Source organism: Plectropomus leopardus, chromosome 4 (genome assembly GCF_026936395.1).
Source record: "Plectropomus leopardus strain MGB_pleo_1.0 chromosome 4, ASM2693639v1, whole genome shotgun sequence".
NCBI lineage: Eukaryota > Metazoa > Chordata > Actinopteri > Perciformes > Serranidae > Plectropomus > Plectropomus leopardus.
Window position 1 is genome coordinate 17,382,213 of NC_142179.1, and position 72,089 is coordinate 17,454,301.

General features: G+C 39.8%; 4 protein-coding genes across 4 annotated transcripts; 1 reads left to right on the forward strand and 3 right to left on the reverse strand.

The window, feature by feature from the left end:
• Positions 1-532: 532 nt before the first annotated feature.
• Positions 533-13,404, reverse strand: fem1c (fem-1 homolog c). Its single transcript, XM_042487681.2, has 6 exons — positions 12,050-13,404; positions 5,840-6,009; positions 5,528-5,716; positions 4,562-5,073; positions 3,677-3,853; positions 533-2,527 (listed from the first exon to the last, which is right to left on the reverse strand). Exons 1-6 carry the CDS (start codon positions 12,591-12,593, stop codon positions 2,263-2,265), a joined length of 1,857 nt encoding a protein of 618 aa, XP_042343615.1. The 5' UTR covers positions 12,594-13,404; the 3' UTR covers positions 533-2,262.
• Positions 13,405-15,039: 1,635 nt separating this feature from the next.
• tmed7 (transmembrane p24 trafficking protein 7) lies at positions 15,040-19,681 on the reverse strand. Its single transcript, XM_042488574.2, has 4 exons — positions 19,587-19,681; positions 19,073-19,276; positions 17,878-18,123; positions 15,040-17,141 (listed from the first exon to the last, which is right to left on the reverse strand). The coding sequence occupies exons 2-4, from the start codon at positions 19,229-19,231 to the stop codon at positions 16,905-16,907; spliced, it is 642 nt and encodes a 213-aa protein (XP_042344508.1). The 5' UTR covers positions 19,232-19,276; positions 19,587-19,681; the 3' UTR covers positions 15,040-16,904.
• A 2,197-nt stretch (positions 19,682-21,878) lies between these two features.
• On the forward strand, positions 21,879-33,068 carry LOC121944188 (RNA-binding protein MEX3B-like). The gene is made up of 5 exons (XM_042487898.2): positions 21,879-22,648; positions 23,843-24,081; positions 25,053-25,098; positions 27,007-27,734; positions 28,343-33,068. Exons 1-5 carry the CDS (start codon positions 22,030-22,032, stop codon positions 28,751-28,753), a joined length of 2,043 nt encoding a protein of 680 aa, XP_042343832.2. The 5' UTR covers positions 21,879-22,029; the 3' UTR covers positions 28,754-33,068.
• Positions 33,069-35,516: 2,448 nt separating this feature from the next.
• Positions 35,517-53,936, reverse strand: LOC121944631 (SMAD family member 4). The gene is made up of 10 exons (XM_042488487.2): positions 53,664-53,936; positions 49,284-49,671; positions 47,370-47,544; positions 45,883-46,137; positions 45,525-45,632; positions 45,044-45,094; positions 44,280-44,463; positions 43,500-43,668; positions 42,362-42,500; positions 35,517-41,818 (listed from the first exon to the last, which is right to left on the reverse strand). The coding sequence occupies exons 2-10, from the start codon at positions 49,521-49,523 to the stop codon at positions 41,607-41,609; spliced, it is 1,533 nt and encodes a 510-aa protein (XP_042344421.2). The 5' UTR covers positions 49,524-49,671; positions 53,664-53,936; the 3' UTR covers positions 35,517-41,606.
• Positions 53,937-72,089: the final 18,153 nt, after the last annotated feature.

A 72,089-nucleotide genomic window follows, 5' to 3' on the forward strand; every position in this document is an offset into this window, starting at 1 on the left:
CAATCAGACCCTGTGAAAATCATGAGCAAGTGGGAAGTCATGTATGACTGTTGAGAGCGGCAGTCACTTGACAAAGTTTCAGTGAAACCTCGACTGAGCTGCAGGCTGTTTACACAAAGCAGAGAAGAGAGCGGGAGAGGTTGTAAAGATGTAAATACTGAAAAAATATGTGTAGCATGTGGAGCCCCAACATTTATGGGCAAAGTTGCACATATGGATTCCATTTTTCTCCATTATCTGAAAAATAAATAAAAGAAATGCAACTTGACTTTCTTTTTCAATGATTTATGGCATTTTAACAGTGATACTCGGAACACAAAAGACATTTGAGTTCCCCCTTTTACCCTTTATTGTGCCATTTCCACAGAGGTGCAGGACTGATATATTGCAGTGAAAATGAGGCACAGTGAGTATAATATGACAGGAGCAAAAAAAAAAAAAAAAACACCCTTTGGGGTTCAGAGGATTTGATGCAACTCCTATCTGCACACAAACACACAGAATAAGGAAATAAAGACATTTAGACATGAAGACAAGTGCAACATGGGTTTATTGTCAAACTGGTTATTAAGACATGAACTTGATTAATGCCATATCAAATCTTAAACTCCGCTGTAGTAAAGTGCAGATTCAAATCAAGTTGCCCTGGGAGTCATCATACATTTTCTATGTCTGGTTTTGAACTGTCAGGTTAAATAGACTGCAATATGAAATCCTATGAATTATGAAAAGCCCTTTTTTCAACCCACACATCTAAAAGCTAATGTGCAAACAAGATAATTCACAAAGCTTTACTATTCTGTAAGTCAAGGCGCCCTCCCGCTGTCTTCAGTTCTCATACAATTGGATGACGGTTGTAAAAAACCAGCAGAACTATCCTAGCTGTCGTCTAGTTTGGAGTCTAGGAGTTCTCATGAAAGGTTCTCTGCAGTGACCGGTTGGCTGATATGCTGCTGCTGCTGCACATGCACAGTGGGCCAATGTTGGTAGCCAACCCTAGATTTTTTTTTTTCCTTTTTGATCATGATTATTAAAAGAACGATGGCATTTCAAAGGTCAGCCATGTAACACATTAAGAGGTCACTTCTGTGCACAAGCCTGCACACTCCAGCTGTTGTAGACACCGAGTTTGGCCGTTGTGGGTCGTAGTGGCAGTCATGTGCATTATGGAATCTCCATGAGTGCCACTTCACCAGACTCTTGTCCTCAATAATTTGTGTAAGCTCAAAAAAAAACACTCGGCATACAAGAAACACACTGTGGCACTCACACACACACATACACTCCAATTCATTCGCTCTTCTTACAACAATCAGTACAATGGTTTTGTATCCCCTTCCTTCTCTGAGTGAAGGGAGGGGATACTGAAGGAAACGGCAGCAATGAGGTAAACACAAAAACTCATGAGATATTGCACAGACGAGTGCCGGCACAGAATACAACAGTCTCTCTTTCCAACAGCCTAGCCTGTGCATAGGAAGAATAAAGCACTTATGGTGTTCGCAGACATTAAACCCTTCTTGTAAAGCTTTGTTATACACTAAAGAGGGAACGACAAATGAGTCTAGAATCCACACTACTTGGCAGATATCCAGAGTTGCATGACAATAACTAAATGTTTTGTAAAAGTACAAAAAAAGAGTAACCTAAGAGTAACTGAGGAAGGGTCCATGACTGTTGGCAACAGTGATGGGACGAACAAAAAAATAACCTGAAGTCCCAGCATATGTAGAAATGCCTCAATCTTTGTTTTGAGAAGAGAGGAGCAGGCAAAGTTGAGGCTGGGTTGAAGCCAGCATGGAGAAAAATCTCTCAAGTTTCATTCAATAAATAGCATAGTGGATTATGCAAAAAAAAAAAAAAGTCAAATTTTTCTAAAGCAAAAATATGTAAACCCCGTGCTCAGTTCATCCAGAGATACAACTATGTTTGTCCATGTTGCAATCTGCTCGTAATACATCCCCACAGATCTGAGAGCTGTGGCTCCATGAGAGCAAACAGAGGAAGAAAATGGTAACTCATTCCCCCGTTTACTCATTTTTCAGTTTATTCTGGTTGAATGAAGACATTTTTGTCCACACGAATATTCAAGTTCATACTCCAAATAGTTTGCAAACCTCGCCCACAAAATTGTGTCCTTCTGCTCCTCAAACACTTTGTGGGTCAGGCTTTGAACTAAAATGCTCCTCAGACTGTTCAGTCCACTTGATGTGATCACACCCTCTCCTCTTTTCATCCATCCACTCCCCTTCTTCACGATTATTATCTGTGGAGCAAGACAAAGGCCTCTAGTTTCTCGGGGATGTTTCCCCGGTAATCGAGGCTGTGCTTGACGATGGCCCTGGCGGCCAGGCACTGCAGCGTGGTGTGGTTAATGGGCTGGATTACATTCCTGGACAGCTCCTTCTCGTCCAGGAGGTCGCAGGCCGTTTGTTGGAAGGCGTTGGTGCTGTCAAAGTGAGTCCCGCATGATATCAGCAGGTTCATGATGTCAGGGTGACCGTTGGATGCAGCTATGTGAAGGGGGCTGGTGGGTTGGGAAAGATAATAGATCCACTATGTGATTTTACTACAAAACAAGTAATCATGGACATTTCATGCTATTTGTTTAACTGGTGGCTGTCATAATGGCACAATGAAGGAGCTTTTTCTTTCTTTTTTTATTTTAGGGCTGTGCCCAACTCAGAATTATACCAGTCAAATTGGATTTGGTTGTTTAATATCAATATCCAATTCTTTGTTTTGGTTTTCGATACAAAGTTTTTCAGTTTAACGGGGCTCCGCGGGAAGTTCAGTGTGACAGCAGCATTCCCATCATATAGTAAGCAACACTTTTTCCCAACACTAGATATCAAACAAAAGCCAGAGACTGCAGCATATTAACCTGCTGTAAGCTGCAAATTCACTGTTACTGAGCAGGTCTCTCCTCCTCTGTGCCCCTGTCTATCCGCTGCCTGCATGTCTGAAGCTCCAAAGAGTAGCGAAAAAGTCAAGAGAATTCACTACACAGCAAAATCTGGGGACCAAAATGTCCCCAGAAGTACACTGCACAGCACATCGACTAGCAAAAGAACAAAAGAACGGCAGCTTGACTTTTAGCAATCTCAGTCGGCCGAGGGTCTTCAACTGATGATTTGAATCTTGATCTTTTAAAGGGCAGCCCTATTTTTTTTCATTTACCTTCTCGGTTTATGGACATACGTAGTAAACCTTAAGTAACCCTTTCTACTATGTTTTTTTATTATCAAGTATGGTATGAGGTATGAGAGCTTAAAGGTATACCTATCAGGATTGTGGTTTAATGTTTGTAAACACGCTCATCAGCGAAAGTTGAGGTAAAAATCCATCCCAAATTCACTGTTGTTTGGAGTTTACCCTCGCTTCATTTGTGTTTTTCCTTTGCATGCCTGCTGCTTACAGTCTGACAACTGGTCATCACCAGCCATGACCTTGCCTGAGCGCTGTTGGGATACACAGCCACAAACGTTCCCAACACAGAAAGTACAAAATACAGGCAGAGGGCGGTCTCTGCAGAAAAATACACCGCCACACACTACTGGTGGGTCATGAGTGATTATTGAGAGGGATTGCTTCTGCAGGAGTCTGTGCATTGTTTTTTGAGGAAATTTCTGCATAGTGTATCTTAAACGAAGAACTAAAAACAAAACAAACTGACCTGTTGTCATCTTCATCACGGCTGTTCACATCTGCCCCGCACTCAAGAAGGATGGAGGCGACTGTGAGGGAGGGGAACTTGCAGACGGGATAGCGGCCCACACAGGTGGTGTTGCGGTCGACTGCCAGGTGTAGTGGACTGTAGCCATTCTTACCACACGGCTGGAGCTTCAGGAACCTGTGGTGATGTGGACAGATGTAAATTTTTCAGTCTAAGAAGAGCAAAAGGTGACCTTGAACTATAACTTTTATGGTAACGGCAGTGAGGGACAATGTCCCAGCTGAAAGTGAAGATTTCAGTTTGGCTTGAACCATGTGGTTCATGGTGGTCCATGATCGTAAAATGCGTCTAAATGGTCATGGCCTGGGCCCCTGCAGATACCAAAACACACACCTTGCAACTTTTTTTTTTTTGTGCCTGTCAGAGGGACTGAGTCATAGAAGACAGCCAGAAAACTGTAATGTCATTGAGTCTCATGCCGGTGGCTTAAAAAAAAAAAAAGGAGAGACGTGACAATGTACACTTGATGTTTGTGATATGGTTAAGTTGTACATCTTACGTGGAAATAACTGAGTACCATCAATATATCGTCCGCCCTTTGTTCAACTGTCACTCTTATTTGCTGAAAAAGGGGGATAAGAAAGTTGCTCTGACTGGAGCAAGTTGACAGTACGGCACCAAATACAAGTCAGGACATGGAAAGACATTTTTAGAAATGAGGTTAAAGAAAATCAGAGCCACAAAAAAATACAGATTTCACTCAAAACTGCCCTATTTTGCACTGCACGAACACACGTGAAGGACCTCACTCTACCAGATTACCGAGGCAGTTTTCCTCACTGAAGAAAAATCAAGGCACCTTAAGTAATTTATACAGAAACTCACTTGTAGATGGTTTCCTTCTTAAAGTGGTCCTGTTCTGCAGTACAAGGCACCTTCTCTAAGAGACAAATAAGGTGCAGGATGATTGACAGGGCTTTGCTGAGCTGTGCAGGGTCAGGAGGCATCGGTCCATTTTGTTTAACGGCCCGCTCAATCTCCAACACGCTCTTGGAAAGGATCCCCATCAAGTCCTCAAATGACACCGATGTCCCCAGAAGCCCTTTGGCTCTGTCCTGCAGCATGAAGGAGAAGAGTTCAGCGAATGACAGCAGGCTGGAGGCTGTCATGGGGCTGAGGGGGTCCAGGTTGCTCTGCTGCATGTCCAATGCATACTTCCACAGATTGATACAGCGCTCAAAGTTCCCAGAGTCAGCGTAGACGGCGCCTCTGTAACGGATGTAATAAGACGTGTCTGGATGTTGTGGGCCGAGGATTCTTTCACGGATGAGCAGTGCCTGCATGCGCATCTCATCCGGGTCAGATATCAGCCCGTCCAGCTCTTCTCCATTTGTTACCTAGGAGGAGGATTACAAGGTCAAAACAATGGCACAGTACAGCAATTAAGGCAGTTTAAGGTTTTCCTGTACAATGAAGTCATGCTTAAGAGCTGACACTAGACTGCTGCAGTATGTTTTCTGTATATGTGGCAAAAATTATAGTAATACGTTTTATGTTTCCCTTGTGCCTGAAGTGTGTTTTTTGTGGAAACAAGCAAGGTCCTAAATATCTGTTTCTCTTGGTTTCCATTTCTTCACAGCTAATGCAAAATTTTGCAGGCTGTGTCTCAGATACAAGAGACTACTTTCAAGTTTTTTTGTGCACAGTGAATTTAAAAGCAGTCTCCCTGCTAAACTCTGTGCTGCCTTTATCAAATTATGACCACTTCTGCAATAATACAATATATTTCAAGACCATTCAATGCAATGCGACTCACTCTGGGGTGGTCCCTAGTAGAAAGAAAGTACTCACCTCCCTGGCGTAGTCATATGCCATGATTAGCTGCTTGGGTTCTGGTTTATGGACAATGTTGTTACTGTCCATGTACCTGAGGTCCATGGCTCTTTTCCAGTATTTCAAAGCTCCGAGCAGGTCTCTCTTCTTGTCAACAAATGTGGCACCCAAGAGCTCCAGGGCATCGACGCGCTCTGTGTGGCTTGTCTGCAAATGAAAGAAAATACTTTTTTCATATATTTCTCCAAGATGAATAGATTAAATGCATCAAAGCAAGAGCCTCCCACACAGGTAGACAAACTTTCCATTGTCAGTGACAAAAACCCTGACCTGCGGATGTGTCGTCAGGTCATCCACAATGTTAGTGTGTCCTGTGACGCTGGCAGAGAGCAGAGGCGTCATGCCATAGCCGTCCTGCTCCATGGATGCTCCAAACTGCAGTAACATCCGCATGATCTCCAGACTGCCCGACTCTGCACAGTCATGAAGCGCTGTGTTTCCTGTGAACAAATGACCATTTATGGTTTCTTTTCAGCAACAGAATTAGTCAGCATACACAAGTAATGCTAGATGATCTGCACATACATTTAAATGAAGATCTTACAACCATGCTGCTGGAGGAAGAGGTAATTGTGGCATGCACTTATCCTATATGACTGCTGGGAACCCCAGCATTTTTGATAGAGCAGAAATGGTTTTGGTGCCACTGTTTGGTTTGCAAACTGTAAACAAGAAAAACATTCGGCCAACCTTTCTGTTTCTATAGACAGAGCTAGAGCGTTACAGCAAAGCCAGGAGTACAGCAGTACACTGTCCATTCTCTCGGATATATTCAAAACAGCTGTCGTTGATATCAGGATTCTTATGGAAACGGCCATCAAGTCACTTGTCTGCAGCACGCTCACTTAAACCACCTGATTACCATCATCGTCCAGGTGCAACTTGCCATACTCGCAGTATATTTGATCAGCACCACCTGATTTTGCCATTTGATCACTTTTTTGAGTTTTTTTAAGAGAGAGGGAGCGGGAGAGAGGGAGAGATGGGTTTCTCTCTTTCTGCTTTTATACACTTTGTGTCCTTGGTGTCAGGCATCCCAAAATGCATAAGTACAGTTTATACAGCCCTAGAACCAACAAAAATCTAATAAGATAAAGGAAAGCAGGACCCTGAAATTAATCTCTGCCGAGCACCAAATGCAGGTAGATTTTCTGTTTGGAGTTAATCTTGGTAGGTGTTTGCACCAAAATAGTCGTGTAATTAACAATGCTGAGAGTCTCTGCAGCGTGTTGGTGTCATTTAGGGGTGCATGGCTCTGCTGCTCATTGCTCCTGTGCTGTCTCTGTGTCACACACACACACACACATACACACACACACACACACACACACACACACACACACACACACACACACACACACACACACACACACACACACACACACACACACACACACACATACACACACACACACACAAAACCTGACCATCACGAGTGCCACTTGATTTGCAGTGCTGTTTACCATACATGAGATCAGCTGATCCACTAAACTGTTACTTGATGCTGGTCTACCACTAGCTAATGTTGCACACATACTTCTGAAGGCGGGGAGATATTAAGACAGAGGCCACATAGACTGAACCAAGACAACCCTCTTTTGTTGCCTCTTACAGTGACAGCGACAGTGCATTAGCTCCACTTCCTCCATTCGTACCTTTCAAAATAAAAGCCCTAAATATAAACAGTGCTTCATTGCTCACCAGAGCAAACCTATTTACATGCTGAGGCTGTGCTGATGAGTGTTTACAATACATTTAACAATTTTTGCTCTGGCCTTTTCTTTAAGTTTGTGTTCCATATAATATAATATTATCTTAGTAAAACTCACTGAAACAAACGTATCCGTAAAACTGATACTGCAAAAAGGAAAATGTATCATTCTGGCCAATAAAAAAAATTGCCTGACCAGCCACCTTGCCCAGGGAGTCAAAACGTTAATTTCAGACACCAGAGGAAAGTTTACCAACTATCTGAAACAGGTTAGTTTTAAATACAGTAATTCTATATCCTAGATAGATTCCTGCTGTAGTGTCCCTTTGATAGTGTACATCTGCTGCCCACTGATTCATGCATTCAAACAAAACCCTATGTAAGTAACATTTACATACATGGTTTCATGACAAGTATCTGTTACGTGAAAGCAAAAGTGTGGAGGCAGAATACTACTAAGCCTCTGCATGCCTTGCCCATTCTTGTCCTATAAACTTTTCTTTCAAATAGGTCACTCAGCCCTGGAAATCTGGGTCAATCATCAACAAAAACATTGTGGAAAAAAAGGTTTCCTCAGATGGTTCTTCCTGGAGTTAAACATGAGTAGTTAGGGTTCTGGAAAACAATATCAGAAAAACAACAACCTCAACACACATAAATGTCATCAAGTAAATCAGTTCAACACACCTCATGTCCATCCCTATCAGCCTAATAATGTCAATGTAATTCTTTTGTGTAATGCTGCTTTGCTTTCGCTTGCATCTAGCTTCTCCGCTCTCAGTCCACTAAGGCTAATCCATATTCAAGCAGGCCAGACCAAACAGGGTTAGTCAGAGATTAACCATTATTTATACTCTGCAGTTTCTGCCAAAACTACACTGATCAGATTATTTTTTACTCTTGACAAAGAAAACTTGGGGGCTGCAGCGGGGATTTTCCTCTATTTTATATAGATGGATAAAACGAGTGAAGTTAACACTGTAGAAAAAATGATTAACATTACTGTTGTGGTGTTGGGGGACTGAATGCTTTTAAACAAACAAGTGATTATGTTTTAATATTTTTGGATTTTAAATGCAGTTTGCCACAAAGGAAATTTAGACTATTACATCATCATTACATCATCAATGTTTATGTTTCCATGAATTTCTCACAATGCCTCTTTTGGATGTTCCTCAAAACCAACTGCCACCAAATTTGGCACATTTTCTGGGGGAAAGTGTTTAATTGTTTTACATGGTGAAGGTAATATGTTGACCTTTGCTTATCTGGGTGATAAATTCACCTCTACAAACAAAACAAGTTAATCCAAAAACCAAGGAAATCCTTTCCAACGCCAGGTATTAGTCTGAATGCTCCTTATCCATGTCCAGACTGAATTTAGGCTACCTTAAGCTGAAGAGAGAAGGGAGCCTCACTAACAGGTTTTCTACGGAAGGAATTGAATAAACTAAGTGTTGGTTTGTCTGGGGGGGAAGGGAGTTTATCATAGCTTTTAAAACAGTTTGAATGAGATTATAGTGCCCTGACCATTTTTTTCTAACTTGCGTGCCTTCCTCCATCAACACAAGGTCCATTGTTATTTGGAAATATGCCACTTCATATCCAATATTACACATTTCCTGATGGTTCTGCTGTTGTGGGAAAGAAATCTGAATAATGAGCCTCAATTGCCATATGATACTGACTAGCTCGTTTGTAAGCACATGCATTGATTTGTGCACAACAGAGCACCTGCGTCCTGATATTCCACTGGTCAGGAGAACTAGGTCTCTACTCCGGCGTTTTGGCTAAAGTTAATGAATTCATCAGGTTCATCAGGCCAGCCATAGATAAGCTGCAACAGCACTGTTGTGACCAAAGAGTGGGAGATGAAAACCAATACACTGCTTGCAAGTTTGTCAGATTCCTGCATGAGGATAACACATACACCACATTTACAGTATATGAATGTTTTGAGAGTATGATAATTTTGGAACACACTGACTATACAGATGGTCTGCCAAATCATTCGCTGGCTCTTGGGACTCGTTTTGTTGGTGTGTCTGTGCAACGACACGGACAGGCAGAACAGTTAAACAGTTAAACAGTACACAGCAGCAGGATCAGAGGTCTTTGAAAACGTTTCAGTGTTTTCTTCTCTATATATCTCTAACTTATTCAGTCTTCCTTTCAAACTCGGGGCACATGTATTTGAATGTGTGTTTTATCGCTGCTTAGGAGGAGATAGACAGTAATTAGTAGTGTCGCATCATCACTTCTTGATGGTTAGGGGCTGACATTACCGCAGTCAACTGGTGTTAGTGGATTTTTTGCAGCGGGAATGAGGCTATAGTGACCAAACTGGAATTACACCATCTGGATCCATCATGTGATGCCATGGGGCCGAGAAAGGCTTTTTCCTATTGACTTACATTGGGAAAGAGACATCTTTAAATTAGTGAATACATTTTTGTAAGCATAAAAATCTCTGCGAAATGACTAATTTTATGATCAAGATTTAATACATTCAGTTTATTAACATTTGAAAAGTCTAGGGGAGCCACAAGATTAAATAATTTGATCGCCAAGCAAGCTAGCAGAGTGCTAAACAGGAAGTCAGCCGTTCGCCGGCTTAAGTCTCTAGTGCAATCCAAAAGATCTGGGAACCTTCAGCTGAAAACAGCAGAAAAAAAGGCTTTTTTTTTTTGCTTCATGCATCACTGAGTAGCTCTCAGAGGAATGAATTGGGCCCCACATCCATGCTGTATTCAGTTTTTCTTAATACATTCATGGCAGTTGCTCAAACTACATAACGTTACCCACCAGCGTGAGTGTTTATTGGTCCGGAGCTTTCTAAAGGTTCTAAGGTTTCTACCTTTTGAGCACAATCCAATGGCACAGTCCTTTTTCATCAATTTCAAAAATATTTACGTCTTTCTACTGCACAGACAGCCTAGTTTTATATGAGGACTCTCTCTATAAGGACAAAATACTACTTTAAGGATAAATTGATCATTTTTCCTGCCCCCAAAACTAGTCACTTTATAAATCCACTGCAACAAATATGTATTCAAACTAACCACAACAGCTGTGCCCCATGAAGGTCGAAACAACACACATTTGCCAAGCCTATTACACATCTACAGCGGCCATGTGTTTGAGCCACAAAATTATTTAATGGATAAGCAATCCTTTGGTCTGTTATCTCACAGAATACAATACCCTAAAAACCGGATGGACACTGGTTTTCATGTACTCATAAAATACCTTTCAAAGAGAGCTTATGACACACCCACAGAGTCAGCCCAAGCTGACGTAGTCATCACAGAAGTTTTCCATTGTGAAACCAGAAGTTTGTGTTATTCTGTTGAGTCATTACATGCGGAAACATGTAAATGCTTTAATTATTATCTCATATTGTTGATCCCTACTGGTTTTTACAAAGTCTTCATTAAGATATCTGTGTGTTATCACCTGTGATATATACAGGTATTTTACCTGTTTAGAATACCAGCATTTTTTATTCGATTTCCTCTGTTTACTTGCTATGAGATCATGACATACCTTTACCTGAACCAAAAGGAGAGAGCACATTAGGTCAGTTTTAGCTTCTCTGCACTAAATTCCAGTGACATTTAGAGTTGATTTTAAGACCACCCTACCTGTAAACAAAGCTCTAAATGGTTTTGGACCAAGGTACATTGCTAACTCCCTTGTGAACTATTTGCCTTAACCAACACTGGGATCATCTTCTTTATTGGAGGTTTCCAGCAACGACCAAAGGAAAATCTCTGATACGGTACTAATTTTTTTTTTTTGTTTAGGAAGCTTAAAACATATCTGTTAACTCTATCCTTTAACTAGCTCTGACTTTCTAAAACTCTTCTTTTTACTCTTCAGGCTACTGCAGTTCTTTTAAAATGTTGAATCTAAATTGATTTTATGATTTACGGTGTTATTTTATGACTTATTTTTTGTTTTACTGTGTTTTAAAATGTCCTTTTATGCTGAATTGCCTTGCTGGCCTGTTTTATGTTCATGTCATATCACTGTGCTTGTAATGCCCTTATTGTAAAGCATTTAAGGTGCTATATACTGTAAAACATTAAACAAAAATCCATTCATTTTACTAGCCTTGAGTGGCTACACATTTTAACAAATAAAGGCCTATCTCAATTAGAGGCCCGGTCTGGTAGTCATGCAGTTCATTTTTATAGAAGTTCTTTGGATGTATAAAACAGGATGTTGGCTACCCGCTGGACATAAGCTGCTTAAATCACACATATATATCAATTTTTTTTAAAATGTTGAGAGTGTGAAAATGCTACACATCTTTAGCTTGGTGATATTCTCCACCATTCATTCTACTGAAACCATGAGCACCAAAGAAGTAATACTATCATAGTAAACAAGAGGTTAACATAAACAATTTGACTGTATTTCCCATCTTTGCTAAGCAACAGTTTTGCAAGAAAGTAAATAAAAGTCTGCCCCATGTAGACACCCATCACAAATATAAGCCTGTTGGCTTCAGTGATTTAAGCAAATTTAAGCAAATAATAACCTGGGCTCTAAGGTAAATAAAGTGTATTATTATTATTATTATTATTATTATTATTATTACCTTTATTATCTATTGAGCTGACATTTGTCTTGGAACAGGGAATTTAACCCATATTGAACCCTGAAATGTACAGTTTCTTTTTTCTGGATGAGACACCTTGTCAATAAAAAAGGCTACTGTATGTCATTTGTTGCTGATAGCTGTTTGTCTGCCGCCCCCTCACCTTTTACACTTTTCCTGTTGACGTCTGCGCCTCTCTCCAAGAGATACTGTGCTATCTCCTTGTGTCCTTTGTAGCAGGAAATCATGAGACACGTGTGGCCGTGTCTGTTGGCCACCTCCAGGTCAGCTTTGTGCTCCACCAGGTATTTCACAATGTCCAGGTGGCCGTCAAAGCAAGCTGCCCTCAGTGGTGTAGAGTTGGTCAGGGTGGTGCTGTTCACAGATGCTCCGTGGCCCAGCAAGGACTGGACCACCTTCAGGTGACCCGCCGCAGAAGCTGCCCAAAGGGGAGGCGCTCCCTCGATGGTCTCCCCGTCAAAGTTCACGGACCCACCGACCTCAACGGGAGCGCTGCAGCACTCCAGCAGATACTCTACCAGGTCCAGGTGACCGTACCTGGACGCCATCAGGAGCGGGGTGGCCCCGTTTGTCTTCTCGCCCATCAACTTGGTCACCTCGTGTCCATCTTTGTTCTCTAACAGTTTCTGAAGCAGCCGGAGTTTACCGTCCCTTGCTGCGTTAAACACTGCTGTCTTTAAATCCATCTCTGAGAGTTGGTTCAATGCTAATAAAAAGGCAACGATGTACGTGAAACAGTCGGTTAAGTGTAACCCGATGTGTAACGTTGCTGAGGACAGGTGGAGCTCGGGACTCTTTGTTTACAAGCTCCGACTCACTAGCTAACGGTAAGCCAATTGACGTTAGCTAGTTTTGGTTAAAATCGCACTATTTGTCTTTGTACACGCCAGTTTTAAAAATCAGCATCACCAGCCTGTTTTGTGTCTCTTTAAATCGACTAATAACGTTTGAGGCGACCCTTGGTCCAGTAATACATTTGTCGCCGAGTTAGCAAGGTGGCTAGTCAACTTCCTCGATCAACGTAGCTAACCGACTAGCTTCGCCAAGCTGAACTACTTTTCACCTCTTTATAGATCGTTCAACCGATACTCATCCGCTGATATTTCTCCTCTTCTAGCTCGTCTCCATTAGATCTGCCTCCAGCGCTTGTCATTGTCCCACAAAACACTACCGAGACATTATTTATATTCGCTTCCCGAGGGCCGAAAGAAATGTAGAAATCCACCCCCACCCGTTACGCCGTGCTGCTGTTAGCTTAGCCTGGGAAAGCGACGCTCGGTCGGCCAAACGGTTAGGAGATATCCCCGGTGTCCGAGCCGCACACACACGTCGAGAAACAAGCCAGAGACGTTATCCCCAAAACGGCGAACAACAGTCGTCCATGTAGCCACTCAGCGAGCTGACAATAATCTCGGCGGAGGGGATGGTAAATAGGGAAGGCTATCCACCCACGGCTCGACCGGATGATCACGACTCAGTTTCTGTCAAATCGCAAATCCAACGCAGTCTTTTTTCTCGGCTCGCGCATGTGATTGACGTGTGAGCGACCAATCACAGAGCTGCTAGACTCTGACGTAATCAATGGAAAAACAACAAAAAGGGATCGCTGCTCTTCGAGTACCTGGGACTTTTACAAATATATATATATATATATATATATATATATATATATATATATATATATATATATATAAAATTATCATGCAGAGAACATCAGAACTAATCGAAAAATCATTTGAAATATTACAGTATTGTGCAAAAGTCTTATGCCACCTTAAACTCATTTTAGCAAAGTTATGATCATACATATTTATTTCACAGCAGTGGTGGAGGAAGTACTCAGTTCCTTTACTTAAGTATAAATACCACACTGTGAAAATTTTCTGTTACAAGTAAAAGTCCTGCATTAAAAATGTTAAGTAAAAGCAAGTAAGTATAATCAGGAACATGTACTAATAGTATTAAAAGTAAAAGCATGCACTGAAGAAAAATAATTACCCCCCAACTATAGAAACACACAATTGTATATATATATATATATATGTGTGTGTGTGTATATACACACACTAAAAACTTGAAATGATATTAAAAAAATGTAACCCCAACTCAAAATAACCAATAACTGAAAATGGATGCCGAAACTCAATATTCTTAAAAAAAAAAAAAACATCATCCAAAACTCAAAATTATTTTAAAAAAAGAAAGAAAAAAGAAAGTCAGTTAATTGATTTAGCAAATAATTGTTTCAGTTGTACTTGTAAAAACTGTTTGGGCATTTATTTCAAGCAAAACATATTTTATAAATTCTTTTTACCTTTGTTTATGCATAAATCTTAACTTGTAAAGTAACGATAGCTGTCAGATAAATGAAGTTGAGTAAAAAGTTTAATATTTCCCTCTGAAATGTAGTGGAGTGAAAGTATTAGGTGACATGAAAAGAAAATACTCAAGTACAAGTACCTCACATTTGTACTTAAGTACAGTACTTGAGTAAACATACTTCCTTACATTCCAACACTCTTTAGTAAAATACAACCAGAACATACAAGAAATATGTATACAGTATTTAAAACGCAAATATTTCATAATAAAACAACATCAACAGGCTAAAGTTACAAGTGTGACCTCTCTGTCTACTTTGCATGTCTTGAACTCTCTTGGGCAAACAAGAGAGATGAGAACTACAATACTAATCGTCTGGTGTATTTCCACCAGGTCGCATTCAAGACATGTCCAAAGCTCAATATTGATTTGTTGCCGTTGTAAGACTCCATGTTTTGTCTTTACCCCTTTCTTTGTTGAGCATTACTTAAACAACTTGTGACAGTTTAACTCCCTGGAAGATGGCTACTGTGTAAGACCAAGTCCCTACCACATCTTTTCATTCAAAATGCCAAAACTACACAATTAGACAGGAACAAGACTATTTTTTGCATCAGCAAGGCAAAAACAAATCTATAGTGGGCTAGGACTCGTGCACAGTACTGTACGTGTGCAAACCTGACTGTGATGGCCTTGATTATATCACTCCCTGCAGGATGCAAGAAGAATGGCCAGAGGTTGTATCCAAAAACATGATCTCTTATTGAAAATCAAGTGATTATTAGTTAGGATTAAATAAAAGCATACCCCAACATTTTAACAGAAAGTTTATTTAGCCATCCCAATAACTTAAAAAGTTCCCAGAATGCATCAGAGCTGAAATTGTGTCCAAAAATGACCTGTGCACAAACCCAAAATGTCTACACTGCACCACCTACCAAAACTGACCTTGAACATATGGGGAGAGGGGGAAAGCATAACACAGGAAGAAAAGACAAAACCAGAAGTAATAAATGAATAAAATAAAACACAGATTTTAATTGTTTTCCAGACCTCTAGAATAAGCTCTGACAGTTAAACAAGACCAAACTATAATAAGCGTTGAATTTTTGGTTTCTTTAAGTGGCTGTTTGTCATGACATAAATGTTATATTTGTCTTAAATTCCAATAGTGATGTCTACTAGCTTTTCCAAGATCTGATGTAACCTCAGTCACATTGACTGATGTTGTGAACTACTAATTCAACAGGTGAACTTCAAATTGACTACATTATACTCAGGTATTTCATGTTTCTGCCTTCATGCTTGTTTAAAAACACAATTTGCATTCAGGTTTTTTCAGTGAGACAGTGAGAGAAATAATGCCCCACTAAGTTTCACATCATTTCCTGGCTGAAGCTACTTTACCAGGTTGAACTAAGCCTGCATGTAGTGCTTCTTGCAGGCATAAATATTCAGAGTCCTAGTAATGTATTTAGGCTGTCTAAATCCTTCTTCCCATTCCTTTAGAAATTTAACTAAATTGACAGCAAGGGAATAACATTTCAAATTACAACTACAACTCAGTTATCTTATATTCAAGCAATAATTTGCAAAACAACATGAATTTTACAACAGTGCTGTATAAAACCAAGAGGACAATATCAGCCCACAAAAATAACTTGATACACTTTAAACAGCAAAGGCAGAACTAGACATAACATTGCAAGGGAACCAGTGAAAGACAATGTCTTTATAACAAGTTGTTGCATTTAAAATATCCATCATTGTCACTTAACACACAGAATGTGTCAAACACAGGAATATCAGTCATTTCTTATTTTTGCCTTCCACACTGAGTCACACAGATTAATGTGACTTTTTGTGTGCTCAAATTGAAGAGTAACTTAACCCCAGTGTGTAATCGTGCAAATAGAATCCAAACTGCAAAAACTGACTTAAATATTTTTAAGGAATTGGGTCTGTAGTCACTCCAGGGAGACCATCTGCATCTCTACATTCAATCTTTCAACCCAAATACAAACTGTTTCAAGCGAATATTAGATTAAATGACTGTGTACTCTATGTAAGCTGATAAAAGCACAACACAATGTCTACTCTGTCTCACTTAATACAGTGAGGTTTGATAGCAAATAAAGAAAATGCAACACATTTTTTTATGATCACGTGCAACCTTTGTGGGGAAACCCTCTTTGCCTTGCCAGTGTGGTTTTAGAGACCCAGTGCACTGCAACCACTCTTGGTTTTTTCAGTGCACAGTTTGGGCTGAAAAATGGAACAAATCAGGGAGAAAAGGTTTGAGATGACAGGGGTAGAAAAGGACACAAATAAAATAATACATTTAGAAATCATTATATATTGCTTCAACTATATGACCAGCTGCATTAACTGCCCTCCAGTACAGATAGTTACAAGCAACACAAGAAAGTCTCTCTTCAGGCTTTCTCTTTTACCCCTCAACAACATTTTAAACAAATATAACCTTTTTGCTCAAGACTCATTTGCATGAAGTTTGTATGAATACCAGTGCTGAATGAGGATGACGTGTCAGATTGTACGACCTGGCAGTTTGATATGATCCAATGTCAGGTCAGCACTGATATTCTAACCAACTCCATGCACACGAGCCCAGGTACAAAGAAAGTGATGTATTAGATCCTGAGGCTCAGAGACTGTTACGATCCGACACGCGTCGTAGTGGTCTTCTTGTCAGAGAAGAAACTCCTCAGCAGGACCACCTGACTGATGCTGACCACCAGAAGAATAATGGCCTCTCCAATGGACCAGAACGCAACACGGGTGTTGAGGTCCTCTGCCCGGCTGCGACCCTGGGCCTCACGGAGGCGGAAGTGAGTCTGGTAATCGATGACTGACTTCAGGGCCTCATGGATGGAAACACAGGCTGATTCCATCTGGAAAGGGTTAGGAAATATGGAGGGCAAGACCAAGACAAGATATTTAGATGTGGCTTAAAATCAATGATTGACAAACTAATAACATGATCATTTTAACTTTGATTCACAAACTTGAAAAAAATTGGTGAGCAAAAAAAAAAAACTGAAAACATCCTTTAACTTGTAAAATAAAGGGACATAAATACATACATAAAGTTAATCTTTTTTGAACATTCAACAATTAATGTTCTGTTTCCATCAGATTTTTCAGAAAAGTGTTTCAGAACTGGGTGGTGACTGCTCAAGTCTAAAAAAAATGTTCAGCAGGTTGGACCTCTTTTAGGGTTAAATTGGGAGGAGCCTGGCTGGGAATTTCCGGAAATCACACAGCTATATGCACTTACAGGAACCTCAGAAGTGTTAGTTGTATGACCCTAATGCTAAAAATACAAGCAGTGGTAAAGTGCAGCTCACTACAATAATTACATTTTTGTGACATAGGTCAACATGTCACAGAAATCACAGGACTCTGTTTACTGATTCGCTGCAGGTGTTCTCTGGCTGCACTTTGCCGTTAAAAGTCAAACTATCCTCAGCGTTTGGTTTGGCGGCACTGTGCTGCAAAATCAATCAGCCATATCTTAGAGCGGTCACTGCATGGCAGCTTACTGCAGCCTGTGGAGTGTTTTAAAGTGTATGCTAAACACTGCATAATGATCAAGCTTGTGCATCCACACACACACACACAGCTTACCTGAGTGAGAGCAGTGACTCTGTTCTCATTGGGGAAGAGTGGAGGGTCATCGCCGACCTGGAAGTCAAAGTACACTGTCTTGTGTGTGAAGGTTGAGAACTCATTACTGAAGCAGAACTTGTAGGTGCCGTTCTTGGCTGCCGTGAAGGTAAAGCTGTCATATTGCTTCTTCATCTCCTTGTAGAGTGTAGTCCCTTCTGGGTCCTCCAAACGACAGTCCACATCATAATGACCACCGGTCACCACCTGGAAAAACATACAGACAGGATGACCATCTAGAAAAATGACACGATATTTGTTTTTTCCAAGTCATCATGCATTGTGTCAAGAAGTACGGATATAAAGAAAAGGAGGGGACGATGTGGACAAAACTCATGTCATGATTGCAGGGCTATCAGACTGAGTATCTTAAATTTTGAATATCATTATAATCCAAAATGTTGTGCTTTTCTGGTTTTAAAGGCTGCATAACAGTACAGAGATGTCATTTTCTAAACGTACTAGACTGTTCTAGCTGTTCTTCTAATATTTACTATTTATCAGAAATTTCATTGTGTAAATACTTTGTGAAAGCACTGACAGTTCACCGTAAAATACTGTCACAATGTCGATATTGAAGTATTTGATCAAAAATAGTATTATACTTTATTTTCTCCATATCACTCAGCCCTGTGATGATAGTCACATCAAAATCAGTCAAAGGATGCATTTCACTAGAATACAGCCATCCTATAATTATCTTAAATGTGTACAATTATTCAATATCTCTCAAGATGCAAAAGATTTTAGTCATGTTAAGGCATGAGCAACTGGCATGAAGACATAATATAAATTGAAGAGACCACACACAACATTGTAATAGTAAATCTTCTTCTTATCTTCTACTTATACTGAGCATCCAGACTACACATGTACACACAACGGCGAGGACAGACAAAAGCCCCTGTATGTGTGTAATTTAAAAAAATATATATTTTAAGTGTTGCTGTTATTATGGAAAGTTAATCGTGTAATGATAACCCACATAACTGCTGATATAAACGTGTTCCTAGCCCTGTGTTGTCAATTTTTGAATCCGGATGATGCTTTCAAATGGACAGGCTGGACTCTGTTCCTCAACACTTCAAAATGACAGATTCCCATAAGGACGATTTGTAAAAAGGCTGAACGTTGGGTCAAATGAGGACCCACTCACCTGAAACTCCAGTGTACACTTGGTGCCGATGATGATGTCCTCGTAGAAACACTGCTTGGCGTTGTCTGGCAGCTCAAAAGTTAGCTCAGAGCCTAGCACCCACACACAGAGCAGCTGGGCCGACAGCACCTGCAACAGCACCCGAAAGGCTCCGTACATCCTGAAGACCGAGATCCAAGCTTCAAAGTAAAAACCTGAGTGGACCTGTCGAAACACACATAATCACGTAACAATCTAAAATTTATACCGATGGAGGCAAAAAGACAAAAATGGTGACAAAGCAAACCCGGACATTAATTTCAGCGACAAGCTGTTAGCTTAAAGCTAACGCTAACTAGCTAGGTGCCGGCCTTTATATTTTAGAGACAGAAAGCCACTGGGGATTTGTAACACTTTTTCATAGCTAGTGTATATTTGTATTATGGGCCCGTTTGTGGTCACTTAAGTCAAAGTAAATTCAAACATTAACATTTCTTAATTCATTATTTTGTCTCGGTCAGCATTAGCTACTCACCTCAAAGTGCTCACCCGGATGCAACTAATGCTAAGTAACGTATTACAAAAGTGACACGCTATTGGCTGTCATGGGTAAAAGCCCGCCCCCTACTGCCTCTCATTGGTCGATAAAGAATAGGAGGAATGATTGTGAAATCACGTGGGCCACGTCCACATAATAGTAAAGCATCCTCCTTGTTCAATATACTCCAACGTGGCTGCTATCTATCAGGCTGTGGTTAGATATAAAACTACCAGTGGTGAAATGTAACTTAGTACATTTACTCAAGTACTGTGCTTAAGTAAAAATTTCAGGAACTTGTACTTTACACGAGGCTTTTCTTTTAATCCCACTGTACTACATTTACTAAAAGCTTTAGTTACAAGTACTAAATAAATCGATAGTTTGCGTTAAAACCACAAGAAAAGTGTATACAATATGATATTTTGTTATAAATCAAACTACCCAGTGCATACAAGTACAGCTGAAATAATTAGTTTATTAATGCAATAGCTGACCAAAAACTAATTGGCAACTATTTTGATAAACATGCGAGTCAATTTCTTGTTTCTTTTGTTTCTTTTATATATATATTTGAGTGTTTTTGTTTTGTTTGTTTGTTAGTTTGTTGTTGTTTTTTTTTTAGATTTTTCTTAATTAGGAACTTTTACTTTTCATATTTTAAGTGCCTTTTCCTGATTATACTTCCTTACTTTTACTTAAGTAACATTTTCAATGCAGGACTTTTAACAGATTATTCACGGTGTGGTATTGGTACTTTTATTTAAGTAAATGAACTGAATACTTCCTCCACCACTGAATATTACAAAATTATTTTGTGTTTGGCAGTTTACACAATACCATAAATTTACTCAAAAGGCTGATGTATCAAATAGGTATTTGTATCAACACAGATCTCAAATGATTTGTAGTAGAAGTCCTGAATCATAATATTCATGTAATGTAGCAAAGAGTTATGACACGGTTGTTATTTTTTGGCAATGCCTCAGCTTATGTAGCAATATTTTTACAGAAAGTATGACATCAAAAGAAATGCTCCCTAAGACCTCATGGTATATCAGATGCTTTGCTCCTGTTGAATATTTTGTGTTACTACCTATGAGATGCTTGTGGCGATGAGACAAAGGGTTGTGTCTTCATTCATGTTTTGTATTCTCATGAAAACCACAAAAATACTCCTTATAAAGTTACTGACTTAGAATAGACTCAGGGGTTATCCGAAACAGAGTCAGAAATACTCTGTTCTCTATTCTGAGATCTCACTGAATTATTTCCACAATGCATGTTGGTGTATAGAGCATAGCTAGTGTTGGATACATGTATTCAATGACAAAGTAATGGTGCTTGTAATCAGTTACAGTTACTGAATGAAAACGTTAGGCGCTATTTAATTACAGTTACAAATCAAAATGATGGCGATTACAATTGGGTTACTTTTGAATATATTTTAGAATTGCCATAAGTTACATTATGATTTCATGAAAAATGACTGATCTGATGAACAGATTTAACCATTTTCAAATCATTTTTACTTGTTCTGCTCATATCAACACACAACAATCAGAATGAGATTCAAAACAACTCTAATACACGTTTCATGACCAAAAAGCAGCAGGGAGTAAGAAAAAAAAGTATTCACCTGCCTCTTTCTCTAAACAAATATAAACCAAAGAAAGAAAGAATCAAGAGCCATACCAGTAAGTCACCTTCAACACAGGAAAAGATTCTTCCCGGTAGTTTCATAAAGCCCCTAGTCTATTTTTTCTTTCTTTATTAATTTTCTTAAACTTAAAAATATAATTACAACACTTAAAATCATTCTGTAGAGGATTTCACAGTTTGATGCCAACACATCTGCTTTAATGTAGTCCCTGCAAGCAGGTGCTTATAAAATACATGATTGTCTAATTCTACCTTATTAGCTGTCCCATTTTACCTTAACATGCCAGCAGAGTGATGTAGGGTTTGTCGATGTGTTTTACTGTCCAACATTAATAAAATATTTTACTTAACATATTTTCTTCAAAGAAATTTATCTGAAAACCATGAGTTATATAATTATTACTTGAGATCGTCTGTAGAGTTTTATGTGTTTTGTTTTGGCAGTCTACCAAAAAGTGTCCTACATTACCTGACTTTACCCTTGTTTATTGAACCATTCTCAGGACACAACGCCCCTGTAAGATGCGCGCTGGATGCGTCCTTCTGACAGTTGTGAATACACGTCTGACCCATAAACAAAGTCTCGCGTGAACCAGCGACACGAGATTACAGTGTAGGGAGGGAGGGCTGCATGGAAAGCTGGAGAGACAAAACAAAAGACACACATTTCAACCAACAGGCGCTGGTCGCTTTTTATGTTTTTCCAAACCAAAACAAATTTGATTAACTATTCGTATCGCTTCCCGTTTAACGATAATATTACACAAAGTTTTGCATCATGCCGAGCAGCACGTCTTTGCTGGAGGCCGACGACGAGTCCGAGGTCCCACCGCCGCTAGTGCACGCTTTCGCCGGTATGGGCCTTGAGGAGCACCACGGCACCCAGAGCCAGACCCCCGAACAAGTAGACGAGAACATCTCTTTTCACCGCCACCACCAGCTGCCCCCGGTTTCTCATTTCAGCCTCCTCGGTACGGTCCTAGACTTGAAGCCCCTGCCTCTGCACCGACCGCCCTCGGGAGATGAAGCGAACAAAACGGCAGCGCCCGAGGACGAGGAGCCAGAAGTTGTAGCCGACTCCTCCTCGCTGCTAGCGCAGGCCCACCGCCACCAACACCTCCCATCGGGGCCGGGGGGCTCCGTGATGCCGTCCGGGATGGAGCCGCCGCACATCGAGACGGTGTTGTTGTACAACGGAGACGAGCGGGATGATACTGGAGTCGGCGGCAGCGCCCTGCCATCGGCCGGCAGCATGGCGATGCTACCGCCCGGCGTGTACGGGGAGTCGGGCTACGAGGCCGAGTCTTCGCTGTTGGCTCGGCGAAAGAGCGTCAACACAACCGAGTGTGTGGCGGTGCCGAGCTCCGAGCACGTCGCGGAGATTGTGGGCAGACAGGGTGAGTCTTTGTTGTCTCTCGGATGTTTTTGGCTGGATCGATTAGCTGATGTTAATTCGCTATTGGGAGTTAGGACGAAACTTGGTAGGAAGATAGTTCAGGCAGCAGTAAAGTCAGAAAAATAAGATATACACAGCAATGAAACGGGTCAGACTTATATAGTTAATTGATTGAATAATTGTGGTTGTATAAAAAGAAAAAAAACACATTCAGGAGTGAACATGTCGCTAAATTAATTTTGTCTGAAGTGGGAACTAACGTTAGTTAACTAGCTAAAGTTAGCTAGTAACTTATTGTTTTCAGCAGCACTAACACCAGCAACTCCGCGCTATTTTACATCACTAGCGACCATTTTTATAAGTTACATTTTTTTACGTGGGACATCTGTCTAGCTTTGTATAGATGAAATATTAAAAACGACCTGTAATTTAATTAAATTGTCACTTAGCTTTTTCAGGCACAACAGTTAGCTTGAAACCAGCTAGCTTAGCACTCCTCCTAACTGGGTCAACACCACACTCGCCCACCCTCAACAAAACTTTGCATCACAAGTTTTATAAATCACCAGATTCCCCTGTGTTTTCTTGCTTTGACAGTTTGTCGGTATGATGGATGTTTCGTCTGTGCTCTGCAGACAGTGAGTCTGTCCTCAGCCGTGCCTGGTCGTGCTAAACCAGGCTGGGCTTTGTCTCGGAGGAGAGCATGAAGAGCAGTGTGCTGGTCACCATTGCTTTGCCACATCAGCTGCAGGATGTAGTTAGCTCCGTGACATAACCGAGACTTCTGAGTTCAGCTAAACACGACCAGCTTTTCTTAGATATCCAGCGCCTTAATTTGGTCTTTTACATAAACTTTACATAGCTCTATGGTAGGGTAGGGAGAGTGTCATTATGTCGTCTTTGAGACGAGTTGGGGGAGGGTGCACACAGACTGCAGTGTTGACAACAACAGGAAATGGCTCTGGTAATGATGTTGGACTCTCCACCACAGCTGAAAGGAATATTTAATTTATTAGATATGCAACTTTTAGATGGCATTGGTGATTGGAAACTGAAATTGCCTGTGCTATAATTTTTTAATAGTTCATCATCTAAGAATAATATGATGTGTGATGTAATGTGGTATATTTTAAAAAGTGAATCAGAAATGGTCCAATATGCCTTTCCTTTGCTCTCTTTAACTTGCCCCTCACAGGCTGTAAGATTAAGGCACTGCGAGCCAAGACCAACACCTACATTAAGACACCGGTGAGGGGGGAGCAGCCTGTCTTTGTTGTGACGGGACGCAAAGAAGATGTGGCCATGGCTAAGCGGGAGATCCTGTCTGCAGCCGAGCATTTCTCCCTCATCAGAGCCTCCCGGAACAAGACAGGGCCTCTGACTGCTGTAACCGGTCCAGGAACCCCCTCTCTACCTGGACAGACGACCATTCAGGTCAGCAAATTAGGTTATGAGTCATAGTTTTGTTCACTGTCAAAGACACGAATGAGACTAGGAATGTCCTGATTGGCTCAAAAGGATTGGTAGTAGGTCCAATCAATGCATTTTCAGTTGATAAAGATTGGTTTGTTTGTTTGGTTTTGTTTGTTTATTTGTGAGCATGTGCCGCCCCCGACCCTTGGTTTACGTCCACCATCACACAGGTGTCGTAAACAGATATCAGGATTTGCAGCAGATATTCAACTTTTATTGTAATGTTGCCACTCTAATAAGCAGAGACTGATTTACTTTCACATTCAACTTGAAGCTGTTACACAATTTTTTTATTCATTTTTAGTGAACTGGTTTTATGCTGTAATAGCGGAACTGTAACATTCCCAGTCATCACAAATAAAAATCTGTCAAGGTTCAGTTGTAACACTGCTTTGAAGGAGAATTATGATATATTACTTTTTTATAGTGTTCTGTACTTTTACTACAATGCTACACTAAGTGGATTTGAGAATAATTTCAGAGGATATTTTTTTAATTTGTTTACTTTATTTTGTAAAAAAAAAACAAAACCTAGGAACTGTTTGAATGCAGACATTTATTTCTTGTTACATTGCAGAACTCTCAAGCATAAACACTAGATTAATTTTAATACGTTTAAAGTACTTGGAAATGCATTGTGCAGCTGTATTATCCAGGTAAATGCAAGTAGCGGATTGGGACTCGGTATCAGCAGATACTCAATATCAAATGGCCTGGACTGGATCTGGGGCAAAAAATAAGTAAATAACTTGATCCCTAAAACAGACATTCTCATGCAGTAAATCACATTATGTGCAGTCATTATAATACAGTGTTGAGTACGTCACCATCCAGGGGCATTTGTCTATAAAGGAGCCTCTCTGTGTTTTATGTTATGTTAGGTCTGCCATTTAAAATGTGTATAGTTACCCTGTGTCATTTCAACCCAACAGGTGCGGGTACCATATCGTGTTGTTGGGCTGGTTGTGGGTCCCAAAGGTGAGTCATTCATCCTGTTTTTCTAATTTTTATTTATTTATTTATTTATTTATTTTTTTACAGCTGCTGTACTTCATGTTGTAACAGGAGTCTGAAAGATTTTAGCTTTGGTAACTGCTTTGATTGGGATTTTTAGTGTGAATGAGAAAAAACAAGCTTGTACAACAATAGTTTACACTGGTATGGACAGGTGTGTGAAGTTTTTAGATTTTTTTTATAGAATGGTAGGAGAGATACAAATATTTACAAGAAATTAGTATATTTTAAATGAGTTTACTTATTATTCACATTTAATTTGTATTATGAAAGTACTACACTGCTTGATTCCGAAATAATAAATGGAGCACGTTGCTGTAATAGAGAATACTCTCCATAAGACATTTTCTGAGCATTTAAAGGAAATTGTGAATTATCTCATGTTTTGTCCTCAGCTTCTGACAGCTTTGGAAAAGTTACATAAATTAAATAACTATTATATAGATTATATTATATATAGTTACATAATTGTGCTCAGCTCTACTTTTGCTATCACAGAGTCTTTAACCCCTTGCCCTGTTGACATTAGCGCCTCAGTGTCAGAAAGTCCTGGGGTTGATTTGTAAATTGAAGTGCAGCGGTTCTCAACCATGTGCCATTAGGCTGGAGAGGGTGAGATAACCCGTCAAAATGACAACAAATATGGAAATGGTGAGGAAATGCTATACAACATGCACAAACCAAGAGGCAGCGTGGACTTTTAATATTCAATATTTGGGGTTTACAAGCATTAACATAAAACATGTCTGTTACTTGCACATTCGTTTTGTGAATTTGCTCTCAGATTGTTCAGTGTTTTTCAAATATATAGTATAGGCATTTGAAAAGTTGCTACACACGCCTGAAAGTCTTAGTGTTGTGGTTAGATGCTATGTGTTTTAGCATGCTGAGTCACCAGGACGGCCCGCACTTCAGCCCTATAATTACTGCACAGCCGTGTTTTTCCAGTTTCAATGTCAGAAATTGTTGTCAGAAAAAAAAACCAAGTGTAGTTACTGTAGGACTGTACCCGACTCAGAATTATGCCACTCGAGTCAGATTTGGCTGGTCAATATGAATGTTTGACGATTTGTCTTTTTTTGTTGTGCCGTGTGCAACAACAATTTTGTCGACACCAGACATCAAACAAAAGCCAGAGAGTTTATCGTATTAAGTTTCTGTGAGCTGCAAATTCACCACATCTCAGGAGAAGAGAGGAGATGATGTTTTCTGAGAGCCTCACGGTGCAGAGCTCTACTCTCTGTGTCGCTGCCTGTGTATTTGCAGTTGCCTGTACCAAAGAGTAGTGAGAAAGGGAAGAGTGCTCACTCCGCTCCAAAATCTGGAGACCAAAACATCCCCAGAAGTGCACTGCACAGGACACTGACCAGCAATTAACAAAACAAAGTGACTTGAATCAATCTCAGTCAACTGAGGGGGGTCTCCAACTGATGATTTGAATCTGACTTTAAAGGGGAAGCCTTAACTTTCCTGAAAATACATAATGCTCTTAATGTGACTGTGCAGTCTTAAGTATTATTCTGCTTGGGCCAATTTGTCAACTTGACACACTCGGGTCACACTGTAGTTAGGAGGGAATAATGAGAGACACAGAGAGCTGTTCTCCAGCTAATGTATTCAACACTGTTAACATCATTTTCAACAACATTAACATAATTTTCTTCTCGACACAAAACTGTTGTTTTCTATTCTCGGCATATCAGTTGCTCGCTCTCAGTTGTATATTTCTTAGGAATGGTCACACATGTCATGCGTGAAACTAAATTTAATGGTGCACTCTTGACATACATGCAGCCATGTGACCAGAGCAGTTTTTTTAACCAAGTGTCATATTTTGAAGTACAAGGGTCTTGGTCTGGTCATATCTTTCAGGGGCCACCATCAAACGTATTCAGCAACAGACCCACACCTACATTGTGACGCCAAGTCGTGACAAAGAGCCGGTGTTCGAGGTCACCGGGATGCCAGAGAACGTGGACCGGGCGAGGGATGAGATAGAGGCGCACATCGCCCTCCGCACAGGAACCTGTGGAGGCATTGAGGCTCCTGGTGTGGACAACAATGACTTTCAATTCAACGGGACAGATGTCAGCTTTGAGCACTCTGCACCACCAGTTGGGTTGGGGGAGGCCGGGTGGCTTCATGCCGGTGCATCATCACCGAGTGGTGGTGGTGGCTTGCTGCCAGTGAGCATCAACGGTACTCAGCGAATCAATAGCAATATTAACAGTGGTGTCAGGATGTCTTCCACCTACCGCAACGACAGCTCCAGTTCTCTGGGCAGCGGCTCCAGCTCAGCTGATTCTGTGTACGGTAACGGTAACCGGATGGCAGATTTCAGCCCGACCTGTCAGTTTAACGCTAATGCAAACAACAACAACAACAGTACTGGCGGCAGTACAAGTTTCTGGTTTGGTGAGAGCCTTCTTCCTATAGGGTCTGAGGAGCTGGTCAGCCTGGGAAGCGGTGCCTCCTCCTCAGGATTTGACCCGTTAACCATCTCAACTGCCCATGCCCCGCACGCTTCTGCACAGCCACAAATCTGGAGCCCCTTTGTGGACCACCAACACCCCCAGGCCTTTGATGCTCGTCAGTCTCAGGTAGGTGAAATTCAGCAGTTGTAGCAGTTCATGGCCTCCTGTGCAGAATTAATAGAAGTATTTCACCGAAATAACGAGTCCTCATATAAAACTAGGCTGTCTCTGCAGCAGAAAGACGCAAATACTTTTGAAATTGGTGCTACATGACCGGGAAAACTGAGCAAAAAGATTCTTTTACTCAAGAAGTAGAAAACCAACAAATTCCAGAAAGCATTACGCCTTACCAGACACTCCCACTGGTGGGCGACAAAATGTGGACTGGCCTTAGTGAAACAATGGCGTCCAGGGATCTTCCATTACAGTTAAATGGTAGGCTCAAACATGTTTCTGAAAACATTGGAGGTGAGAAACAACACAAGCTGAAACCGTGTTTATTCTGCTGTAAAAATGGGCATTGTAACATGGGGGTCATTCAGGGTGGTCATTTGAGGAACTGCAGTTTTTGGCACCTCTGTGTTGGCTTCATTTATCATCCTAGGATGTTGCAAAGAAAGACCAAGGGCAAAGTCTGTGCAGTGACACTAGCAGCCCAGAAAAACTCATTAAGAAATTTAAGAAACACACTATATGTTCAAGTCATTAATAACTGTTGTTATTGATCTCTCTAGACAAGTCAGCCTGGGACGCCCCGACTCTCTCCGACCTTCTCTGGGACAGATGCCTTGGAGCACCCTCAGGCCCAGCGAGTTCACCGAGGGCCTTTTGGCTCAGCCGGGACCCTCGATGCCCACAGGTTCCCCTCTTACAGCTCCGCCTTCTCCTCCTCCAGCGAAAGCACCGCCTCCTCCTCCTCCCCTCCCGAATCCTCCCTCTCCTATCGACCGGGGCTCGGATCAGCAGGAAGAGGACAGGAGATATGCATCCACTGTATGGATAACCAGGTGATCGCTGCCTTGGTTCCCTGCGGCCATAACCTCTTCTGTCTAGATTGTGCCACCCATATATGCCAGGGTCCAGACGCTGTTTGTCCTGTGTGCCTGTCCCCGGTCACACAGGCCATTCAGCTCCGTAACATGTGATTTTAATCTATTTACTTTGATGGCTGATGAGGGATCAGCCTCCCCAACACTTCAAATTCATAACGTGTGGGGAAATTACAAAACTGACCCCCAATCAGTGTCTAAGTTTGTCCTCACCCCTGTTTTGTCCAAGCTGGTGTTTGATTGACAAAGGTGAGGGAGAATAGGTGACTAGGAATGATCTGTATTTAGGGCATGGGTGAGGGTGTTCAGCCCGTTCATGTGCCTGCTATTGTGAAGTCTTCTTCTATGATTGATTGATTTGATCAATGGGAGGGTTGGGAACCCTCTGTGTAGCATTGGGTGGGGTGGGATATATATATATATATATTTTTTTTTTGCTCATCATGATTTTGATTTTCTTCGCCCTGACACATCTAGTTATCAGTTTTCCTGTATTTTATCAACTTGTTTAAATGTACTTTGAATTCTATTAGATACATAATTTTGGCTTTTGGGTCAAAGTTATATTTTGTCTACATCTCAAAACTTTTGCCCGTTTTTTTTTTAAATCATTCGCTGCTATAGTTTTTATGTGCTGAAAATCGCCCCTTTGCCTCTCATTTATTGTGCTCACGGCAAACTAAGTAAAATAGCAGAAGTGAGCAAGTTTACATTTAGTGAGTCCCACATATGAATATGTATAAACTAATAGTATTCTCCTGGTTCCCACAGAATTTAAATGCCTACCGTGGTAAACTGGATACCGTAAATTGCTTACGTCAGGCCCGCAAGGTGCAACTTTAAACAGTATATGATGTTTACATGCTCCAGATCATAAATCAGAATTTGGGTATCGCCGAGTTTGAGAACATATTGATACAAGTGCATAAACACCCACAAAGGGTTTTTTTTAACCAAGTGTGTCAAAGTGGTCACTGTGAAGATGTCACACTCCAGTAAGCCTCTCACAGCAGACGCTTTGACTTGTTACTGTAGGAAAAGCGCAGGTGTTTCTAATGATACTAATGACGGCTCTGTTCTTGTCAAGTGCTCCAGTGTGAGTGACAGTGAGCAAGCATGCAGGATACAAGCAGGGTTTCTGCTTTTCCATAACTTTTCTATACAATATAATCCCATTTCCGTGACTTTATTTCAGTAGGTTAAAGTAGGTGGGCCGATCATTGTATGCAGGAACGGATTGGTTGAGTTCAGATTGGCTTGTAGCTCTACTGATGCTCGCTGTGCTGGTAGACACAGTAACGTTATCTGATCAGCCGGGAAATATGCGCAGACGTTAGATCTGTGCAGCAGCCTTTTGGTTGTCTTAATATTTTTCCCTTTAGCACGGGTGACCAGATCTGCTTCCCCCCTGCTGTCAACATCAAATGTTTAGGTGAACAGCTGACATGCAGCGTGGCTTTCGTCCGCCTCTCTTGAGCCAAGTATTACATTTCTCATTTTAGAGCCATACATAATTAAACACGCGCTTCCTTGGCATTTGCGGATAAGCAGACTGTGAGTGCTCACTGACTTAACTCAGTCATTACGCATTCCACCACAAACTAGCTGCATACCCCAATGTGTATCTACTAGGACCATTTCAACGGTCCGACAGCGCAGCGTTAAATAAGTAATACAGGGAAGGTGTTTTGTGTAATGTCAGACATATTTGGGGAACATATTTTGACAATAGCCTTAAGAATGTATATTCAAAACTTTTCCAAAAAAATACATTAATTTCAAACTGTTTCCAGGCCTGGAAAACATTTTTTCCAATTGTCTAACCTAACTGGCACAGCCCTGCACAAGGATCCTGAAATCAAAGCAGCTAATTAGAATTCAGCCATCATTACTTTTATTATTTACACCTGTGTTGTTGCTACTGTGGCATGTAAAAATGGCCTCTGTGAAAAATTAAGATTAACTTTATTGTCCCACAAAGTGAGCAACCTCTTGTTGCTTCAGGTTTCTTTCTTTCCCAGACCAGAGTCTGTGGGTACGCCTTTTTTGTAAAGTACCAGGATGTTACACCACTTCAGTATCGCCACATTGCTTTCCATTTCTACTTTAAAAAAAAAACTGTTTACGGTAAACTTGTGCCTAATTCTGTTCTGACTACACAAAAAGAGACAACTGGTTCAGCGGACGCACAGTGTTGCTCTGTCTTAAAACAAACGTGGCCTTTTTGGAAAGCCTGTAATTAACTGACAACACTATCTACAAATCCAGATCTGGGCTCAAATGAACACACGCTGACTGAACCCCGGTCTTAATGTATTTGTCGAAGTTCAATTTCTTAAAAGCATCTCGGTGGAACAAAGGTATTATATTGCAGGGATGCTTTCTTTTGCTTCCTATTTTTGTTGAGCCTTAGTATTGCCACCTATTGCTTTATCTTTTTTTTTTAGCGCCAAACACTCCCATTTTTTTTGTTCCATAATTTTAAGCCTTTTTGTTTGTTTCTTAATTGCATTGTTGTTTGGGGAAACCATGTGCTGGTTTTCAGAAAGATGTGCACAGCTTGTACCTATGGAAACATTCCTCCTCCCCTGTATTGCAGCCACTTTTGTAAATGGTATAATTTAATGGGGAAACCTCGCCTGGGAGCCAAAAAGCTGTTTGTTTTTTTAATAACTACTATGAAAACAGCTGTAATCTGAAACAAATCCCCAACAGCCATTCTTTCACCTGAACTGCTCCACCCTGTGGACGCTCATCACAGCCATTTAGAGTTGGGACACGGTCGGCAAAATTGGGATGCAAAATTTAGACGGTGGCCACCCATGTCTTGTCTACCAGGCCTATGCAAAAATGCGTCTCAGTATGTTTACTTGAGGAAGCACCAGATATATTAAACTCCTCGGGTTTTCATTACAGAGCTCCAAACACCTTGAGCATAAACTTGTAGACACACTCTTCTCTTTTTACTACATTTCAGTCGGGGTTAACCTTCATTACCTGCTCTTACGTATTGACGAGATGTTTCAAAGGCACACGCTTCTCTGTGGAGTCTCATCATTTGTTTTTGTCCTGTGCCCTACTGAGCACAGCCATATCTTATCACACTATTGACAAGTTTGGACTCAAAAAAAAAAAGAAACAAACAAACAGTCTGACCTTTGCTTTCCCCCTTCATCATGTGCATCTGTCCAGTCCTCCACCTGAAAATTTAAGAAAAGGTACAAATTGGTGGAAATCATCTCAAATCCTTTAGCTTTAAACACCAGTGTCTCCAGACTTTGTTTTACAGGATTGAATGAGTTGACGGACATTTTGAAGGGAAAGCGGCTGGAATGGTTTCATCTTGGACTGTGCTGACACTACATAAGGTCAATACTGTTGCTTTACTCTGTGGACATTGGACCGCAGTCCGTCTAGCATTCCAGCTGAAAACAGTATTTGGGAGTTATTCTATTGCTTAGATCTGTTTATTAAATATCGTCTTTCGGGGATGATTGAGCTTTCTCGAGGAAATGGAACCGAATGAGTCCCAAAAGTGCAAAAAACCCATCTGCTTCTGTCCCCTCGGGTCTTCTCTCCGTCCTTTTTATTTCACTTCTCTTGGCTCTACGAAGGGTTGATCTTTTTGCTCTCTTACTCTCTCTGAGGGAATGCAATACACTGTCGGCCCTCAGATTATTAATATGAATCTATTGACATTTTTGTGTATGTATTATGATATTACTGTTAATGACTGATAAATATACAGAACTTATTTTTATTTTGTTACATTTCATATATACATAAATATATCTATATTAAAATGTTTACAATAAGATTTTTAAAAAATTTTTTTTTTTAACTTTTTTTCTGAGTGATTAAGTGAATGAAGAGTTGGAAACCCAGAAATGTTGCAGGAGAAGGGTGTTGATGCTATCTGCTTGTAGTCTAGTTCTTAGTTTACAGTATTGATGATAATAGTATTGATAGCTGCCGTTTAACCTAGTGGAAAATGGAATGTGCATCACGAGCATGTCTTCATAATGTACCGCCAATGTAAAAGTCACACTGCAACTGTAAAAAGGCCAAGGATTCAAGCTGCCTGTCATGTCTGTACGCCACCAAATTAAGAAAGGTATACTGTAAAATGTATCTTAGATTATCTATATATAAATAATACATATATTGTTAAGATGTACCAACAGTTCAAAGTATTTGCTAATTTTACTACAATTTTGTTATGTATATGTAGGGGGAGTCTTATGGCATATAAATTCTTCAAATTGAGTCAGGAGTTTAAAAGCAGACTATATTTTATAACGGCCTTTTAAGTTATTGCGGCCAAAGCACTGATATATATTTGCTGTAAAGAGAATTTAAGAGTTTTATTTTTCTGATATTAAAGTTACTTAATAAAGACAGTTTCATTTTAGGATGTGTCAGACTGCTGTGATTCATTTATTGTTTAAAATGGTATTTTAATGTTTGTGTTTGCACCTTCCACATGCAGTATCCTTTTTATGAATGTTAGGGACAATGCTTTTTGAGGAACCTGGGGCCCATTTCACCAATTATGTAACATGCAATAATGTCCTGAACAATTACTTATTAGTCACAAATAGGATGACTTTTGACTCAACTTCAAAAAATGACGACTTGTGACTTGACTTGAATTTTAACACCAATAACTTCACTTAGACCTCAGACTTCTGACTTAAATATTTATTTAAAAGGTGTACCACGAATAAATTAATTGGCCTTTATTTCCCCAAAGAAACTTCCATTAACATGATTTATTCCCAGCAAGATGACACTTTGACCAAATCCAACATCTGGTGAAGTTGCAGGAGAGAACAATGAAGAACAAATGTTGTGTTACTGAACGTAAGACCATTTTAATCTGGGCACAAAAACTACACACTGGTCAACAAAATCCATATTGCAGTATGTAAAATGTGCAGACAACATGCGACAAACTCCAACAAACTTGTTTGAACAAGTACAAAGTTCTAAAAAAAACTGATTAAGTATTAATTGTTTGTTGAAATATTTATTTTATTTAACCTTTATTTAACAGTCCCATTGAGATTCAAAATCTTTTCAAGGGCATTCTGGCCAAGATAGCAGCATGACAAATTTCACATAAAAGAACAAACACACTGAGAGCACAACAGCAAAAAGTTAAAAACAACTTACAACAAAGCTAAAATTAGCAGCGTTCAGTAGACAGAAAAAAGCATTATTTGTTCAAAAGTTCTAAATCCTGTTTTTAATATCAAATGTAAAGGTCCTACCACAAGAAAAAGTCTGTGGCCAAAAAGTACCTTTTTTATTTAATGTAAAATTCTTGGTTCAAGTTTACAGTGAACAAAACACGGTGCAGCACTCACAGTGTTGTGGTCACCAAGTGTCGTTGCTTCGACAACTAAATTCAGTCATATAAAGAAAAAACTCTGGTATGAAGCTTGTAGTTGGGTGAATGATTGTAACAAAAAGAGTATGACTGAACCCTGATGCTCAGATCCATCAGCATTAAGACACGAACATGGTGAAAGATATTTTTAAAATTGTATGAAATATGACAGTTCACTGTGTGCAGTCAGTACCGTAGACTATATAAATAAGATCAGTATATGCTATCTTGAAGTGTGTGGAGTTTAGATTCAAATAATTTACCTCCTGATGGAGCCTCAGACCAGTTGGAGCTGCTGTAATCCCATCAAGCATGTTTGATGTGCGTACCTGTCGTCTAGACAAACTGTGGTCCTGTATCTGGAGCTGGATGAAGGACAGCAGAGCACACTGCATCCATGTCTTCACACCCACACAGGTGTTTTCACTTGTGTTTGATGACACTTCAGCTTAGGTTGCAGGTGGACCTGTGCTGGAATTAGATAAACTTACTGACATTATTTGATAGTAAATAAGTAGATTCACTGCACACAAGAAGGCTGAATTGCTTCTTTTTCTTTAGTGTTCACTTAAAACGTTCAAATGAACATTAAATTAACCGCAGCAATTCAGCCTTCTTGTGTGTAGTAAATCTACTTATTTAACCATCAATTACTTGCATAAAGTTATAAGGACTGACTAATACTTAGACTAACATACAGTTACCATCAGTATCAACTTTTTAATATATTGCTTTAAAATAATTTTATGTTAACAAATTCCTCAGAAGCTGTATTGTATCATAGTTAGCTCTTACATGCATTTCATCCATTTTAAAAATCAAAATCAATCATATATAGATATAAATATATTTAATGTTACAGTTGAAACTGATGGTAACACAGTTGACATAATTAACAGAATTGACCACCTGTAGAAAAAAAACAGCCTAACTTTGAAACTTTTAAAAAACAAAAAAAACATTTTAAAATATAAAAAAAACAGTAGTTTAATCATAACTACAACATTTGAGTGACTCTGAAACACCACTTTGTGGTGTCGTCACATCAACAAATGTCTGCCTTCTTGTTCTGCACTACAGCAACAAAAATGATATGAACCATAGACTGTATATAAATGGAGGACATGACAGCTCCCCACAAGTGAAAGTGAAAACATCTGGATCTCCCTCTGGTGGCTGGCGGCAGTTAAGGTCATAAATCCCGACCCTCAATGTTAGTAGATGGGACATGGGCTAAAGTTAATAACTCAAAGTGAATATCAAATAAATTTTTCCAAGATGTTTTTTGCCATTTTAGGTAGTTATTATCACCCTGATGTTTGATCAAGTGATGGTTTGTCTGATAAGTTTGGGTTTTAAGTAGTTTTATGATGTTATGAAAGAGGATTTGATGCCAACTGCATAAAGAAGCATTTAAATTCTGCTTATTTCATGTTAACCTTGTTGAGAAAATAAACAGGTCACAGCTTAGAGAATATCAGGCCATGTTTAATTAAAGACTCTCACATAAGAAATACAGGTAAAATTTATATCTGCAATCTGTCATAGTAGTCAACATCAACTATTTCAAGCTGTGTCTTTAGGCTCCTATAATAACTGCAAGTAATATAAAAACATCTGTCCACCTTAAAGCACAATTGAATTTAACAGATTATTTCTATAGACAGAATTCAGCATCAACTCTCTCAGTAACTTATAATCATAAAATATCCTGTTTCCTGCCATTTGATCGATTGGATGCATAATTATGTGAATAAATCCTCAAGTTTGACTCTTAATCCCTGATGTAGAACAAAATTTTAATAATTATTTTCAAATTATACTGAGATAATAAAAGATGGGTCACTGGAGAGAGAACAATCTACTGCTTAGATTTGCTTAATTCACTGGATAAAACTAAATGGATAATTTTGTATTATAAAAAAGACCATAAACATCATCTAAACCTTGAAGTAATTAAATTTGTCTTTCCCAATTAATCTGTAATCCACCAGGACAGCTTTGTTTAAAACAAAACAAAAAAAAAAACAACACACTTGGACATGGACACATTCATGGACACATTCATGGACACATTCATGGCTGCGTCCAAAATCACATACTGTGCAGTACATACTCAATGGGGACTATTGTTCAACATAGGTTTATGTATTTAAATAGTAGTATCTTTTTGGATACACTGAAGTTTAAAGGTCATGTGTGTCGGATTTAGTGGCATCTAGTGTTGAAGTTACAGAACTGAAACTTCCCCTGTCTGCCAAGTGTGTTGGGGAATAATGGTGGCAAATGCGAAAAAGGGATATGGTCGTATTGAGAGCCAGAGTTTAGTTGGTCTGGCGGACTCCGCTATTACATACTATTTCTGCCAGTAGATGCCCCTAAATCCCAGAAACTGGATCTTTACTTACAATGTCACTTCCAGTGAGCCTCCTTGCAGGTTGAAGCTGCTTAACAATGGTCATCTGGCCAATCTTAGCTCTACAGGTAATTTAAAAATGATTTTAAAAACAGTCTTGCACCGTGCAAAGTCGCTATCCGACATTGTCTGTTATGAACGCTGTTGTCTACTGCAGTGGTTCTTGTCTCTGATTAAATTTGTATCAATTTGGGATTTTTTGACACAAATTAAGTTAAGAACCACTGGTCTACCACATTGCATTGTGGGATATATTTATGCTGTTGTAGTATTGGGTGTTTGCATACTGTAATATTTCACTGGAAAACAGTATGCACTTCATGTTTTCATTCATTCATTCTGAGCTGTGGGGCTTACCAAAAACTAAACATCTTGTTGGCATGGAATTTTGGACACAGCCAAATTAAATTTGAAAAATGTCTTATTTTCAGAAAGAACATACAGTTGGAAAATAACAAGCATGGACAGATAAGTTATCTATAACAAATGCCTTTGACAACAAAAAGTATCACATGCAGCTTGGGGGCAAAGGAGATGAGGTGTTTAAATCTAATTTCTGTGTGTCAATCTACCTTCAACTGTTCCAACACCTCTGAGAGAGAAAATATGCTTGTACTAAATTTACTAAAGAGAGGCTACACACTAATAACTGATGGAGTTACTGTATCATACAAATTAGGTGTTCGGAGGCCAGTTGCCCTCTTACGGAGCCTGGGTGCTAATAAGTTGAGTTTATATGATCAATCTGGATCATTTCCAACGGTTATTACTATGTAGCTTCCCACTGCCTTTAATGCTGTTTTCATAAACCAGCAACATAGCAGGGATGCACGATACTGGATTTTATTTTTGTTTTATTGCTGATATGTGATTTAATAAACAACTAATTTGGCCATTAACTGATGCCATTATCAATATATCCACCCCCCACATGATTTTAGTAATCATGTCTCTTCTGCAGTGAAATTAACATCATATTATGCATACTTTTATCATGGTGGAAGATGGAGACATAAAATGCAATGTTTTTCAGTGTACTGAATGTTCATTTACTGTGCAAAATAAGAAAAACACTTCAACATATGGTTGATGTTTTGTACGTGTTCAATTTGTCAATAAAAATAATATATTGGTTTGTGACATTGGCAGAAATCAGCATATAGGATAATTCCAGTATTTCATATTTGAAGTCATTATCTGCCAACACCTAGCCAATATTATCGTGCATCCCTAGGAGACATCACACCAGTGTTCATCAGTTGCTGGTTTCTACTCTCCTCCAATAGTCCAGTTTCCCAGTGTATTGTAGGGCAAGTAAAGTAATCTGTTTTAAAGGGGGCAGTGGGATAAATGGGCCTATTTGCCATTAAAATTCATGCAAACACTGACATGCATTTCAGAAACAAAGTTATTTACATGGATTAGAAAAGAGAAAAAAAAACCTGCAAGTCAAAAACAAAAGACTGAAACTCAGAACAGCCAAAAGTAACCCTAGATTTGTGTAAATGCCTAAATAGTGAAAGGGCAAAAACAGATTCTGAAAAGATGTCTTAGTGTTACATATGTTTTCAATCCAAATGCATCACGAAATTGCCTCTTCACAATCCTACACAAAATATATAAACTATTCACTCCCTTATTCATATTGCAGGACAACCACCTCACAATAAGGATTATTGAATTAAAAACAAGAAAAAAAGTAAAGTGCTAAAAATATTATACAAATCAATTAATAAAAGTAACAAAAATAAAACCAAGAAAATATTTCAATATTGCTGGGAAACTGTCTTAAATTCTCAAATCTTTGTCTGTAAACTACACACAAGAGACCTGGATAAAGTAGCAAATAAAAGGGCTGCAAATTAGGAGATATTTAAGTACAATGATTCTCATTGTGTGGAGGGTCTGCATGGAGATAAAAATAATTACAAATAATTATAGTCACCTTTAAATCTCAATTAAAGAAACTTCCAAATTGACATATATTTGTGGTAAAGTCCAGCAGCTGACATGGACCATCACACTCGACTTACAGTATGTGTCTGAGCAATTAGTACTTTGGTGTGCCAAAATATTGATAAACCCTGTCCATTTACTGTGATACAATCTCAGACATCTAAGACCAACTGTCTGCCTCTTCTCTGCTGTCTTACTTCAATCTTACTGAACCAAAAGCATCACAGTCGTTTCATTTTTTGCTCTCGACATGACAGGGAGAAATAGCGAGGAGTTCGCAGAAGGCGTATGAGATTCATCCTTTGTGGCAGCATAAAAGAGGGCTTTTTCAAAAACATTACCTGAAAAAGGCGGAAAGTGACCAATGATGAATGATCACTTAAATGAGCATCAGCACTTTGAGTGAAGAAATTATATAGTCACAGTAAGTCAGTAAAAACAGGTATTTGTATCATGAACAGGCAATTCAACTCTGTCTGTCATGATGACAGAGAAAGACCTTAACGTCTGGTCTGAAACCTCAACCATGGGCTCTTCCTTTGCTCAAAAATCCTTTTTATCAAAGGGACAGTTTACCCAATTATCAAAAATACATATTTTATCTCCTGCCGATAGTGCTATTTATCAGTCTAGATTGTTTTGGTGTGAGTATTGGAGATATCGGCCGTCGAGATGTCTGCCTTCTAATATAACTGAACTAGATGGCTCTCTGCTTTTCAAATTTATTTGAAACAGCAATGTCTCTTTCCAGAAATCACGACCTGGTTACTCAATAAAAAATCCACAGACCTTGTTGTGAGCAGTTTCCCGTATCAACTATTTTCTTTCTACCGGACTACTCCCGTCAACCGTAACATGGCTCAGCAAAAAGCATGCAGCTACTGCTAGCTCCCCTAACACCACTGAGCCAAGGCTAGTTCAATGCGACTGGGACACACTCTTTCACCCGACGGGAGCTTGGCACAGACGCAATGTTCCTGGAGCTGCAATGTTGGAGGGTTACAGCAGATGAAGCTGGAAATGAGGGGATATTGCCTGCTCAGTTGCTCTTTGGGTGCACTATAGAGTGGTGAAGTAATGAGTCCTAAAACACGGAAGTCCGTTAGCCTTTTAGCACTTCCGGTTCCCTTATCTTAAAGTCTATGGGTTTTTTGAATGGGTTTCCGGTAAAATGCCCTAAATAAGGTCTGTGGTTACGACAGGCTAAAGATATTTAGACGTGGGGTGCCCGGTGGCTCAGTTAGTGGATCGGGTGTCCCATGTATAGAGGCTGTGTCCTCACCACAGCGGCCGCGGGTTCGAATCCGGCTCTGGCCCTTTGATGCATGTCATCCCTTCTCTCTCTCCCCCTTTCATGCTACATCTGTCCTATCAAATAAAGGCATTCAAAAAGCCCCCCCAAATATCGAGTCGCACTCGAACTTGTAGATTTATCGGTTTATGATACTTTTCAACTGTGTTTTAATGTGTTTTTACAGTGTTTTTAGTGGTGATGTTTAAGTTGTGCGACCACTTTGTAGTTCGTGTATAGCCTAACAATAACTTTTCTCTTCCGGTTATTTAATTTACTTTTAAAAACACACAGAAGTGGTGTTCATCTGTGAAGATTATTGTGGTGAACAAAACATGTAAGTCTCATAAACTTCGTCGTCAAAGAGCTTATTTTTGGCCATAACCGAAAATCCCATTCAAAAATCCCATAAGGTTTTTGATAAAGGAACCAGTGCGATGCTAACCTTGTACTCACACAGATGGTGGCTGATGTACATTAAAACATTTCCCTATAGAAAGCATTTGTTTATGGTCTTCTATTACGGACTATGTTGTACTATGAAAGTGTGCGGGTTACTGAGCCTTTCGGCAACTGAAGATCAGATGTCACTGTGCACATGTTCTACCCCATTGACATAATCTAACATCATGACCTCTCCTCTCTTGAACCTCCTTGCACTGAGCTAGCCAAGGAGGATACCATAAATGTTTCCATCTTTCTCTGTCACGAGCATAAGCCTCTGGTCCATGAGTAGATGCAAGCTTCCGTCTGCGTGGTGACATGGTTGGCAGACGTAGTTTGGTGGAAAGAAAATAGTTCCTACATGAAACTGCTCACAACAAGGTCTGTGGATTAGCGAATAACCGGGTTATGATTTCTGGAAAGAGACATTGCTGTTGAGATTTTCAAATGTACTTCTCTTGGTGCTTTGAGCTCCACAAGCAGAGTGCCTTCTAGTTCTGATATCTCCAACACTCTGTAACTCACACCAAAACAATCTAGACTGACAAACAGCACTACAGATAAGAGGAAAAATATGTTGGGTTTTTTTGGGGGGGGGACCATCCCTTTAATTGAGAGGGAGGGGAAAAAAGATTTGTCATTGGACACCAACCAGGATCACAGTCACTTTCTGAAGGTCCAAACCCATAATTTGACAATACCTGACCTAGAAGAGTCCACAGACTTGACCTTGTTTCAGTTCAGTGGTGTAGAGTCAGCTTTAGGCATGGTGCATTCATTCTCTCTGATATTAGTGAGCGGTTGTAAATGTCTTGTATGACCTGATCCAGGCTGGGTGGTCCTCAGCCCTGCGTAGTATCTGAGAAGCAGTGTGATGTCGAGGGGTGATCCTCTGAGCGCTGCTGCTTCTCTATTCAGCCTGACAGCTGACTCAACTGTAACAGAAACTGACATAATAGAAAACCAGCAGTACTCTGGTGCCAAGACACTGGATATAGCTCATCCCACAGCTGCACAGCACCCAGATGCTCTTTGAGTGTTCAATAAATCTAATGTCTGTCAGTAGTTGGTGGTTGCAGACTCTGAGCAGTCACTGTGCATTCCAGTTTTTTGGGATGTGCAGGTCAACTATGTGCACGTTGTGGTGCTTTTTAACTGTAGTTATCTTTGACCTCTTTTCTTGTCCTACAGTTCATCATTCCAGTCATTGAATATCAAAGCCATCTATCAAAAATATAGATAAATATATCTTTAATATATGGCTTTGGTTGATTTTTGTGTCACTTTCACTTAAAAAAGCAAAAGTAGGGGCCACAGTGCACAAAGGTGCCTCAAACACCTAAAGGTATTTTTTCATGTGGGACAGCTTCAGTGCTTCACTGGCGTCTCCAACCAAAACAGTTCAATGAGGAAGACTTTCTGCTGCCACTGTATGTCGCAGTTGCAGATCTCAGTCCAGAGGTTGTGGGTCTGCTATAGGCATAGTGTGCAGGACCTCATCCAGTAACTGTAGAGCTCTGTGCAGGTGGATCTCGATCCAGCAGGGGGTCTCCTTGATGCTCTGGCGGGGGTAGTCAGGCCCCCACCCTTTAACAAAACTCATTCTGAGAATACACAGCCGCCGGAGGTCGTCTACTCCAATACCAGCTGCCGCTGACAAACCTGAGAGGACAGTAGGGGAGAGAGTCGCTATCAGGTCAGTGTGATGCTGCATACATTGCATTGATAAACAATTAATACTTAATACTTATTAATTAATTAATTATTAATATAACTTTAAGGAATATTCAAGTGAATTTTATTAACCCAAGATTAATACAACCAATTATGGGGTTCGCTAGGACAAGGGCGAGTCAAATTCAAGGACTTTCAAGTCCTTTAAAGCACTCATTTTTATTTTCAAGGATGAAAATGTTTTTTCTCCAGAACCATCTGTTGCAAGAAAATTCGAAAAATTTGTAAATGGAGCATATTATAAGAATATTTCTGAAACAGTAACTGGAATCAATATTATATTGTACTGCTGAAATATCAAATTTGTGTTACCTGAGCATATTGATTTGGTTTTTCTATTTGAATGCAAATAAGGCTAAACATCTGTCTGCGCATCAATCTGTTCAGTTCATGTGCAAGTTCTTCCCACTGAAGAACTCACTTCCCACTGTCTTGTCTAGTGAATGTGCATCTGTATTTGCAGTTTCTTACTTATAGCTGGAGCAATCCCCCCAACTGATCCAGGTCCAGGTATATTTCCGGCCACAGCGGCTGCCTGAGCTGCAGCTGCTGCTTGAGCCGTAGCAGCCTGCTGTTGCATCTGTCTGTGGCACTGACGGAGGTCAAACACCTGGCAGGAGAGCAGAGACTTCAAAATGTAAATACAACCACAAGCAGCCAATCAGGGAGAGCTGCAGCAGGAGTGGAGCTGTGAGAGGATTTACAAAAATGAGTGGAAAAGATCTGTGGCAGCATAGGGAGCATCTTAAAGAAGTATTTCACCAATGTAAAGAGACTACTCACATAAAACTAAGCTGTCTCTGCAGTAGATATATGCAATACTTTTGATATTGGTGACCAGAGAGAACTGAGAAAAAGGACGCTTTTGCTCAAGAGGTAAAAAATCTACAACTACCAGAATGCATTGCGCCTCCCCAAACCAATAAATGCTCCCGCTGGTGGGTGATAAAATGTGGGCTGGTCAGTGTGAAACAATGGCAGCTGGCGATGTCGTATTACAATTAATCTGTAAACTTAAACATGTTTCTGAAAACATCTGAGGCAAGAAATAGGCAACACTGTAACAGAATCTTGGTTTATATTTGATCAGTGCTGCCTACTTTTACCGTTTGATGTCCAGTCCAGTGTCCAGTTCAGTAACATAATCTTGATTTATATATGAAGAGCACTGCCTAGTTTTACCATCTGGTCCAATTTCGGTCAAAGTTTCAGAGAGAGGGGCAGGTCTGTCTCTTGATCCACTTTGACAGTTTTTGTGCTTGAGGCGGTGGCATGGGTGGAGGGTAATACGAAAATACAGTTACAGTTACGAGTACAGGTTATAGTTTGAGTTACGTTGTGGGGGAGGAGGGATATCTGGGCACTGGTTAGATGGGGGGAAGTTCACCACAGTTTATCTACATGTACTACCCACATTGTTTTGAGACAAAGCTGGTTAAAACTCTGTGAAATATCCCTTTAAGTGACATACAGACATCTACTGTATAGAACCTATGAGCCTGAGGAGATGTCTGCACTCTGCAGTTTCCAAAGAGGAAAAACAACATTTTATGAAACGTCTATTTTAATTGATGTCCTCTTTTTACAGCCCAGTGACCCATGTGCTTACCTTAATGTAAGCGCTGGGGTAGATTTTGTGAACTGCGTCTCCAGGGGCTCGGCCCGCCTCTCGGTCCAGGTAGTAACTCTGAACGAACACTGCGTGGTCACTGAGGCATCGCACCCACACGTCTCCCTCACCCTTACACTCCAGCTGGACCCCTTTCCCAATGTGAAGCCTGAGAGAGAGGAAAGAGGACAGCAGGTGAACAAAGGAAACAGGAAAGAATGTGAGTCAGTATGTCAAACTTGAATGTTTCTCACATCCTGTGCATGTCAAATAAGTAGAACAACAAATACAGACAATTTGGGGGCTGCGTCACAAAATATTGTTCAGATATTGTATTGTTCAGTGTACTGTTAATATAAACAGGAAGGAATAAAAGAAACCAAATGTACAGGTGAGGTTGTCTGATTCTTATCTGTTATCTTGGATCAACTGAGTTTTCAACTTAAATGTTGATGGTACTAATATTATGGAAAGGCTCTCATGTCCCAAATGTGTAGATACAAAGTAGGTACTTTGACCAAAACAGACTGATATGGAAATGTAATTTCACTGAATTTATCTATATCTGCATAAATGGACATCTCAAGATACCACCAATGTCAAAGATGTCGCATGTTATCTGTTGTTAATATAGAAGCTTGTTTCTTGTTGAAATGCCAAAAAACAGAATAGCCCTGTGATTCTTTTTCTACTTTAAAAGCTGTGTTATTTCAGCAGGTACATTTGCAGTGGGGCTGTAACTGTGTTGCTCTAAATAGTAAGTGTCACGGGGTCACCCACCTTGCTCTCTCAATAGCCTCAGTGCGATGTACGTTGCTGAGCTGGCCCAAGCAGAACCGGTCTCCTCCTGAGGGGTCGACATAGCCGTCGACTGTAACAATGGGACAAGAAGAGGGCACTTTAAATGTCTCCCCGACTTGAACGTCCATCTCAAAATAGGCGATGGAGCACCAGTAGTCAGGAGCTGAAACAGAGGGAAGATGATGTCAATGGCTGTAAGCCACGAATGGAAAACGCTCTTTGTCTGGGTAATAATAAACTTTTGTGACTTGATTTTTCAAGTTATAGATATAAAACCATATAAAAACCAAGAAATGTTTTACATTTATGAAAGTATAATGCCTAAATGTTTGATATTTTATGACTAAAACCATTTATTGACAATATAGTTGAATCAACTCATTTAATTCAAATAAGTGCAATGATTAAATATAATTAAAGCTAAAAAGATTGCAGTACACATGCTTCAACATAAAGTTAACTTTCAAATTCAAAAGCTGGCAAAGAGGCAACCAAACTGAACATATTAACTCAGCTGTATATCTCATCTAGTCTAAAAATTCTGGAGGCCGTTGAAAGGGTCCTGCACTGTCTTTAGCAGGGATGAATGATAGCAAAATACGTCAGTACTCTGAATAATCTGTGTGGATAAATATGAGCAAAGAAAGATGTGCAGTTTGTTAAATCTATTAACAGATTTTCTTCTACACCAGGCCAGACAATTCTGTCCAGGGTTGATGTGCTTGAGGATCGTGTATTCTCACCTGGATGATTGGATATAGGAGGCTGAAAGGCGAGCTCGTTATGCACCGGCCCTGAGAGAGACAGAGGGAGCAGCGATTACACACTTTGCGAAAAAATGAAATCTGAGTATGCAATTTTTTTTCGAATTAATTTACTTCTTTCGCACTTGACACATTACCCCTACTATCAAAATTATCAGGTCACATGACGTAAGATATCACATGACAACACAACAAGGAAATTTACCTCTAAACATATCACAGCACACTTATGCACGATCGCAATGTCGTGATGAAGGCCACTGTGCTGAAATGCATCAGCGTTTTTTCCTACTTTCCTACTCTCTCCTACTTTTTTTTTCTCTCTCAAAAACAAGAGTGCCTGTGACTGCTCCAAAAGACCACTTCACCATGTCTAGGTAAGCTGGTTCTTTTTGGCTACATTTTTTATGCAGTTTTGTCACTGGGTTGACGTGGAGCTGTAGTGACAGTGTGCACTTACAGTAGTGCGTCGGATGTGGCATAGGAGGGTGGTGCTGTAGATGACCGTTGGTGTGGTGGGGTATGTTTGGGGTGAAGCTGCTGTTCCTGGACCAGGTTGAGCTGGCACCTGAGGAGAAAAAGAGATGTCAAAGACGATAGATTGTATGAACTCACAAGTCTACTCATTTTCAAAGCAACAATTTACAAAACAGAAGCAGAGCATCCTTAAACATGTCCAAAATCATTCTCTTTCTGAAAACAAACCTTTAAATGAGACAAAGTCTTTAACTGTCAATTACAGACACATATTGTCTGTCTTAACATACACAGACACAAGGGCAAACATATAGGCGTATTTTATTATAACTGTATCTTACTGCCTGATCCAGCAGCAATGGTGGGGAAGGATGATGTTGAAGCAGAGGTGGAGGCCTCAGCAGGTGGGAGCAGGTTTGGGGTTGCAAATGATTCAGAGGGGGCCGGGCGGGCAGCAGATGGGGGGTGCTGGATGGTCTGGATGGAGTGTCCTCCCTCGATGGATGGAAGACTCTGTGGTCCATCGAAATCATACTCATCCTTCACCATCAGCGCAGAACTGGGTCCAGAACTGGTCAGCGTCAGTCCTGATAAATCTGTGGAAAGAGAAAAAAGAATAAAAAGGTAGAAAACATTAGGGGCATTGCCAGTTGCTTATCTGCATTACTAAAAATATTTCTTGTGAGACTGTGAGTTAGAGAGTGTAACTAAAGTAACTTTCATCTATAACACAGGGAATAACATCATAGGCACATGCCACTTAGACTTTAAGTAAAGTTACATTAGTTGTACAACTTATTTACCCCTTTTCCACCAAAATTAATGCATGTACGCAGGTTTTCTTAACATGGGAAAACCCTCTAAAACAGGTCATAGAGTGCTTTCCCATTGCCAATATACCAGAGCTTTGTAACTTAAACGGCTCAGACAAGTATGCCTTTGTGTGTTTGTGTGGTTGTTTTTTATTTCACTGGTGTCAGACATTTGACGTCTTAGGCAGGCCACAAAACAGTTTAGTAAACGGCAGAAAGTAGCATGGAGGTCAGTGAAAATGTTAGACTGGTTACTTATTTTTGTAAAATCTGCTTCTTTTTCGGTTTGCTTCGAACTCGGTATCGACTAATTGAATAGATGTCCGCATGCTGCATGTACGCTATTTTCTGGTGGCCTGTCATTGCATTGCAGAGGGGCTAAAATTAGGGCATCCACCCAGGTGTTGTATTTCCATCGCTACCGATGAAAACCGATCAGAGCTGGAGTCAGTAAATACCTGTGTCTACTGCAAAGTTATTTGTCCAGCGCATGAATTCTGATAGTACCCTTTCCCATTAAATACAAAAGTTGGACTTTAGATAGTGTTGGTGGGATGTTGTACAGCGGGAGAGGAGCTTAAGTTTTAATTTTGCACATTTTGGCCTTTTTACTACAAACTGTGTTGCTGAAAATTGCTTAAAAAAGTTTTTACATCAATTTACTCCAACAAGGAAGCTTTTGGTGTCCATCTACTTCAGTGATTTGTAACAAACAGAGAACTGAAACTTTCACACTGAATTTCTTAGGTTCTGAAGACCGTGAAAGCCCTGTGCACAGCTGTGCTTTTCTCCTGGTTGCCAGGTTGTGCAGGGTAACAATGAATCAAAGAAAACGAAGCTCCAACAGTTTACATTAAAAAACAAAAAAAGGAGCAAACTACTTAATCAGAGTGAATCTGATGAAGCGACATGTGAAACTCCTTTTGTTTTTAATGTAAACTGTTGATAAATAAGTTCTATTAAACCCCATATCCATTTATAAAAACACTAAGTGGAAACCTCCCCTCATGACTCACCTATGCCAGGAGACACCACTCTCTCATAGTGATAAGGGTTAACACACACATTGTCACACTTGAGGTCGAAGGCAAACTGGCAGTATTTGACGTGCTTTAGTTCATTCTTATGCAGGTCAGGCCATCGCCACAGGCGGGCATAGATTACATGAGGGAACCCTTTACGTCCAGCCACCTGGGAACATCAGGAACACAGAGAAAGAATACAGGAACACAGAGTTAATTCATTTTTGAGACTCACTGTCCTCACAGCTGACGTCAAATGTGGTGTTAAGTCACGTTTTGGAATACAGCATTTTTTCCACTGTTGTAGTGAACAGCATGTTCTGGCTCGCTAATCACACACTGGTCAAAATATTTCAAACAATGATTTCAGCAACAACATATTGCTTAATTTCTTTTTGCTTAGTGATTTTCCAGAATGCAATCATGTCAAGTTTTGTGCTAAATGAATGACCATTTCATTTTCTGATCACAGCGCTGCCATGTTTGTACTGGCGGGTTTCTCATCTCACATGTTGGATGTTATTAGATCTGGAACACTACGCTGATAGCCAGGAAAATATTTTTTAATTGTCATTTTGCAACCAAAAAGGCAGAATGTTTAGTAATTCCAGCTTTTCAACTGTGGGGAGTTGATGCTTTTTTTTGCCGTACAGGATAGGAATATCTTTAGGTTGTTTGACTGTTTGATAAATCAAACAAGGTGTTTGCAGACACTTAAATTTAATGCTTTTAAAGACCTTTCCAAGATCATTTTTAGCCAATTTTAAGATTTTTAGACAAATAATCCTTTTCTTAAATAGTATCTATGTGATCCTTTGCAGGTTTTATGTGAGAATATGGTTATTAGAGTGAGTTTACTTAATCTATATTTTGACAACAGATATGTGCAAATTTAAAGGTAAATCATGAGATTCTGTGGTAGGTCAGAAATCTGGACTTTCATGCAGAAGAGCTTGACTCATTTTGACAAAAATAAATTACTCAATGGAAAAATGAAATTAGAGCAAATGTTTGGGGCAATAAGGACCTCACAAATTAAAATGTAAGACTATTCAATTAATTTTACAGCCTAGTATTTATGAAATTCAATTCAATACATTTTAGACTTTTTACGAACCCGCAAACACCCTGTCAAACGATATGAAAATGTCTCTGCAGGCTCTGGAAAATCACACAGCCGAAACCGCTTGTGTTGATCACGTCTGTATGGGTCAAGTTATTCACTGTAAGCATATTATTAGAACTATTTTTTTCTTATTTCTCATTCAACTTAACACCTAAATGAAATTTCTATATTTATAACTATATAAAGTGGCCTCACGAAATGGACAGTTTTGCTATTTACTGAATTCTACTTAATGTTTTGAAATACAACACAGCTGTTTCATTACATGTGCATTATGTGACTGAGCCTTCCCCGAGCACATTGGCATTTTGTCTCCATGGCTACCAGCCATAAGCTTCGAGGACTACAAGTATTTTTATTGAGAGAAAATGATTTTCTTTTTTCCTGTCATGATTTGAATATGGATGCAAACACCAGCCTATGGTAGCCAGCTCATGGGAGTAATGTAAACAAAACAGAAATACATTGTAAGCTGCCTATTTGACTAGTATGGGTGAATTATATAAAAAGGCATTTGTATAGAAATTATTCTGTCCCAAGCTTTTAAATCCATAAAAGCAGCTGCAATCACAGTAATTAATATTTTCAACATTTTTCTTTTTCAAAAAATGCAACTTAATTGAATCTGATGCCTGGAAAGTGTAACGTTAAAAATGAACAGATGTATTACTTGCCTGAGCTTGTCAAAAGTAATCAGCACTACTGTGTAGAGTATAAATCATATTCAAATTTATATACCTGTGTATATAAACTGAATGATCAAGCTATCAGTATCATCCTACCTGCAGCCGTCCATCGAGTGTCCTCTGTATGGTCACACACTTGCTGGGATGGGCCCCATTGGTGGTGATAGCTGTGATGAGAGAATCAAGCTCGTCTTTTTTCTCCTTCAGCTTTTTCACCAGGCTCTCTATGGCCCGCTTGGCAAATGTCTCACTCTCACCACCCTGTCTGTGACACATCAGGCTGTGCACAATGCTCAGGCAGGCGTCATTGCTGGTGGGTGTGTTGGTGATGGACATCTTGATTTATCTCAGGCTGCACTTTCTGAGAATATTATGGCCTTGATCAGGAAGCCGGAGCACAGAGGATCTTCACAGTAAGTCAGCTGTGGTTAAGGCAGATGTGGGACCACAAACCTCTCAGCATCAGGAGGAAAAGAGACAAGATCTGAAAAAACAAAAGAGATGTTCGTTTAGGCCTGTAGTTCCCCTCCTGGGATTCCCATCCCCACTAGCTGTCGGCAAAGCTTCATAGGGCCTTCTTGATTTGAGGGGCTATATATATATATATATGTGTGTGTGTGTGTGTGTGTGTGTGTGTAAAGAAAACTAAACAAAATTACACAATAGGCCTGTATCTCAGAACTTATTTTATTTTTGTAAAGAGCACTAAACAAAAATTGTTATTTAAACTCTAATCTTAATAAAGGGCGCAATGAAGATCTGAACTCAAGCTAAACCTATTCACAGTGCCTTCACTCTTTGCTGAACCAACTTGTCCTGTGATAAAAAAGTACGCAGCTAAAACAACCTCAGTGCTAATAAAACAATGGCCATGTGCCACGGAGAAGAAAACACAAAAGACCCAATCGGATTGGTATCAGGCCTGATCAATGAATTTTTTTTAACTGATCGGGATCGTTTATTCTGAGCATGCGCCCCGCCTGACCCCTCATTTACATTTGCAGTCACAAAGCTGCTGCAAAAGGAGAGCACGGTTAGCAACAGATATTTTGGTTTTACTGTAATGTTGCTACTCCAATAAATAAAAACTGATTTTTTAAATTTTTGTCGTTAATTTTTAGCGAACTAGTTTAATTATAAAGCTGCAATAAGTGAAACTGTGACCCTTTTATTTGTTGTGACTGGGAATGTTTAAGTTCAGCTATATTACTACTTTTAAGTGGAATTGAGATTATATTACTCATTTAGTGTTCTGTACTTTTATTACAATGCTACAGTAAGTGGTTCGAGAGGGATTTCTAAACATATTTTATTTTGTTATCTTATTTATCTAATTTAAATTCGATAAGATACCATATAAAAACATTTGTAGTTTTTTCAATTTGTTATTTTTTTAAAAGATAAAATGAAAACCCTTCGGAACTGTTTGGATTCTGACAATTGTTCTTGTATTGCATTGCAGGGCTATTAAAATGTCAAGCATTAGCACTGGATTGATTTTAATAACTTGAAGTTAAGTTATGAAGTTAAGTAAAGAACGTGAAGTGTGCATTGTGCAGCTGTATTATCTGGGTAAATGCAAGCAGCAGATTGGGGCTTGGTTTCAGCAGATACTCATTATGAAATAACCTGGATAGCCAACTTGATCAGGATTGATCAAGTTGGAATTGTACAAAAAGTCCCTTAAAATATCAGGAAAACTCTTCTCTAATGAGATATTTACAGGAAATAATCTGCTCAACATTTATCCTAATTGCTCATTTTATACAAACCTATTACAGGTAGTGCGTTCATTACTTGGGTTAAATGTGCAGTTTTTATCAGCTGTTCTGTTTTCGTTATGCATTAAACCTTTGATACCTGTGCAAATTGGCCCAACAAGCAACTTAACAAGAAATTAGCCCAAAAAAATCTGAAAATATGCACACACACAAAAAAGTAATTTCAAAGAAGCAAAAACAAAAAAGAAATAGATATATTTATTTTTTAAGAATGTAATTACGAGAATTATGTATATAGTTTCCTAAACATTTTTGTTGCCCTTTTTTCTTTGATAGTATTTGTTGTACAATAGTAAATTCCGACTAGTGCATTAGTATAAACAAAGGGCTCTGGTTCCGACCAAGCAATTTGATTGGGGCATTCCATGAGGTCTATAAAATACAACAACACTGGGACTTTTAACTCTTCATGTATCACTCCGCTTCAAAGCTGTCGCTTAGGCCTACATTGACGGTCGGTAGTTACCTAACGTAACTGTAGACTGCAGTGTAGCAGACTGCTCTGTGCTGTTGGAGCTGTCACACTGTCTTTATTAATTGTCCAGTTAGGTGAACTCACTTGACTATATTGGTGAAACAAGCCGCTGTGAGGGCTTTCCTGTGGACGTGTCGAGTCGTTGCCTGTGCTGTTGTTTTTAGCTTAGCCGCCTCAGTATAGCTAGCTAGCTAACGCCCGCATAGTGCTTCAAGACTGTGCACAACTACGCTACGAAGATGTGGCGCGGAGACAAGGACCCCTTTAAACCTGGTACAGGGATGTTTGACAGACGTTTTCCCGGCAGAGACTCTCAGGTTGACCTGTCCTCTCCCTTCACTGGCGACGGGAGCCAGAGTTTCCTCAGCTGGGTGAGGCGGCTGGAGGCGGCTGGAGGCGGCGGGGACTGCAGTAATAAGCCGGTAAGGATTCTTCCCGCTCGCCTCGGCAACTCAAGAGAGACACACAACCTATTTCACTCCAAACTACTATGTTACGGAGCTTCCCTGCGCATAATACGCAGACCTAACAAACACAATGTAGCAAGCTAGTTTGCAGTAAAAAGTTTTGTTGCTAAGCAGCAGCTGTCACTTCCGGCAGTTGCGAAACTATTTGTCGGCGGAGCCAAAAATACCCCCAAAATATCCTGAGATGAACAAACAAATCATAATCTATTGTCGTGTATTACCCTAAACTGATAAATGGCGCGTATTGAACTGTTGTATAAAAGCAATTTCACACTCCAGCTGTGGCTTCCTGCCTACGACCGAATCACAGCCGTGAAGATATACAGTACAACAGCACTCTTTCCCGTGACATTACTTAAATAATAACCCCCAGCTAACTTTCGGATCGTTTTTCTTCTCACATTTGACTATTTTTGCAGTTTAAATTACATTTCTTGCCAGGTTGCTGATTATTTTTCCCTGTGTTTTTGAGAGAAATCAAACCAATTTTCTCGGGTCTCAGAGGTTTAAATGTTTTTAAAAAGGTGTTTGAAGGCAGCACAAGAAAACGCATGTCAACTCAGGTGTTAAAGGGTTAAACATGATGTGAAACATCCATAAAATATGTAATTTAGTCATAATGGTAATGAGAGAAAATGGATCCCTTAAGGAAAAGGGTTGGGTACCACTGGTCAGGGAGGCTGTGGTGTGAATAACGGGTTCTTTTGATATTCTGTTCACCTCAATAAATTGAAATATTACGCCGAATATTAAACAAAAACTGAACATTACAATGTACATGACAGATTGCATGGGGTTGGGTATAAGGTGACATGAAATACTGTATACCTCTGTTTTTTTCTCTTTTGGGTAGAGTCTGTCAGTTACTATCATGCTGCTGTTTTACTGTAATGTTGAGTAAATCCGGAGGATAGAGTAGCTTTCTAGAGAATAGCGATACACACACAATTCTTCTGTGTTGAGTCTGGAGACATGCACCGGAAACTTCAACGTCTTAACTAAAGTTGTTAGCTGTATAATGAAAACAATAGCTCGCCGACACGTCAATATCAAGACGAAGCAGCAATTTGTTTATTTGCGTTTGACCTTAGGAAAGCACAGAGCTGCTTATTTTAGGTAAAAATAATGTTAAAGTAGTTGTGCTTGTTTGCCTCATCTTAGCTTGCTAGCGGCGCCACTCTGGCTGCAGTTACTCCGGGAAAGTTACTGCACGCGGACAAAACTAACAGGAAGTAAACACTTGCCGCCTTCTAAATAATGGTACAACCTTTTAAAAGCAAAATGATAAACTCTTTAAAGCGCACAATAAAATCGACTGTAGAAACATATTCAATTTTGACTGTGTAATAAAGCATGACATTTTGAACTGTGCAAGAATTGCCTGCAACTATGGATATTTTTAATTTGTCGTTCGTCACTGCTAACGTGCGATTTTATTTTGAAGAGCCTCACCGGAACAACTTCACGGCTGATTGGCTGGCGACCTGACACAGAAAACATCAGCTAGCACCGATGATTGTTGATAGCAAACGAGCTAACGTAGCATTCTACTATAAGATTAGCAGGCGTGTTTGTTTACGATAACAATGACATAACAACAACAATAGTCTGTTGGCAGCTTAGTTTGATAGGAAGCGACAAAATACTTAAATGCGACTGTGTTAAACAATGGCTGGTATGTGGCCGCAGAGTAGTTTATAATTGCAAACGAATCAAAGCTATGTAAACAGCTAGCGTTAGCACTTTACGCTACCTGGAGTTAGCTGGTGTGTCAGCTAGCAGGAGAACCCTGCCTCTGTCCGAAGTTACCGTGCAGACGGAACAACGGTGCAGATCCTATCCGCCTCCTGGATTGTCCTCATAGATTTTACAAGCTGCCTATAAAGACATGGTGGAAAATATTTCTTGTTCGCCAGCTGTAGCGTTGCATCCTTAAAACTGGAGCGCGGATCAAGCCAAATCTCAGATTTCGTGTCAAGTCTCGACCCACTTCACGCACTTCTCACACCATTTCCTTCAACGGTGCTTTGCGCATGCGTGACATGAGACAGGAGTTTGTCAAGTGTTCAGATATTTAAATACAGCCTCTACTGTCACAGCTATTAAATGCTATTAAACAGCTATTAAAACTTCAATTAACGGCCCGGACTATTACTTGCTTAAGTCACTGAACTCAACAGGCTTATATCTGGGACAGGCTGAATATATGGGACGGGTTTTTCATTCCTTTTAATTCCAAAGATGAGAAACACATTTATTTAACCCTTTGAAACCTGGGCTAATTAGCTTTTACAAAAAACAAAAAATCATGGGAAGAAGGTAAGGAGCAATAAAAGAAGAGATGACGCAGAAGTTAGCAAGAAATCTGTGGAAAGTACAAAAGATTACTTGAATAATGAAAAAAAGGGAGATTATGTTAAAAAAAAACAACAACAACAACCCACAAAGCCAGAAATGACCTAAAATGCTTAAAATTATCATAATTCTGTAAAATTATTTTAAATATATATTTATGAATATAGTTCAGAAGACATTTTCCCTTCGCTTTTTAAAAAATAGTCTTCTGCATCCACTAGTCTCTTTTTTTCGTCTCTCTTGTTTACTATGCCGGTAATATTGTCCTCTTTCTTGCTAATGGAGTCAGTAAAATTAACTGAATGACTAAAATGTAGAGGATCTTACCAAGCTAACATGTGTAGTATGTCCGTACCGCCAAAAGTTTAAACATATATACATATTGTGTGCGCGGTCTAAGCAGCTAACTCCGCTTTCTCTCTCACAGAAACAGAGGGCACTCCTCACAGCAGATAAGGAAAATCTTCCCCCCAAAAAACCCTTTAACGGGATAAAAATGGTAGAGACCCCAGGAAGAGCAATTCAATTCAATTTTATTCAGTTCTTTTCAATTTATTTATAAAGCCCATTATTACAATTCACAATTTGTCTCAGAGGGCGTTACAGCATACGACATCCCTCTGTCCTTAGACCCTCACAGCAACTGAGGAGGGATCCCTCTTCCAGGACAGACAGATGTGTAATAGATGTTGTTTGTATTTTACCACCAATTTTTAAAGAAAATATGCAGGGTTTGCTTGTCACATGCTCTGTGGTGTGTTTCCATATATTTCACACAAAAAAATCACAAATAAAAAAATAAAAGTAATCAAATTATCTATGCATGGCCACATTAACATCCATATACTGTGTGTATCGGTCGACAAGCATATTATTAATAGTCTGCAGACACAGCCAGTATACTGATAATGTCAAAGATTTTTATGAAAATACTATGCAGTTATTGTAGAACAAAAAAATTCTAAAAGAAGTAGCAGTGGGGGGAAATGTAAACAAATCTACACACAGAAATGTTTACATAGAATAAAATGACTAGACAGGTTTATTTTAGCTGCTGCACTACAGCTGCTCATTTCAGTTTATTTTCTCCTCTGCGGTTAACGAGGTCCTAATTAGTGAAGTGAAATCAGCTGCTGTGATGTTTAGTTAGAATGAAAAGTAGACGTTGTTTATCCTCGATTTGCCACTTTCATTATACCCTCTCTACATTAATGAGAATATAAAAGCATCCGCTCTCTCTCCCAAATGCACACACTTTAAATGCCCCACTGGTTACCAATTTGTCCCAATTACAGATGTGAATATTACCAGCTGACAAGCCGTGCAATGATGATTAATTATCAGCTTCTGTAGCTAATGTACTTGGCATGCTCCCATAATTTGACTTTAATTGTCTATCATCTCTCTTTCTATTTGTTTCCCTTTCTTATCTCTGCCGAGGCAATACAGGTTTTTTTTTCAGTTTTCTGTGTCTTGTTTTCCCTCTCACTTGTCCTGTAGCAATTCCCTTGCTTGCTGCTAATGTGACTGAGAGAGCAGCACAAAGAGATGAGATAAGATAGAGGCAGAATTGACAATATTGACAAATCACATGGGGGAAAGGGGGCTGCAGAGGAGGAATGAGAATTTATCTTTGTAAGATTTTTTTGCATAAACATATGGGTGAAGGGCATTAAGGGACACTGTAGCCCACCATCAACTTGTAGTGTCACAATACTGACCAGCAGAGAGCAGTAAGCATCAAGTTATAAACTGTGTTTTGGCGTCCTCTTGCAGGTCTAGTGGGGAAAAAGAAAATCCAGAGGGTGTGATATTTTGTCGAAGTAAATCAACTCTTGACAAAATGTAACATGTATTGAATGAGTGAGAGAAAATGTAGAGAGGAAGAAAAGCAAACACAAGAAACATTGATTTATTCCCTATAGTGTTTCGTTTTGATTTGAATGCCTGTTCTTTTACTGGCACAGACCCAGGCTATACAACATCTGTGCCCAGGGGCCCATTGTTGGATAATTCACCCCTGAATGCAGGACTTTTACTGGTAAGTAGTATTTTTACAGTTTAGTATAAGTACTTTTACTTAAATAAAGAGTTAGAAAACTCCTCAACTACTGGCCCTCACCTAGCCTTTATGGCACACTAATGTTATTTGGTGTTTTACAATGTTTTCCTGGCAAATAATACTCAGTTGTTGCACTTTAATGTCATACTCAGTTAACGTTTGAGGTTGTTTTAAATCCATGTGAAACTGGAATGAATGGCTGTACTTTCTGGTAATGGCCCTACAAATTGAATTTTACCCATTTCAGCTTCCAGCGTGCTCAAAGAATGAGAGTCATAGGAGGCTGCTTCAATAATTTATTTGAGCTTGAACTGATCATGAAGCGAAGTGCGTCTGTTGTCCTCATGACTGCCTTTCATTCTGCATTAGACGCAGTGGATGTGATCCTACAGATGTTTGTCTGGCAGTAACTGTGACTATTTATCAGCACCATCTGAATATCACATGAAAAACAGGGAATTACACTTTAAATGTGGTATTTGTCTCATTTCTCACATGGCTGACAGAAAATTACCGAGTAAATGTCTGTCGTTACCAGGTAATACTGACTCAAGTTTCTCACAGCACAAACTGAGATGCTGCGTTTGTTTGAAACTGATTTTCTTTGGGTCCCCACAGTGATGATGCAGAAGTTGATCGGACCATTATTTATCACTTTGACAACCATCCCTTAGAGGCAAGACACATGACTGCTCTGTGTCTGTGTGTGTCTGTGTGTATGTATTAATGAGTGTGTGGGCCGTACATTGTACATCCATCAACAGAGGCACAAACGTAAACACAAACGGACAAGCAGGAGAGGTGCTTAAGGGATGTGATGTGACTGTTTTCCTGTCAGTCTCAGCAGAGTCTGACAGGGAGACAGTCGCAGGATGAAGTGACAGCAGCTTTGAAACTTAACACACCAGGTCACTCGCTTTTAACCTCTTCGCAGCTTCTTCTTCTCCACATTTTTCTATTTCCTTTAAATTTTCAACGCTTCTTCTTCCTCCATTTGTTTCCTCCTTTTTGCTTAATTTTTCATCTGTTTTCCCCTTCTGTCCCCGCATCTCAAGTGGAAATACTGAGATATGGTGTATTTTTGTCCCTTCGGTACTGTTGCATTATTTTGTTTTGTTTCACCTTTATTTAACCAGGTTGGTCGCACTGAGATTCAGAATCTCATTTCCTAGAGAGACCTGGCCAAGACAGTCAGCAGTGAGAACACAAAGTTGCAGACAGACATAACAGGGAACAAAAATAATTCACAAGCACTAAAATTAGCATTAAAGGAGAACTATCTATGAGTCAAAAGAAAACACTCTGGGAGTCAGTTGTACAACCAGGCAGGCTAAAAACATCGACATCCTATAGAATCTGCTTCTAAGTCTTGGCATTGCCTATCTAGGTTTCTCTTCTTGCACAGCACATATGCAGTTTAGGCTTTGTACACACATACCAAGCTGTGGTGTAGTGGTACTAGATGAGGTGGGTGTACTACTTGGTAAATGGGTAGGTTACAGAGGAAGAAGGGACTTTACCATGTTGGGCTGTTGGCGAGGTGTTTCCCGCACCGTTGGCCCTTGACAACTCTCGTTGGCTTTTTTTCCGCTGATTCAGCATGTTGAATTGGCGACGGCGTCCGTGGAGCCCGTTGGTGAATAAAATCACTCCAACTGGCTGTTCAGCCTAGTGCTCGAGAACAGAAACAGATGTGAAAATGTAAACAAAGGGCTAAAGTCCAGAGGAAGATAGGTCGAAACAAACTTGTTATATGAGGTAAGATTATTTTTCTTAAGCCATTGAGCCCGTAACAGATACTTTTCCTGGTGGTTTGTGTTGTTGTGCACTGGCACAAAGTAGATTTGCTTTTTTCTTTTAACATTGGGTTGTGTTGCTTATTTGCTAACTGCCTAACTAGCATCATGGCGGTCTTCCGGTTTAAAGTATTGATTGACTATTACAGATGACCGCTGTCTGCTGGTATGGAAGGGTATCTCTTCTCACGGAGATGCAGAACATATGTGCTTGTTAGCTGTTGGCAACGTGAGGCGACACAGCAGTGGGCTTTTGTCGCTGCTAGTTCTTGGATGTTGGTTTGGTGTGTCTGTGGCTTTTAACTGACCCGTTTTACAATAAAACCTCTGCAAAAGGCATGTTTTCTTGATGCATTGCCACAACATTTTGTACAAATAATCATGGTTCCCAGATGATGAATTCTACTCACTACAATGTAGCTCCATTATCAGGTCAAAATTTAACTTTGACCAAATCTTTGGTTTATAAGCAAATACCTGCAAACCAATGGTGTTCCCATCATCCTTGGCTGTAGGTGGTATTGAGTGCTGATGCACTTTTTTTTTTACAGCAGACATTTTGTCTTGTCATAGAGGGAAACGCACAGGTAAAATCAATAACTTAAACAATGGCTCAGCTCAGTTAAGTGTGCCATCAAGCTGCTCCAGGGAGTCAGCACGAACAATCACAGGACCTCACTGTGGAATACAACTATCATAACTGTGAATCGATACACCTGTGCCTTTACTACTATCACGTGAAAAAAAAAAGAGAACCTCAGTAATGAGTCCAAAAACCCAGAAATTTCAGGACCTCTGGTTCCCTTGTATCAAAGTCAGTGGGTTTTGTGAATGGATTTTTGGTTAGATGCCTAGGTCTTTGATAAGGTCTTTGGTTAACACAAGCTGAAGAGACTTTCACGTAAAATACATATTTGACACCCCACTTGCTGACCGCTTTTATCTGTTTTAAAAAAGGCGGTTTCCAACAAATGGCTCAATGAGACCACAGAACGTCATCACGTGGAGCTGCGCAGAACACAGCTTCACAGCCTTAATGTGGCAGGGACGTTAAATTACATGCTATAGTTAGTTTATAGCCTAACAATGGCTTTTACCTCTGGCGATTACATTTAGGCTTCAAAAATCCTGAAAGTGGTGTTCAGTTGTGAAGATTATCTTGCTGAACAAAATGTGTAGTATCTACACGTTTGTTTGCCACAGATCTTATTTTGGTGACACTAACATCTTGATTGCACTGATGATAATTTCATTGCAATGTGTTTATACGCAGTTTTAATGCATTGCTGTTTTTTTAAGGTGTTATTGAGTGCTTTGAAAAGTGCCTATAAATCAAATGTATTGTTATTATTATCATTATTATTATTTCTGTTATTTTTTTTTTTTTTTACAATAATCCATAATCCAGTGAAAAAATCCCAGGCTTTTTGACAAGGGAACCAGGGCGATCCCTGGGGCACTCCAATGTCTGTGACAAAGGTCTGTTAGCAAATGTTAGCACGCTAAATACACCAGACTAAGATGTTTAAGCGTTTAGCTCAAAGCACTGCTGTGTCTAAGTACAGCCTTGCGGTGCTGTAAGCTGTAGACGAGTAGTTTTGTAACCAGTGAAAAAGTTGGGGTTTTTTTAAGAATCAGTACTAACAGACATGTTTGATTAGTGTAAGGCTACAACAGGTAACATTTCCATCTACTCATCCGAAAGCGTTCCTCGCACCCTCTGCTCCTTCTTCTCTCCTCTTTTCCCTTGAACCCCAGCGCTTCGTCTGACGCCTGAGCACATCACATGAGTGGGGGATGTATTAAATCTGAAATCTTTCCACTTCAGTGGGATTCAGGAAATTGTCTTCCCCGCGGGAAAGTAAATGCAGATGGAGGGATGGATATAAGGAAATATGGAGAGATGGATGGAGGAGTAAAATGGGTGGAAGGAGAGATGGGTTTGGGGACGGGAGGAGATTAAGAGCGGGGAGGTATTCAGAGGATGGATGGGTATGTGGTGAGGAGCATCAGAGAGGCAGAGACGGAAGGGATGGAAACGGGGAGAGAGGAAGGTGTGAGAGAGGAGATGGCTGAGCTGTCCGTTTGAAGATAAATCAGAGAGGCAGTGTAGTGAGGAGGTCTGTATCTATAAACACACACACACAAACAGATGTGTGTGTGTGTGTGTGTGTGTGTGTGTGTGTGTGTGTGTGTGTGTGTGTGTGTGTGTGTGTGTGTGTGTGCGCGCGCGCACTCACGCTTGAACTCACACACATGCAAACGCACAGAAACACAAATACACTCACTTACTCGGCTTGTGCACACTCTGCCCCACGGCGCAGTGGTAAAAGGCCACGGCTGATTGGGTGCTGTAGGCTGATTTCGCCCCGAGTGGCAGAGCAGTGCATGTTGGGATGTTTGGATACAAATGCAGTCATCCATGCAGGCATGAGATAGGTCACCACTCTTCCCTCTGTCTCTCTCTCATCCTTTCTTTTTTTATTTTAACCCTTCAAAACCTGAAAAATTTTGTTTGCATTCTTTCAAAACCATTACATGGGTGGAAAGCACTGAGTAACTTCAGCTGGAAGTAAGTTATTTTTAAAAGGAACAAAAAAGGAGGGGAGAAAAGTGTATATGTATACAATTCTTTTGTTTTCTGGACATTTTTAAATCTCTTTTAAATCTAATTTTCAGGTCATTTTTTTGTCACCTTTTACAATTTTTTTGCAATATGAGGGGCATGTTTTGTCAAGTTGCTCGTTGCATTTCCTTTCATGTTTTCACTGGAAATCAAACAAATTTGCCAAGGTTTCAAGAGTTAAATAGCTTGTGAAAGGCATCTCAACGCAACACAAGAAAACTGATGTCAATCCAGTTTTCAAGGTGTTAATATCTTCCTCTTTCTCTTTCCTTCCATAGATCAGCCTTTTCTCATCTGACAATTCTATCTAACTTGAAAAAATCTAGGAAACCGATTGCCTTGAAAAGGGCAAGTAAATATAATAATTCTCACGTTCTGTATACTTTACATCTGTTGGTGGGATTTATGTACAATTTTTTTTGACAAGTAAATTTTAATTGTTTTTTTTTTCGGGTGATAGCAGCATAAGCAAACCAAACTGGTTGACCACATTTGATAAATAAAGTAATCACAAAAATAATTATTAGTTTGCAGGATTGGTTTTATTCTAATAAAATGCAAGTCAGAGTATCTTGACACTAGACCAGTATTTGCACAGAAAAATAAACCCAAATTATACAATCAAAACAAATCCACTTTAAAGTCTTATAAATAATCTTTAAAAAGGACATATTTAGACCAAATCTCTCTTTTTGACTTTATTCAAGATCTCCACAGGACTCCATGCTGTTTTATGACAAATATCAGTACTCATTCAAGCTTCAGCCAACTTGCAAAATACATAAAAGTGTTCGGTTAAGCCCAACTAACTTGGTTTACTTAAAAACTTCAGTTGCTATCACTAACAAAGAGCAAGGTAATTCACTCATCATTTTTAAGTTGCAACAACTTCACAAAATTAGATAAATACAACTAAAATTTAGGTAAAATTAACAATTAGGTATGAAATATAAATAAATAATACTAATAGTTATATTACTCATCTTTATCAAGGCAGTCAGTTTCAAAAGATTTATAAAAGTAATATCAGCTTGTGAGTTTAGTGTTCTTCTTTCCAACCCTGGCTCTATACCTTCCACACATTTGCCCACAGGGTTTTTCCACTAATACACCTTGAAATCTGCCCTTCTCTCTGTTCCTATCAATCCATCTTTCATACAGACAGTGTATCCTCTCTGGGTATTAACAGTAGCTCTCAGTTCTCCCCTTGTTCTCCCTCTCGTGCTCTCTTTTGTCTGGCTCAGTTCATTCCCATCTGTCTTCCATCTCTCCCCTCTTCATCTTTTTCTAGCTTTACTCTCCCTCCATCTCTTCCATGCCTGCAGCCACACACACACACACACACACACACACACACACACACACACACACACACACAGACACACACATATCCCTGCAGTGTAGTGTGCTAACAGAATAATTAGTTGTGCTTGATGTCTCTGACAGTTCTAATCCTTCTAAATGGCCACCACATGCCTCCCCTCATCCGCCAAGGGCTAGGCACACGCGCACACAAACCACACACTGATGCTCAAACATGCACACACACACACATACACACACACTTGCACTGCTTGCAAATAAGCATAGTTACAAATGAGATGCTTCCGTCCGTTCAGAATAATTTTGAGATGCTTGCGTGCTAAAGATTTTATGCCCTAAACAATAAAACTAGAAGCTACAGAGTGCCCGCATCCTTGGCAATTGTAGTTTGTAATACTAGAGAAGGAAAAACAACGTTTTTTTCCGAGTTGGGAAGCTAGCTAAATTGCAAGTGAAACCCTCTTACACTAAGAGGCACTTAGATAGTGCCGTTTGAAACAAAAAAGGTTCATTTCAATTTCTCAATAAAAGCAGAGATTTTTTTGTCATTATTGAGAGATTTTCAAAGTTGTTTCATAGTATGAAAACAGAGATGCTGATACTGGCTTGGCCAGCCTGTTTGTCCAGTGTTTCTTCTGAACACAGGTTACCTGGTTGTGAACATCCTCAAAAATGAATTCTATGCAAGATGCGGTGAAGCCCATGACCAGTGGGGGCAGTACATCAGGATATGGACAAAGGTCAGCAGCAGCAGACTGTGAACCATAGATTGTATAAATAATGGATGTAGCAACTGTGACGTCACTCATTGGTTTGTGGATTGTTGGACTGCTGCTTTGAAGCTTTGAATTTGGCATTTTGGCCATCATTGTCTTCAGTTTTTGGTGCCAGAAGTGACTGGACGAGAGGTTGGAGTTGTGGAGGAGCAAGGGCCCATGGCAAGGGCACAGCTAACTCATAGACTGTTGCAATGCCTTGCAGACAGCCTGTCACTCAATTGGCTCGCACCTAAATATACATAACTTTAGGCCCTAATAAAATGTATTGAATTAAAATAAATTCACCCCCATGCAGATGTCATGAATGCTGAAATTATCTATAGAAACCAAAAGTGTTTTTTATGTTCCAGACTATAAACGTGTTTATTTCTGCTTTATAGTTGGGCATTTTAACATGTGTGTCTATAGGGATTTACTCTGCTTTTGAACCAGTGTTAACTGGTCATTTGTTTAACTGTGGCTTTTGTCACTTCTGTGTTGGCTTCGGAGGTTGCCCCTTGCTCTTAGAAAATCAACAACAATGGCAGAAAGATTTGATGAGATACTGATGGCACCTCTGCAGCTTTGTCTGCCATGATATCAACACAAACTATAACATCTATGCAGATATCTGCATATGCATGCAGTATCTGTTGTCAACAGTACAAAATTTTGATATCAAAAGTGTCCTGGTTTCAGTTTGTAGTCTGAGTAGTGTTGAACAAAGTAGCTTTGAAGATCAGCAGATTTAACTAAAAAACACAATAAGTGTCTATTTGCACAAAACAGGACCACAAGGCACTGCTCTACCTCGCATAAAGGATGTTTACAGGCACTACAAAAATAAGGGCAGGAGAATCATTAAAGATCCCAACCACCCCAACAACAGCCTCTTCTCCCTGTTGAGGTCAGCAAAAAGGTACTGGTTACATCAGGCCAAAAACTGAAGAAACTGACCACTGTAAAAATGAACTATTTGTATTAACTTAACAAACTTGTGTCCAAGCTGCCTTCATTTTTTTAAGTTTACTGAATTTGAGAGGACAAGTTAAATGTTTTCAAAATTACCTCAACTAATCCTCTCAAATTCAGTCAACTTAAAATGTCAAGGCAGCTCAGACACTAACTTTTTAAAGTTAAAAACAAATTGTTTATTTTTACAGTATCTGCTTGAAGAGGGATTACCTGCATGTGGTTGGAAGCCCAGTGGATTTTAGTCAGGACTGTGACAGTCTCTGAGAGATTTGTGCCTGAACAAAGATGTGTGTGTGTGTGTGTGTGTGTGTGTGTGTGTGTGTGTTTGTTTGTTTGTTTGTTTGTTGGCTTGAACAATTGTGTTGGTTTGTGTGTCTGTGAGTTTATGTTTTGATATCTCTTATAAGTCATTCTGACTCTGTGTACGCCTGAGTGTGCATGTGTGTGTGTGTGTGTGTGTGTGTGTGTGTGTGTGTGTGTGTGTGTGTGTGTGTGTGTGTGTGTGTGTGTGTGTGAGTCAGCTCATTTTCCCCAGTGGAACATGACATGCATCATTACAGTGTAGCTCCGAGTCAACATGGAATAAATACAAACAGATAGATGTGTTTTCTCTGTTTCGCTCTATTACACACACACACACACACACACACACACACACACACACACACACACACAAAGTTTGTGTCTTTGTAAATGTTTGCATGGCTGTGTGTGTGTGTGTGTGTGTGTGTGTGTGTGTGTGTGTGTGTGTGTGTGCTTTCTGAATCCTGTAAGGACGTGATAGGAAACAGAGACGGAGTCATGGGGGGTTTGCAGCTTTGTGCTGCTCTTCTGTGAGATTTCCCCTGAGAAAAGACTATCAGCACAAGAGAACCACTGGTGAGAAAGCGAAAACATGAGAAGGAGCAGAGAGACGGAGTGTGAGAGATACCTCAGGAGAGAGAGAGAGAGAGAGAGAGAGAGAGAGAGAGAGAGAGAGAAAGCTGTAAGATGTCAGGTAGATTGTAGATGAGATAAAAAGAAAAAGGGAGTGAGGAAGAAGGTCGAATAAGGGCAAATCTGGTCTCTGTTTCGGCTCATTCACACCAAACCTGGGAACTGCACTGTGATGACAAGACTTCAGGATGCTGTGCACAGTCGCTGCATGCAGCTGCAATGTCAAGTTTTTGATTTTACAGTTCTATATGCACAAAATAAACAGTATATATATTTTACTTTATTTCCTTTGTTCAGAACCAGGTTATGGATTCTCACATCTCAGTCTCAGACAGAAGACAAATTATAAAATAAATATAAAACTATTCTTCAAGAGCATGTTATCTCTAGAAGTGTGAGGACATGTCAGCACATATTAGCAATGGGATTAATTGTTTTCTTAACACTCAAAACAAACAGAGGAAAAGATAACAATGAGTACATGGTACACATTTCCCACGGCTGAACATACACAAGCAGCCATCTTCAAATACACGTGTTTGCTTTAGGACACACAAAGATAGTCACATGTCTCTCCTCTGAGTGTGTTGTTTACTTAAAAACACCATCATTGTGACAAAATAACCCCATTCCTACTTGCTTGTATACTTAAAAAAACCTTAACTTGCATCACTTAACAAAGTACACAGGAATATTTGATACAGAATGTTTGCCATAAGCATTCCTCAACTGTGAACTTATTTCCCCATGTTTTTGTGTAAAGTGACTGATGTAAAACACAATTTTGAAATTTTTGGTCCAGTCTTGAGAGAGAGAGAGGACTGCAGCCAGCAGTTACATAACATGTACGTCCATTACAAGTAGTCATTTTTTGCCACAGACAGGCTCAGATTGTTATTGTAAGTGGCTGAAGTGTCTCTTTACCTTTCACTCCATCCAGTCTATTTGTTGGTGTTTAAGCCTTGCTTCTTACTTTTAACGGATGTGTGGTGATGGTGTACAATTGCCCTATTCGGGTATATTGTCAGTGTTGCACGGCTGCAGGCTGCAGAGTGATGAGATTTTTGTTATTTTATGGTGATGTTTCCCTTCACTGTATCAGTCATCTAATGATACATTCTTATACCAGAATTTTCTATGTATTCAGTGTGTGAGGTAAATACACATCTAAATATTTGCTCGGATGTACAAGTGTTTCACATGCAAAGAAAAATCTTGGACAAAAATTCCTTGAATGATTATTGTTATTATTGCGTCTGGGTTTTATTTTGCAGCATTGCAACTTATCAATACCTTTTTACAGCCAGCAAATCTGAACTACACTTCAATGCACCAGATCAATCTGTGTTTTAGTAAGTGCACTGTAATGCCATGATAATGAAGTTCTTACAAAAAAAGTTGTAATGCAGTGAAATTAAGGGAAGTGAGCTGGAAATGCTTCCTATTAGGACTGAAATATGCAAAAACAACAGTATATACCTTTGAGTCAATCAATAGTACTTTGCCTAAGGATACTTCTGCACTTGCATTGCTCCATCTGTGTGTGTGTGTGTGTGTGTGTGTGTGTGTGTGTGTGTGTGTGTGCGTGCGTGCGTGCGTTCGTGCGTGCGTGCGTGCGTGCGCGTGCGTGCGCGTTCGCGCGTCTGTGACCATTAACCCATCACACGTGTAAAGTGAACGTGTGACCACACACACCGTGAGCCCCTCTGTGACTCAGAGAGCTTGCGGAGATCAAACACTGGTGCTGTCATATGGTTTGAATTAGGGTCAGTCTTCATGTTTCATCATAAAATTTCAATAAAGCAAGTTTCTAACCACACACACACACACACACACACACACACAGGGTGTTTGGTTTATGTGTGCATCATTGTTGTGATGTGTGTCATACGATCAGGGTGTTTTCTCAGTGTGTGTGTGTGTCTGTGTCTGTTTGTGTGTGTGTCTGTGTCTGTTTGTGTGTGTGTCTGTCTGTGTAGTTTGGCGCGATGGCATGGTTATGTGTGTTGTGGTTAAGTGTGTGTGTGCTTGTGTGTATATGTTTCCCAATTGTGGGTGGGCCCATTAGCCCACAACCTCTCATAGCTTATGGGTCAGTGGTTTAGGAAAAAATGTTCTGAACCGCAACCACACACACAGAAACACACACACACACTTGCATGGAGTCATCTGATGAAGTTTTACAAAGAAACGTTATTTGGTTCCCTTCAAGCAAATGTCATCACCCAGGACGTTCACAGTTTAACCAAGCTACTCATAGCTCGATTATGCCATTTAATTTGACTACTGTCCTTGTCCTTAGGCAGTTGCAATAACCTACATTATTTATGCAGTCTATAATACAGACCTCATCACAATCACAACTGTTTATTTACCATAACTTTTAGGGTGAAAAACTGCTTTAATCAAACGTCACTGATCAAACTCTGCCTTCACTGATAATTTTTAAGCCAAAAAAAACCCCAAAAATCAATATCAGTTTAAGTGCAGCCTAGGCTATATTTTTGCTGCTTTACCTTGCCATAAAAAAACCCTTACTGATTGGGATTTGATGCTATTATATCAAGAACACCAGAGACCACTGAGTCATCTTTCCCCACTAAACGGTGATGATATTGATTTTTTTTTTAGGTGGCTAAAGTATGTTTTGCTGTGGCCCCATCCACAGCAGTATATCGCTTACCTTCTGTGTAGGTGTTGTGGGACTGTACTTTATTTTTCAGAGAGGAATGGCTGTGGTGTAACTTTTTGATTTAAAACAAAAATAAAAATACTACAATTTTATGTCCCTTACCCAAGCCAAAATTAAAAACACAACCCCCTCCTCAGTACTTACAAACTGACTGACATGTTTTGCAGCACCCCTTCCCCCTTCACAAGTAACCAACAGTCCCCATCCATAAACACCTAGGGAGGTCGGCGAGGCGACCAGGAGCGCGCGCAGATCAGCTAGTCCAGTTAAAGTCCAACTAATGTGTTTATTTGATTTGTTTGTTGATGGATTAGCTTTAGTTTGAATCACATTATCTGGGTGTGTTAGTCCACTTTAGAGAAATTTGATTTAGTCCAGTTTCAGTCAGACTAACACAACAGTTTGACTTTTTATAACATCATGTAAACGAACTGACTGAGGATCTCTGTGATTTTTGTTTTCTAGCTTTGGTATAAAATAAGATACACTTGTATTTCTGCAAGAAGAAACACTTATGTTAATGGACCTTAAATACCTAAATAATGAAGGTTCTGTCCAGCGTTTTCTAGAAAACTGGGCCATCACTATGTTATAAAATGCTCATTTTTATCCATATTATTTTGTGGGGTTGAATTCTGTCTAAGCTTCTGTTTTCTGTCTGCAGAGGTCCGAGGTAGACAAATATCAGTCCCTCCTTGGCCTCATCCTTTTCTGTGTGTTTGCCACAACACTCATGATATACCTTCTTTCTTAAAATGTTACGTATATGCACAGCAGTGTGTAATGTCGTGTTCTTTTTGGATTAAAAACAATTATAGTTGACACAGAAAAACTTCCTTGAGATCTGCTTCTTTTGCACGAAATAAACCCGATAAGATGTGGCAACTCTTGAGACTGTTACTCTATTTTTTACTTTTTACTAAACACCTGACCGGACCTGCTTGCTACTGAAAAAAAAAACAAGTGCTGTATGATTTACTGACGCAAGTAATCATGAGCCAGTAATTCAGTCTACAGCCTTTGTGTTTCAGTAAGAATCAATCAAAGTCTTCCTTTCAGCCACATTTTGAATATGAAGGTTACATGCGTGCCAACATCCGCTGAGATAGAATATCTATGTTTGCATTGAGCTCTCTTACAAAATGGAGTAATTGTGAGCGTTTAGAAAGCACAACTGGGGCCTTGTTGAGTTATAAAGATAGATTTTACCATGTAAAAGTTTTGCCAGCTGGGATGTCAAAATGTTGACGCTCAATACTCCATAGAAACATCTCAAACCTTGTAATTTAAAGCTCACAATTTGTCAGTGTTCAGATGGTGATTTCTGTCATGCTTGGACATCCGGCTGTCTGAGCAACAACTTTCTTTTTGGAACGCTTTTGGCTGTGGAAAAACAATTTCACTGATGTGGGGTTTAAACTCAGAACCGCTGGTGTCACATGCATCATTGCTAACCACTCGACCATTCAACCCTTACTAAGTGCTTTCAGATATCAGATTGTGGCCTGAGTGTACCCCTCACAATTTAATCGGGGGTTTACAAAGCAAGAGTTGCTTCTTATTTCTCCTCTGTGCAGTGCATCTGTTCATGTGAGTTCAGGATAAAAAATCTGCTTTTTAAGGCCAACAGAGGTCATTAGCACGTTGTCACGCTACCTCACAGTCTGCTTGGGACTTTAGTGTGTCTGCGTTTTATTAGGCCCTAATTCCCTCAGGAGTGTTTAATGTGTGTGCACGCTCACACACACACACACACACACACACACACACACACAGAGCCTTGCATAATGCATCAACAGTGTTTGCTGCAGTGCTCTCAGCCACTGTACTGCTTTGTTGCTTTGTTCTCAACATGGAAAATCTCCTTTTAACTGCCACAAATGCAACAGTCACACACACACACACGAACGCACACATAAGCACTGCTGTACAGCTACTGCTCCAGCTGCTGCTTCAGAGGATGATTAGGCAGCAGCAGAACACAAACACGATACAATATGCACACATGATGCCTGCATGCACATTAGTACACATGCATTTTATTATGCGTCTCATTCTGCTTACATGAAGTAACTTTGACCAACAAAGGCTTGTCCTTTACTGTTAGCGCTAACTGTAACCAGCCCTTCTGCAAAGTTCCCTGTGAAAATGGATTTCTTTTTTTAAAAGATACAATGCATGTAACAAGCGTATATTGACACACTGTCAAGTGCAGTTTTTACTTGTGTTATGTGGCATCATGTGACATCATGTGACATATACATCACTGCTGTAATATGCTACACATCAGCACACCATGTGTCATTAAAATAATTCCATTGACTTTTAGTTTCATACGAGAAAGGGCAGAGTATTTTTGACCCATCCACCAACCCTCCCGCCTGCCCTACACAGACTTTGTGGCTCTTGATGTTAATGTCCACTGATATTTGATGGGTTGGGTTGTGGCCCGCTGCGTCAATAACTGTCCTTGCCTGGTGCGTATCATACTGGTGCCTCGGCACATTGATATCTGACGTCGTGATCACTGAAAACGGAGTGTTATTTGATGAGTTGGCAGTGAGAACATGCTGGTTTATTGTGTGAATTACTCATCTTCAGTGATTCAGTGTTAAAATGTGAAATATTGATTAAAGCTGCTTTGAGCGAAAACCTAAATCAACCTGAGTTGAGTCAGTGGTGTAGTGGGTGCATTTGTGCAGACTTAAGACACCAAAAATCATGAATGGTACTTGATTTGACAATGTCACAAATTAGAGGATTATACCAACGGGTCCTCCTAAAAATAAACCAAAAAAATTATGTTGATTGGTCCCACCAGAATGACACATAGAAGCATTTTCTGATCTGACGCCCCAATTACATTTTTTGTGCCCTCCAAAACTTTTAAAAATCACCATTGGAAAAAATGTGCTAATTTGGGGCACTAGCTGAAATGACTCATGTAGTTTTTCTTCACCTTCTTAGTCTTGTTTTTAGTTAATCAGTGGTAGCTGGGTTTTGCTAAGTTTTGCTTTTATTGAGCTTCTATTCCAGGCAGCAGAAAGCAGTGATTAATTGCTTAATAATTGCTAAAAATTCACCCCAGAGTTCCTCACTTTTCCTCAGAAAACTGTCTTTACTCCACATTAATTCTCAGAAATGAAACCTGACTTCTACTTTTACTTAAAAACTAAATCCTGTCGCTGAACTGATTTTACACCAACTTAACAGCTGTATGACACTTTCAGATGCCGAGAACAATGGTGTTGTTTGTTGTTGGTAGCATCTGATGCTTTTCTACCGCCAAAACTTTGGAAACAGATGTTCACAGTATTACTGGCTGCAGAAAATACCATGTCATCAATAACTGATCACAGACAGCAGACAGTTCTTGTAGTGTCCTGCTGACAGAACAGCGTGATTAATCACTGTGAGGCATTAATAATCATCTTTTCCCACTTTCTATGAGTCCCTTTTCCTATTTCTTTCCATCATAGTGTCTCTTTTAAAACATGTTGCTTTTAAAACATCAGATGACAATCATCAGATTCAGTTTTATTTATATAGTCACAATCTGTTCTGTGGTGTGATTGAGTCAATGTAATTAACATTTCATAAGATATAGAAAAAATGTTAAAAGATATCTGATAACTACTCATGATGACAATTTATATTTAAGAAATTTGAGGTTGTTTTTAATCACTTACTCATTTTGTTAAGTACCTCCCATGTTTCAGGAGCTGTAACTGAATCTCTGTCAGTCTCCTCTCTGTATCCCTTGAAACTTGGTCACACTTAATGATTTTCACACAGACTGCGAGTCTGATTTGACCATTTAAGCCTGTCGATTGAATTATGTAGTGTGAAGGAGTTCAACATTTGACAAATCTTCCCTTAATGACTTCACGCCTCCTGTTTGACAGGACAATTGGCATCGACATTAAACATTAGATTACATTCATCTGGCTGATGTTTTTAGAACAAAAAATTTTTTTCGCACACATACATAAATTGAGATGCTTGTCACTTTACATTTCACTTTACATCATGTGTTGATGGTAGTGTGACAAATGAAAACAGCCTTGAACCCTTGAGAGGACTTTTGTTGTTCAGAGTTTCACTGAAGGTGACTTTGACGTGAACAGGCAGGGATCAAACTACTAACCTTGTGAGTGTGACAATAAAAGAACAAATTGTCAATAAGAATAACATTTGGATGCAGGAGGAAAATCAGTTTAGACTGAACTGCCCTTTGGTGAAAGTCAATGACAACACTAACCTGCGGATATTTATCAGGTATTGTGTTTACCATGTTTACCATCTTTACACTGCACAAAAGCCCACCAACACCTGCAAATATCTGGCTTTTTAATGGAATGAGAAAGGTTATGATCAGCATTCATGTTGGGATGAAATAACTGCAGGACTCAAAGGTAATCATTGCGCACTGCTCCGAACGTCATTACTTGAAACACATCTGGGTGAAGGTGCTTATTTCAGCACCTAACGGGCTGCCACAAACTGCCGTCTGTCTTCATCTAAGATGCACAATACATTGATCCAAATTAGTCTGCACTGAGTTTGTAAAAGCATCGGAATAAGTAAGAGATATATAAAGTAACCACCGTAAAGTTTTCACAGGCACTCATGCTGCTATCTAATGTCAACAAACCT

Bases quoted from the DNA above. Each gene is read 5' to 3' on its own strand.
- fem1c (XM_042487681.2), bottom strand. From the start codon at position 12,593: ATGGATTTAAAGACAGCAGTGTTTAACGCAGCAAGGGACGGTAAACTC. The intron at 5,717-5,839 runs GTCAGGGTTTTT...TTTCATTTGCAG, and splicing joins ACCTGACGACACATCCGCAG to ACAAGCCACACAGAGCGCGT. The intron at 3,854-4,561 runs GTGAGTTTCTGT...ACATCACCACAG, and splicing joins AAGAAGGAAACCATCTACAA to GTTCCTGAAGCTCCAGCCGT.
- tmed7 (XM_042488574.2), bottom strand. From the start codon at position 19,231: ATGTACGGAGCCTTTCGGGTGCTGTTGCAGGTGCTGTCGGCCCAGCTG. The intron at 18,124-19,072 runs GTGAGTGGGTCC...ATGTTTTTCCAG, and splicing joins AGTGTACACTGGAGTTTCAG to GTGGTGACCGGTGGTCATTA. The intron at 17,142-17,877 runs GTAAGCTGTGTG...AACCCTTTCCAG, and splicing joins GAGTCACTGCTCTCACTCAG to ATGGAATCAGCCTGTGTTTC.
- LOC121944188 (XM_042487898.2), top strand. From the start codon at position 22,030: ATGCCGAGCAGCACGTCTTTGCTGGAGGCCGACGACGAGTCCGAGGTC. The intron at 22,649-23,842 runs GTGAGTCTTTGT...TGCCCCTCACAG, and splicing joins GGAGATTGTGGGCAGACAGG to GCTGTAAGATTAAGGCACTG. The intron at 27,735-28,342 runs GTAGGTGAAATT...TGATCTCTCTAG, and splicing joins TTGATGCTCGTCAGTCTCAG to ACAAGTCAGCCTGGGACGCC.
- LOC121944631 (XM_042488487.2), bottom strand. From the start codon at position 49,523: ATGTCCATCACCAACACACCCACCAGCAATGACGCCTGCCTGAGCATT. The intron at 45,633-45,882 runs GTAAGATACAGT...TTTTCTCCTCAG, and splicing joins CATTGCTGCTGGATCAGGCA to GTGCCAGCTCAACCTGGTCC. The intron at 41,819-42,361 runs GTAAGAAACTGC...CTGTCCTCTCAG, and splicing joins GGGGATTGCTCCAGCTATAA to GTTTGTCAGCGGCAGCTGGT.